Source organism: Nycticebus coucang, chromosome 7, assembly GCF_027406575.1.
Source record: "Nycticebus coucang isolate mNycCou1 chromosome 7, mNycCou1.pri, whole genome shotgun sequence".
Taxonomy (NCBI): Eukaryota; Metazoa; Chordata; class Mammalia; order Primates; family Lorisidae; genus Nycticebus; species Nycticebus coucang.
The window spans coordinates 13,960,942-14,033,030 of NC_069786.1; positions in this window are offsets into that span (position 1 = coordinate 13,960,942).

A 72,089-nucleotide genomic window follows, 5' to 3' on the forward strand; every position below is an offset into this window, starting at 1 on the left:
GCTTTAGGAGAGTAAAAGTCTATGACCACTCTCTTCTGGCTTGAAAAGTTTCAGCTGAGAGATCTACAGTCATTCTAATATTCTTCCCTTTGTAGGTAAGCGATTCCTTACGTTTGGCTGCTTTCAGCATTTTCTCCTTCATATTGACTTTAGTGAAGTTAATTACGATATGCCGGGGGGATGTCTTATTCAGATTGAGTCATGTTGGTGGTCTGAAACTGTCTGCTGTCTGAATTTCAGAATCTCTTGGTATGTCTGGAAAATTATCTTTCATAATTTCATGCAGAAAGGCCTCTGTGCCTTGCGAGGCCACTTCATCACTTTCAGGTATTCCAATGAGTCAGATATTAGCCTTCTTCAAATTATCCCAGAGCTCTCTGAGAGAATGATCCATTTTTGCTCTCCATTTCTCTTCCTCTTTGAGAGTTTGGGAGCATTCAAAGGCTTTGTCTTCAATATCAGAAATCCTTTCTTCTACTTGCTCCAGTCTGTTACTGAGGGATTCTACTGTATTTTTCAGATCTTTGAGGGCTGAAAATTCTTGCTTCAATGCGTCAAAATCTTTGGTAGTTTTGTTTTTAAATTCATTAAATTCTTGAGACAACTTTTAAATTTCTCCTCGAATTTCTAAATCTGACTTTTGAATTGCTCCTCAAATTTCTTTGCTATATATATATATATATATATATATATATATATATATATATATATATATATATACATTTTTTTTTTTTTTCTGCTGGGGCTAGGTTTGAACCTGCCACGTCCTGCATATGGAACCGGCGCCCTACTCCTTGAGCCACAAGCACCGCCCTGCTCCTCGAATTTCTAATTCCAAATTTTCCTTCACTCTATTAATCTTGTTTACAATCCAAATTCTGAATTCAATTTCTGACATCTCAGCCAGGTGTTTATGAATGGGATCGTCAGTTACATCTGCCATATCTTTCATTGGAGGGGGTTGATCTATTGTGGTTATTCATGTTACCAGAGTTTTTCTGCTGATTTCACCCCATGATTGTTTTACACTGTTTGATTTTTCCTCTGAAGCTTTATCGAGGACCCATACACTGCTATGGCCTGAGAAAGTGGGGACCTGTTTGTTGTGGTGGGGCTAAGTAGTTCTGCCTTGTTTTCAGCTTGTCTCTGTTTGACAGTAGTGAAACAGTTACTCTGAGTTGAAGTCTCAGCTCTGGAGAAATATCTGCAATTAAGTCACTTTGCCCCCCAACAGGCAACAATTGGAAAATGAAAACCAAACCTTTCTACAACCACACACCCAGGGAACCATCTGAATAATCCTTGGGTGATTAGCTCGGTTCAAAAAGTCCTAATCAATTGTCTCAATAAGCACCTATCTCAGGTGGGAAAGTTTAAAATGTCTCTGGCAACTGATCACAGGGTTCTGGTGACTACCCATATATGGCTTGCTCCAGTGCTTCATGTAGTCAGGAGGACCCACCCAGCAAATAGATCAGTCTGGGAAGGTTGATGCCTCCTTCCCCACCTTGCACCTCTCTCACATCAAGTCTCTGATAGCCCCGCTGTTGGCTGACCCAGTTGCCTGTAGTGAACAGATACTCCAGGGGTTTGCACCTACCTGAATCACAAGGAAATCTATTTCTGCTCAGCCAGGCCACTGCGCTCTGCCTCTATCTAGCATGGGGAGGTGAGGCCTGACAACCTCGGGTGCTTGATGGAGGCTGAGGTGTGTTCACTCAGTTCCAGCCCCACCCCTGATTGATGTTACTGACAGAACAGAACAGAACAACTTTGCGCAAATTTGTTTCTGTTGTGCTAAATTCCCCTGTAGAAGAGAAGCTGTTTTGAGTTCCCAGAGCCTGTGCTTCAGGCCCTGTCTTTTTTCCTGCAGGTTTGTATTCGGTTAGCTGTCAGTTCTACCACCTGTCTTCCTTTGTCTATAGGCTGATGATCCCCTGAGGGCTGGGTGCGTCTTAGGCTCAGTAAAGTGGTCCTCTGGGTTAGCCCCTCCCTGGGAACTTCCTGGCTCTGCGCATACATTTCTGGTCCCCGCACCACTCAGGCTGGTACTTCCTCAGGCAAACCCTCTACTCACGGGGCCTGCATTTATGTTCCAGATCTGTTCCATAGTGGTTGCCACCTAAGTATATGCCCAGCCTCCTCTGGTTGCCAAGGGATACAGGGGTGTAACTTTAGAATAGCCAGGAGTGAGCCCTATTGTTGCCAAAAGACGGCTGCTGCTCTGTTCCTCGCCTCGGGGCACCACCCCTCCGGTGTGGTTCCCTCTCAGCCTACCATCCTCTACTCACTCCCATGCCACAGAGTCAGCACTGACCAGCTTCAGTTTAGGCCCTGTCCACACCCCTCGAGAAATCACCCGAGAATCTGGACTCCTGGGGGACAGGCCTCCAGTCCTCAGAGTGAGAGTGGATGGGAGTGCCGAGAGCTCAGAGTTGCACGTAGAGAATATATACAGTTTTATACAGTTTTATGCCTGGCAGGAGAACACCGTGGCACCATAGTAGGGGAGGTAAGTCCAGTTTTTAGAGGGTCTCTCCCATGGAGTGGAGTGGGAGGACCTTTGAACTCTGCTCATTTGTTTGTGGGGCACTCCGAGCCATTCTCATGGGGGAGGGGACTCTCATCCACTTGGTGATGGATTTTGTACCTTTTGTTTGTATCCTTGGGGTCCCAGCTCGCCTCAGTGGGGTTGATGTGCATTCTTCAACTTTCTCTCTTGGTGCAACTCTAATCCACCAGGTTACTTGCTGTATTTCTGTCCTTTAACTCTCCTTCTGGATGGGAGCCTCTGTGGAAAGCTGGCTTCAGTCAGCCATCTTGTCTCTGCCCGCTCTTTTTTTTTTTTTTTTATTTTGAGACAGATTCTCACTCTGCTGCCCAGGCTAGAGTGCTATGGTGCCATAGCTCACAGCTACCTCAAACTCTTGGGTATAAGTGGTCCTTTTGCCTCATACTCCTAAGAAGTTGGGACTACCTGCACCCACCATAGTGCATGTCTATTTTTTTAAGAGACAGGTCTATTTTTTTAAGAGACAGGGTCTTGCTCTTGCTCAGGCTGGTCCCAAACTTCTGAGCTCAAGCAATCCACTTGCCTAAGCCTCCCAGAATGCTAGGATTACAGGCCTGAGTCACCACTCCCAGCCTTCACTTATCATAATTTACAGGAATGCATTGTTTTCCTACAATATTATGTATTGTAAAGAAATACACTGAATGTTAAGATCACGTTCTGAGAGACTCAGATAAATGTATGAATAGTGTAAGCCTTGTATAGTGATATACAGGATGCTATTCTAAAACACCCTAAAATTTCAAAAGATTTGTCAGGGAGAGGTGGAACACAGAGGCTCATGCCTGTAATTCTAGCACTTTGAAAGGCTGAGAATGGAGGATTCCTTGAGCTTTGGAGAACATCCTAGGCAAGAGTGAGACCCTCATCGCTACAAAAAATGGAAAAATTAGCCAGGCAGGCAGGGACCTGTAGTCTCAGCTACTCGGGAGGCCAAGGCAGGAGGATTGCTTAAACTCAGGAGTATGAGCTTGGTCTGATGCACTGTACTCTAGTCTTGGATACAGAGTGAGACTCTGTCTCAAAAAATAAATAAATAAATAGGATTCCTCAGGATAATAACCAATGATTTGTCTAAATATCAAGGGCTAGTTGAGTCTAGGAGGGATGTATCTGATCATAGGGATCATATATTATATCTTTGTATGTTTGAAGATACAGAGGAAAAAAGATAAAATTCCAACAAAACCAAGAATGTTCAGAAAAGATAATGAAAGGTGAACATGTGTACTAATAATGTGTTCAGGGTGAACACAGAACAGTTTGTCTTGCACAGACATTTGGAGGTGATCAGTCAAGGTACAAAACGTGATGGAGTCCCAGAGATTGAGACATCTTGCTCCAACATTCATTATGGCCTCTGCCATCCTTCATATTGCTTCTTCTTTGAAGCAAGAATCCCACACCACCAGCTCTTCTGTTTTATGCTCACTAGAAATTCATAAACTGAGGAAGATCAGGGACTACAGAGACCACTCCAGGAGTCAGCACTTAAGTTGAATTTCTAGCTGTGTCGTATTGATCATAAATGCATGGCTTAGTTACCCAAGGTGCATAGCTTATTGAGAAATGGGTTTTTGAATTCAATACTAATGTGTATGTATAGATTAGAGTCTTACTAGTAAGGAAGACGAGGCAGTGGGTATTGGGTGAGGCGATCATCTATGACTACTATACTTGTTAAGTTACAAAAGCACTTGTAGTGAATTTTCATTATCTATATTTGGTTATTTTCCATAAAGTTACCACAAATTCTAAATTAATGGGTGCTGAAGCATTGTTCCTAGGGGAAAAACAGGGTTAGATTCCTTTGAGCCTCTGGTCACAATATAATATAAAACTTACTGCCAACATTGCAGCTCATGCCTGAATGAAGTTTATCTAACACATGAATTTTTCAGTAAGACACATCACAGTTTTCTTGTGCTCCACACTAGCGTTAAGGATCAGTTAAAACAGTAAAATCACCAACCAAAAGTACCAAGGTGTGAAAAGTGTGGTACTAAATATCCTTCACCAAAGGGCACTTGTTTATAGTGGGAGAGCTGAAACATCAAGTGAAGTGTTTTGTCCTCAGTGGGGAAAGCAAGCCTCAGACAACTCAAGATTTTGCTCCTCTGGACATAGCTCACAATGATCGCAAAATCACAATGAATGTTGATTTGGGGGTTTCAAATAAAGCTCAGTGAGTAGGCACATTTACAAATACAGAATCTTTGAATAACGAACACTGTACTTTATTTGTTGCTTGTTGTGTGAAGGAAGATGAGACCTGAGAGGCAAATTACCAGCTTAAAGTTAGTTGAGCTACACACTGCATATTTGATATGTAATGCAGGAAATGTTTTCCATTTTCATTCTCTTGCATCTCTGTGCAACAGAAAAGCCACAAAACATGCATGGCTTGGTCATTTCTCTGTTATTTTTCTCATTTTATATTTGATGAAGAGGAAGATAATACAGAGTTTCATATAATTTTCAAAGAAATGATAATATATACTTTCTTTTGGCTCTCAGATTATCTTGTGGCTATTTTACTTTCCATAATTCCATTCATTGGTGCTATATTTAGAAAGGAATATGTTATGTCAGAAATCAGGCAAATGAATGGACTGTCCAAACATCCTCCAAGTAATTTATCAATATCACTGGAAACTAATCCTGTCTGACCTTGACTAAATATGTGAGTGCAGAACAGTCTGTGAATGAAGAAGGAAAGGAAACACACACCTCTTTGCCCTAAAAAAAGCTGAATAAATGATTCTTTTATACTGTCCCTCATATCTGTCAAAACATTTGTGTTACCTTCTGACTCTTCCTTTTGAAAATTTACACACAGAGAACCCCTGGGTACACACAGAGAACCCCTGGGTATACACAGAGAACTGCTGGGTACACATAGAGAACCCATGGATACATACAGAGAACCCCTGGTTAAACACAGAGAACCCCTGGGTACACACAGAGAACCCACGGGTACACACAGAGAACCCCTGGGTACACACAGAGAACCCATGAGTACACACAGAAAACCTATGTGTACACACAGACAACCCCTGGGTACACACAGAGAACCCCTGGCTACACATGCAGAGGAGAGGACACAGGAGGACACAGTGCTCAGGCAGCCACATGCAAGCCAAAGAGAAAGGTTTCAGGAGGAAGTGATCCCTCCAACATTTAGACCTGAGCTCCAGCTTCCAAAACTATGAGAAAACAAATTTCTATTGTTTATGCCACCCAAAGTGTGGTATTTTGTTATGACAGCCATAGAAGACTAATTTGTTTACCTATGGCTTCTGTTTCTGGAATTATGATAAATAAGTAAAGATAAAACTTTGGGTAGGAAACACCTAAAATACTGCATCCTATGTAAAGAAAACTTTTCAGGTGTCACTGAGCTAGTGCTAAAGTGATGGAAACAGTAAGAAGACAAGGAACTATGTGACAAAGCACTATTTTGCAAGGGTAAGAGTGTGGATCATGCCTTTGTTATGCATGAGTCTAGTAGTCCTGCTACACTTGGAGATAGAATATAATCTGTGTATGACCCAACTATATTGGAGTTCAGACTTGAGATTCCTAAATAAACTTTAGACTCCAATGGGTGCTATTCTCAAAGGATGAATGAAAAAACACATGCTTTCCCTAATCCTAGAGAAAGATGCTCTTTTCTGGGCCTTGGTTCTTCATGAAAATGTAAAAAATAAAACTTTCCCTTGAGAATACTTTTTTTTTTAATTATAATTTGGCATTTACAGATGTGTAGGGCTAGAATTCACACTACATATGCTACCCAAAATATCTTTTTATCTGATTTAAACTCCAGCACCTGACAGAAACAAGCATAGATATTTTTTCCCAAAGAATTTGTCTTTAAACATAGGCTTGATTCCAAGCAACGAGAGCAACCAAGCAAAAATTATTTAACACTGGAAGATTAAAAACCATTTCAAATTAAGGTTAACAAATATGATCAATTGCAAGTTCAGATCCACAAAGATTACAGGTCATAATTATAAAGTACACAACAAAAATAATGTGATTAAATACATAATAAGATGATAGCTCTCTATTGCAAATTGAAATATCAAATTTATATACTGAGTGGAAAAATAAAAGACAGCTTCTAGAAATAAAGAAAAATACCTAACAAATTTTTATATTTGATAAAATAGTCTCACCTTTATTCTTAGAAGTCCAATAAATCTGAAGTTCTACAAAACACAAAAATATATTTAAGGCAATCAGAAAAAGAAAAATTAGGACTTATGTTTAGACTGAGAAGAGATAGCAGCACCACCTATGGAACTCAGGATACAGTGGAATAATCTCTTAATTGAATATATGGAAATAAGTTAATTTAGAATTATGAAAGAAGTAAAAATATATTTCAAGACTGAATATGAAAAAGCACATTATCAGGCACATAAAAATCCAAGAGTTTGACATTAGTTTAGTTGCAATAAACAGTTTAAAGGATCATTTCATGTCAAAGAATTGTATTTTTATTGAAATATTTGTATGAAAAAAGGAATGAAGAAAGTGAAGAAGGAAAACTAAAAAGAGTAAAAAATGTGTTCTAAATAGAAAAAAAAAAAAACAACAGAATACACAAAATAATTAAATAATTAGATACTTATTCAAGACCTCCTTCCTGACTCTTTTTTTTTTGAGACAGAGCCTCAAGCTGTCACCCTGGGTAGAGTGCTGTGGCGTCACAGCTCACAGAGACCTCCAACTCCTGGGCTTAAGCGATTCTCTTGCTTCAGCCTTCCAAGTAACTGGGACTACAGGTGCCCGCCACAATGCCCTGCTATTTTTTTGGTTGTAGTTGTCATTGTTGTTTGGTAGGCCCTGGCTGGATTTGAACCCACCAGCTCTGGTGTATTATGGCTGGCACCTTAATCGCTTGAGCTACAAGTGCCAAGCCTCCTTCCCAATTATTTTGAATACACACTCAAAAATGAAATTGCTGGATCATATGGGATCATATGGTGATCTTACGTTTAATTTTTGGAATAACCAACATACCATACTGTTTTCTAGAGTTGATGTACCATTTTACAGTTTCAAAACAGTGTATGCTATATTCTCACCACACTTGTTATTGATTGATTATAGCTAATATAATGGATCTAAAGTTTTGATCTCATTGTGGTTTTGATTTACATTTTCCTTAGGATTGATAATACTGAGCATATTTTCACATGCTTGTTAACCATTTGTTTGTCTTCTTTGGAGAAAATGTTTATTTAAGGTCTTCACCCATTTTAAATCAGGTTATTTGTAGTTGAGTTACAAAAATTATTTGTATATTCTGGATATTGATTTGATTTCTTATACAATGTACAAATATTTTCTCCCATTCCATATATTGCCTTTCCTTCTGTCTATTGTGTTCTTTGATATATTATAACAACTTCTTAAATATGAATAAATGAGGAAATTTTTTACAACTGGAATAATGAGGATAGTATGATTTTAATTCAAAAAAATTAGCCAAGAACAATATATGAAAATTTAGAGGTCATTTACACTTATGCTTCTACATTAAAAATATATATATGTATATTATATATGTGTGTGTGCGCTATATTTAGCAGTATATTTAAATATAATAAATAGTGATTAATATGGTTATTCCAAAAATGCAAGTTCAAATAAATAGTAAAATAAAATATGTCAGGCCAATTATCACATAACAGAAAAAGGTAGAAAATCTATCCATTCATATGAATTGGTGCAGAAAATAATACTAAATATAATTATAAACTTTCCTATTAAAAAAATGCACATTCTTACATAAATTTTAAATAAAAGGTAATTTAACTTAACATTTACCCTTAAAAATCCTGTCCTATGGTGTTAAAATATAGAGTTCCTTTTTATAATTCTCTTTGCTTATTTGTTTATTTATAAATAGAATGAAGTTGTTATCTACATAAAATAGTTGTTTATAAAATACTTTTTGTAATCCTCATGATAACCACAAATAGAAAAATAGATGCATACAAAATTAAAATTAAAAATTTCTTCCTAAAAAAGAAAACTTCTTTTACATAAAAAAGACAGGAAGGAAAAAAGAAAGAAAGAGAAAGACGACCAGAAAAGAATCAGAATCAAATAACAACATGGCATTAGTAAATCATTACTTACCAATAACATTGAATGTGAATGGAACAAACTCTCCAATCAAAAGATATAGAGTGGCTGAATGGGTAGAAATAAAATTAAGACCCATCTATTCATATGAATATGTTGTTTACAAGAAACCCACTTTATCTACAGATACACATATACATAAACTGAAAATAAAGGGATGGCAAAAGGTATTCCATCCAATTGGAAACCAAAAATCACAGGAGTAGCTATACTATTATAAGCTAAAATAGATTTCAAGACAAGAAAAGTAAAAAGACACGAAGAAGGTTATTATATAATGATAAAGGGGTCAATACAGCAAGAGGGTATAACACTTCTAAATATTTGTACACACTGAACCACCCAGTCATATATAGCAAACATTATCACACACACACAACATCAGATAGATCACAATACCATTATCAGATGGATTACAGTACAATATTAGTTGGGGACTTCAACTGCTTTCAGCACTGGACTGATTATCTGGATAGAAAATCAACAAAGAAACACTAGACTTATTGTTCATTATAGACCAAATGGATCTAATTTATATTTGTAGAATATCTTATACAATAGCTAGAGAATATATGTTCTCCTCAGCTCATGGATCATTCTCAAGTATATACCATATGTTAGGTATTTAATAAAATAAATGTTCTCCTCAGCTCATGGATCATTCTCAAGTATATACCATATGTTAGCTATTTACTAAAATAAATATTAAAAATTTCTTATAATATTGAAATTTTGTCTAGCATTTTCTTTGACTACAATGGAATAAAACTAGAAATTGATAACAAGAGGAATATAAAAACTGTGCAAACACATGGATATTAAACTATATTTTTCTGAATGACCAACTGGTCAATGGAGAGATTAAGAAAGAAATTAAAGCATTTCCTAGAAAGAAAATGAAAATAAAAATACAACACATCAAAACAAAATCAGTAATAATAGAAAAATTTATATTAGTAAGTACCTTCATTGAAAAAGAAGAAAAACTTCCAATAAATAACCTAACTATGCATCTTAAAAGCAAACTAAACCTAAAATTAGTAGGAAAAATCATAAAAATCAATCATAAATAAATAAAATTTAAAACACAAATTCATTACAAAATATTAATGAAATGAAAACTTGGTTTATGAAAGATAAACAAAATTGATGCAACTTTAGCCAGGGAGAAAAAGAGAGAAGAGAGAGAGGGTAAGAGAAAGAAAAGAGAGGGAGAGAAGATCTAAAGAAACAAAATCTAAGATGAAAAAGGAGACATTACAACTGGTACTGTAAAAATCTGAAGGATTTTTAGAGAATACTATAAGCAACTATATGCCAATAAATTGGGAAACTTAGAAGAAGTAAATTCCTAAATACATACAACCAAGATTGAATCAGGAAGAAATCCCAAACCTGAATAAACCCAAAATAAGTAAAATGCATGAAAGAAGTGATTGTAAGAAGTCTCTCACTGAAGAAAACCCCAGTATCCAATGGCTTCACTGCTGAATTTCACCAATATTCAAAGAACTAATATCAATCCTACTTAAACTATTCCAAAAAATTAAAGAGAGAGGAATGCTCTCAAACTCATTCCATGAGACCTGTATCACCCCAACTATAAAACCAGATAATGACATATGCAAAAAAGGAAACTATAAGCCAAAATCTCTGATGAACATAGATGTAAAAATCCTCAACAAAATACTAGAAAACTGAATTCAACTAGACATTAAAAAGATTATTCATCATGATTAAATGAGATGGAAGGATGGTTCAACATACACAAATCAATCACTGTGATACATTAAGTCAACAGAATTAAGGACAAAAACCACATGATCATTTCAATTGACTCTGAAAAAGCATTCTATAAAATTCACCATCCCTTCATGCTAAAAACTCGAAAGACTGAGTATAGAAGGAAAATATTTCAACAGGATAAAAACCATGTATGACAAAACCTTATTACACTGAATGGGGAAAAGCTGAAAGCTTTTCCTCCAAATCTGGAACAAGACAAGGATGTTCACTTTCACCACTGTTATTCAACATAGAGCAATCAGACAAGAGAAAAAATTAATAGCATCCAAATTGGAAAGGAAGAAGTCAAATTAACATGATTCTATATCTGAAAAGAAAAAAAAAGTTAGGATTAATAAACAAATTCAGTAAAGTTGCACGATAAAGAAATAACATAGAGGGTGGCGCCTGTAGCTCAAAGGGGTAGGGTGCCAGCCTCATATGCTAGAGGTGGTGGGTTCAAACCCAGCCCCAGACAGAAACTGAAAAAAAAAAAAAAACTAACGTAGAAATCAGTGGCATATATATGTATAAATGTGAATTTATACATAATTTTGAAAAAGAAATTTAGAAAGGAATCCCATTTACAATAGCTAGAAAAATATAAAGCAACTAGAAATCAATCTAACCAAAAAAATGAAAGATATATACAAGAAAAAATAAAAAATTCTGATAAAAAATAGAAGAAGCACAAAAATATTAAAAGAATCTCATAGTCATAGATTGGATTAACAAACATTGTTAAAATGACAACACTACTTCAAGAAATTTACAGAGCTGATGCAACTCCTATTAAAATGCCAATAACTTTCTTTACAAAAAACAACCTTAAAATTTATATGAAACCGCTAAAGATTCCCATAGTAAAAGCAATCCTGCTAAAAAATAAAAAATCTGTACATATCAAAAACCTGACTCAAAATTTACTACAAAGCTATTATAACCAAAGCAGCATGGTAGTAGCATGAAAACAGAAACATAGACCAACAGAACAGAATGGAACACAGATATAAATCCATGTATTTACAACCAACTCATCTCCACCAAAGACACTAAAAACATACAATAGGGAAATAACGGCATTTAAAAATAAATGATGCTGACAAACCTGGATAACTGGATGCAGAAGGATGAAACTACATCCCTATCTCTCATACGAAAATAAATGCAAAATGGGTTAAAGACTTGAATCTAAAACCTGAAGGCATAAAAATTCTGGGAGGAAACATAGGGGAAATACTTCAGGACATTGGTCTGGGAAAAGTGTATTTGGTATAAGACCTTAAAAGCACAAACAACTAAAACAAAATCAGACCACTGGGATTACATCAAGCTAAAAAGCTTCTTCATAGCAAAAGAAACAATCAACCAAGTAAAGAGACAAATCTATAGAATGGAGGAAATTATTTGCAAACAATCCATCTGATAAGGAATTAATAATGCAATGGGGGTCAGGGGGGACTAACACAGTTAAAAAATGGACAAAAGATCTGAATGAATGTTTTCCAAGAGAAGACAAACGGCCAACAGGTATATGAAAAATGTTCAAAATTACTAATCACCAGAGAAATGTAAATCGAAACCGTGATGTGATATCAATTCTCCCTAGTTAGAATAGCTTATGTCAAAAAGACAAGCAACAACAGATGCTGGTGAGGATTTGGAGACAATCCTACACTGTTGGTGGGAATGTAAATTAGTTCAGTCATGCTGGTGAACAGTATGGATGTTTTTCAAAAAGCTAAATATAAAACTACCATATGATCCAGCAATTCCACTACTGGGTATATATCTAAAATAAAGGAAATCAATATATCAAAAAGATACCTGCATTCCAGTTTTTACTGTAGCAGTATTCACAATTGCCAAAATATGGAATCAACCTAAATGCCCATCACCAGATGACTGCGTAAAGAAAATGTGGTCTATACACACTATAAGAGATGATCAACCACAAACAAGAGTAAAATCTTGATAGCCTATGATTCAATTACCCTATGTTTCAATTACCTCCAAAAGTTCTTCAGTCCTCTTTGTAATTTTCATTCTCTTCCATACTCGGGAAATCACTCATCTACTTGTGTCATTTTAAATTATAACTTTTAGAAGTTTTTATAAATGGAATCACTCAGCATACAGATTCTTCATTTTCCTGGTTTCTTTCACTAAGTATAACACCTTTGAGATTCATTCAAGTTGTTGTGTGCACCAATAGTTCTTTCCTTTATTTTGCTTAGTAATATTATATTACATGGATGTAACACAATATTTAATTCATTCACATGTTGATAGACATTAGAGCTGTTTCCAGTTTGAGGCTGAGGCAAATAAAGGTGCTATGAACATTCATGTGTAACTAGCTGTGTGTGCATGTGTTCTCATTAATATGAGGTATATGCCTAAGGGTAGAACTGCAGGTCATATAGTTTTATGGTGGTTACATAACTTTTCAAGAAACTTAAATTGATTTCCAAAGTGGTTGTACATATTTTACATGTTTGCCTGCAGTTCAATAGCATTCCAAAGTTTCACATCCTTGCCAACATATGGTGTCACAATTATTCATTAATTTTAGGTATTCTAAAATGTGTCTAGTGGTATCTGATTTTAATTTAAATCTTCTGATTATCAATATTATCATGAATCTTTTTATGTGTATTGACTATTTGTGCATTTGTTATGAAAGTGCTCTAATATTTTATCATTAAAAAATAGGTTGCTCATTTCTTATCATTTTTAAGAGTTACTTATATGTTTTGGATATAGTTCTTTCTGACATATATTTTTCAACATTTTCTCTGAATATATGCCTTGCATTTTTGTTTTTATAATGATTTTCAAAAAGCAAAATTTCTAAATTTGATGAAGCACAATTTATAAATAAGTAAAAAATATCCAACCTAAGTCAATCAATTTCACAATCTTTTTTTTTTTCTTCACAGTTTTTGGCCAGGGCTGGGTTTGAACCCCCCACCTCTGGAATATGGGGCCTGCGCCCTACTCCTTTGAGCCACAGGTTGCTGCCCTCAATTTCACAATCTTAATGGTTTAATACAGCAAACATTTATTTCTAACTGATAGTGCTTAATCAGTTTGGGTTGGCTGCAAGATTTGTTCACTGAAGTCACTCAAATATAGATTGAAAGAATTTAGCCTTGACATATTTAACCATCATCTCCTCAGCAGACATAACACAGATGGCAAATCATCTACTAACTCTTTAAACTTCTACAAAGTAACACCAATCATTTCTCCATGTGATCTGCTGCTCCAAGAATATCACATGTCCATAATTACAAATGGTCTAGAATATTTTGGCTTATGTTCATTGCACAGTATTGAGGTTATAATGCTATTTCAAGTATGAAATAATATATTAAAAAATGTATCATAGATCTCCCTTTACAGAGCTCTATGTTGTGCCTCCCCAAACATGGACTTAACCTCTGGGTTGTAACTACTTGCAATATTGTCCTTCACTCCAGAAGGACATACATACATAAATCAATTTTAAAAAGACAAATAGCCCAACATGAAAAAATGAGAAAAGATATAGGTGGTATTCACTAAAGTTGAAATGGTATATAGACAAGTGAATGTACATTCACCTTCTCAGTAATGTATAGCGGAGCTGAAACCATTCGAAGTTTACACATGGGCAAATTCCTTAAACATAGAATTATGTCAGAGGTTTTCAAGATACAGAACAATGGGAATGGTGGCTGTGTAAATTGCCACTATCACTTTGAATAAATGATTTATGTCACAACAACTTTATTCCCAAGTACATGTGCTAGAACAACCACTGCACATATAAACGAGGCACGTGATAGAGTGTTGGCAGCAATGATTTCATAACAGCGTAATTTAGAAACTACTCAAATGTATAACTACGGAAAAAATAGATAAAAACTATGATATTTTCATACAATTGAATATAATATTTTAGTGAAAAAGAATGACTTTAGCAACTCGTATCAACATGAAGAAATTTCTAAAATATAATTGTGAGTGAAGAATGTAATCTGAAGTAAGATACATACTACATGATTCCAATCATAAAAAAATTTAAAAATAACCAATAAAAGCAAACATATAGTTTAGAGACATGCACAAAAACCACACTTCTTAAAAACAAGAAAATGTATAACACAACTCTAGATTATGGTTACATTTACAATGGATATTAAAATAGAGATACATAGGTGATAGAAACTTAAACATACTGGTAACATATTATTCCTGAATCTGAGTAGTGTTTACATGGATTTCTTTTAGTAGCTATTTAAATCTATATTCAGATCATATATACTTCTTTTACATGAGAAGTAATGTAATGACAATTTTAAAGAATAACATAAAATAAGCACATTTGTTTCCTAAGCCTACCGATAATAAGGACTTGGTTTGGGGGAGCTGTAATATTTGGAACATTTCTTTCAGCTGAAATGATGCAGTGACGAGGATACAACATTGGAAATCCAGAAACTGGAACCCTGGAGTGGACAGAGTCTCAGACACGAACTTGTTATAGTCCTTTAAGCAAATGGCTTAACCCCTATTGTTCTCCTCATTTGCAAAATGTGGGAGGTCAAGCTAGGTAATTATTAAGATCATTTCTACTATAATATCTCATTACAGAGTATGTTGCTGTGAAGAAAATGTAGATAGGATGTTTTAGGAATTATGAAAAAAGGCGGCATATATATCCCTATAAACATTTCTAAAGATTGCATTGCATGAAGGTTGAAACATTGTCTCACATATGAAATAAAATGTGAAAAAGGTACTACTGACTTCATGTATACAGCTACGGATTGACTTAAACACTACTGTGAATCCATTATCATTGCTATGTCTCCAACTCAGATCATTCACTTGAAAACTTCTTAAATATTTTTGGCTATACAATCATGCTGTAGTTTTTTTTATTCATGTACTTCAAAAATATATATATTAAAGCTGCAAAGTAAAATGACCAAAAGATGGAATAAATGCTTCAAAGTAAAAGAAAAAGAGATTAAGACTTAACTAGGTAAATGAAGGAAAAAGATGGGTTGAAAGACAGATGTCTCCAAACTATATTATATTGTAGGTATTATGCTAGGCATTTGTCTAATGATATCCTATTTAAAAATTTTAAAAGCAGTTATCATTTGTATTCTACAGGTGGGGAAATAGAGACTTTGAGAGGTGATTCCTCTTGAGCTAAGACTGACAATTTTGTAACAAAAATCCCAGCCTAATCCCGAGACCACTCAGTTAACTCACAGAACTATTTTTTTCTCCAAATGTAGAAGCTGAGTCTATAAAAAGTTCCAAAATGATTTAGATGAATGTACTAATGATAGCCAATAGTGTATAACAAACTGTAGTGAAGCTGGCTTTTTTAATTTTAGAGAATAAATCTGTTATCATTCATTGTTCTTCAGTAACTCTAAGAAGGACCAGAAGCAGTGGGTGTGGCTTCAGCCTGCAGTCACATTGAGAAATGCAGCCGGCTGTGTCCAGCCTCACTGATGCGCAGAAACAGCACAGCTGACAGAGTATTCCTGGTTTGGGAAGCAACGTCATGAGAAGTGAAGCTGAGAGTTTGTATGCCAATCATCTTACCCCAGAAGAGCCATCAGGTCTGGAGCCCCTGTTGACCCCACTGCACCCATTCTGTGGTGAAGCCACACCTCATTAATTACCAGTTCCTCATAAATTATCACTAGGAGTTACTCAACAATCTTGGATATGAGATATATCTACCTATGATTACATCGTATTTATCTTCATCTCATGTAAGCAAATAAATCCCTTCATTTACTGTTTTTAGAAGGATGAGGCTTTCTCAAATCTATAGACTTCTCTAGAGGCTAGGAAAAACACACAAACTAGCCTCAAAAAGGATTGTTCTATCCCAGCAATGCAGCCTGATTGTCCATTTTCTTTTCTTTTTTTTTTTTTTTATTGTTGGGGATTCGTTGAGGGTTACACTGATTGCAATTGTTAGGTAAAGTCCCTCTTGCAATCATGTCTTGCCCCCATAAAGTGTGACACACACCAAGGCCCCACCCCCCTCCCTCCTTCCCTCTTTCTGCTTCCCCCCCCATAACCTTAATTGTCATTAATTGTCCTCATTTCAAAATTGAGTACATAGGATTCATGTGATTGTCCATTTTCTAATAGCTGACTCAGATAGCAGAACAGTTATCTCTTTGATACTTGTCCTTTGAAATCAACATTATCTTCTATGACAGAATTTTACTTCTTCCTTAAATTCTCTAACATTTATTCACACTTTTATTTGTTGTCATTCACTTGTTAAATGTGTCCAGCATCTTTTATCATTTAGAGATGAATCATTCATTGTCCATGACTTCAAGGGGCTTGCAGAAGTAATGGAGATAGAATTACAGTAGGAGACTCACATTTTATCTGGAAATGAGGAGAAGGGGTGGGCAAGAAAACTTCGACAAGAATGGCATTTTTAAGTATTTTGATTCGCAATGATAAAAACCTGAATGATTTATGCAATAATGTAACAAATCTAGCATAATCCAATGAGTCATCATCTTTGATAGAGGCTAAAAAGAAATCTACGATCTCTAGCTTTCTCTTGTTAGATAAGGACATTTATTTTTGCCTTAGTCTGTTGCTGCTGCTGTAACAAAATCCTTTAGGCTGGGTATAAAGGATAGAAATTTCTCAGTTCTAGAGGCTATGATATCCAAGATCAAGTCACTGCCATTTGATGTCTTGTAAGGGCCTTCTGTCTATGCCCTAAACATGACAGATGCTATGTTCTTACATGGCAGAAGCACAGAAAGGTGGAAGGGTGACGGAGCCTGGATATTTCCCCCCGGCCCTTTAGTAAATCCTACTCACTAGGGCAGAGCCCTCATGACCTCTTGGCCTCCCAAAGACCTTACCTTCTAATAATATCATCTGAGAACTTATGTTTTAATACACAAATTTTGGAGTAATATGCACATTCAAATTACAGCACTTTTTCCCTCCTTCATGACCAGGATTAGTTCATCTTCATCCATTTGAGAAAAACAAACTAAAAAAGGTATTGTCAGCCAAAGTCTACTCAGCAGCTGGGAAATACTGACAGATTGGCCTTGTAGTCCTGAGTTCTGAAGACTCTCCCCTCCCTACCTTCAGCATCTGATCCTCATAGGAACAGAAATGGAAACTAACTAAAGTAGTTTTGTTTGTTTGACTTTGAAACTTTAGATATAGAGTATTTCAAAATTAGTTTATGTTAGGAGATGAGTAGTAAAGTGAAAACTGCACTTAAAGTTATCTTACCAGCATAAATAAGAATTCAATCAAGTTTAATCAAAAGCAGCTTAACCAACACCAATACATTTCAGGCTTCATATTATTTACTCTACAACTTGACATATGTTATCTTGTGTAATGGACAGTGGAGGAGTAGCAAAACTATTAGTTATTTAAAATGAGCTAATAGCTTTGGATATTCCCCATATGTGAGTTAATAGAAACCATTTCCTTGGGATTGTCTGATAAAAACTAATAAAATGTATGTGATGGAGGGCGGCGCCTGTGGCTCAGTCGGTAGGGCGCCGGCCCCATATGCTGAGGGTAGCGGGTTCAAACCCGGCCCCAGCCAAACTGCAACCAAAAAAAAATAGCCGGGCGTTGTGGCGGGCGCCTGTAGTCCCAGCTACTTGAGAGGCTGAGGCAAGAGAATCGCTTGGGCCCAGGAGTTGGAGGTTGCTGTGAGCTGTGTGAGGCCACGGCACTCTACCGAGGGCCATAAAGTGAGACTCTGTCTCTACAAAAAAAAAAAAAAAAAGTATGTGATGGAAATGATATGGTTAGGAAAATAATTAGGTAAATACACATTTTCATTGTGTTTTATTTGGAATTAGAATTTTGAAGCAAAATATGTACTATAAACTTCTGAACTCTCCATAGACCTCCAAAGATCTTTTTTTGATCTATTAGTGCATAAAAGGAACATAATAAATTGTACAGTCTCAAATTCATTACTATTGCAGGCAGGTGAGTTTTGCTAAATAAGAACCCCTTACCAATTGTTGCTAAACAGAAAAGGAATTCTATATCTGTGAAATATATGGCTTGGGTAATAATTTGAAGGTATTCAGGTTGCCAAATGGAATTTGGGTATAGACTTGAAAACAAACATTAATATTATATTTCCAACTAGATAAATAAATTAAGAATTATCTTTCTCACCAGAGGTCCTTTAAGAGGCTTCAACCCACCTATCCCAGAAAATATACTAATGAAAAAGGCAAAAGAAATATCGGATAGGAATGCACATTTTATGATTATCCTTAAATTGATCGTTTTGACTAAACTTTTTTTTTTCTACACTGCCTGAGTATCAACCTTCCCTGTAAGTTTATTATTTTTGGCATTGAGTGAACATTTCTATCTACATTGTAAAATTTTAACGTATGGTTTATGGAGTAGAAGTGAGCGTTATGGGCTATGTGAAGGTGCTATGATTAACAAATGAATTACTAGAAAGAATACATATCCACACATCACTAAACATGTTATTATCTAAGTAGCCAACCAAAATCAGAGCAGTCACAGCACATCCCATGAGACCTCCTCTTGTCCTCTAAAGACCCAGCTCAGACGCTAGTGGTCCTGTTCATGTCAAGATCAGGAAATCACAAGTTTACATGGCATTCTCCTTTTATACTATCCACCAGTTTCACCATCTCATTCTAGTATGAATTACATATAACTTATACTAATAATATGTTATTAGTAAAATACATCAAAATATCTTACCTGTATCCAGTATTCTCTTTGTTATCAGATGCAGCATCATTAAAGTGACATTCTTATGGGAGTAGGGACCTGGGGAAAGCAAGGGCCTTCTTACAAATGTTCCTCAATTCTATGAAGGTTTTCGGTGTTCCAAAAAGCGATATTTCAGGGATCACAACTGGATAGGAATAAATTTTGTCAAATGGTTACTCACCACTTAAAACCCTCTTCAGGTTAGGTGATACAGAGTTAGTCTTTTCCAATTTCCTATTATTAAGTCAGATTTCTCTTTTCAGTCCCTCATAGTACTGTTCCTTCCATAATCCCTTAATCTGCAGTGGTTCTCAACCTTCCTAAGGCCGCCACCCTTTAATTCAGTTCCTCATGTTGTGGTGACCCCCAACCATAAAATTATTTTCCTTGCTACTAGCAATTTTAACATATGGTTTATGGAGTAGAAGTGGAGTAGAAGTGAGCATTACTAGTAGCAATGAAAGTAATTTTATGAGTGAGGGTCACTACATCATGAGGAACTGTATTAAAGGGCTACGGCATTAGGAAGGTTGAGGACCACTGGTCTAAGGTATTCAGTTGCAAAAAGTAGAAACTCATTCTGTATACTTTAAGCAAAGTAGGGAAAATAATTTAACAGCTATAGAGTTATCACAAGGAAATCAAGGGCAGAAGGATTAATGGAGTCTATAAGAGACCAGAACAAAAAAAGAACTTCAAGAACTAAGGATTCTTCTCTTTAATTCTCTCCCAGTCTCCCTTTCTCTACTCCAGTCAAATAGTCTCTTACTTCTGCTTTTCTCTGTACATCTAATTCTCTCTTTTTCATTCATGGAATATCAGAGTTGAATTGCCTAGTCTATGATTTTTGAGTTCTTGTACCAAACTTCCAGGAGGGAGAATCTGGCCAGCCAGGTCATCTATAAATGAAGATGTAGGTAGGAGCCCCACACCCTGTATGAGGGTTACAGCTCCTGATATGAGCAGGACAGTGGTAATGGACTCTTCCTCCACTGAAGATGAGGGTTCAGAGAGAGTGAAGATCAGAGTCTTTACAGAAGTTCACCAATGATAGCATATTGTACTTAATTGTGCTTTTATATATTTTCCCAAAATACATGAATTCCTTGAAGTTAGAAATTATGACTTTCCTGTTTGAAAACAAGGCTTTCTTCTCTAGCACTATCTTTCAAGCTTGACACCATTATGCTAGTTTCTTAAGTAAAATGATTTTGGATTAATTTAAAATATTTATATATATATTTCTATTATTTTTATTATTACTATTTTTTTTTTTTTAAGAGACAGAGTCTCACTTTGAGGCCCTGTGGTGTCACAGCTCACAGCAACCTCCAACTCCTGGGCTTAGGCGATTCTCTTGCCTACTTGCCTCCCAAGTATCTGGGACCACAACACCCAGCTATTTTTTGCTGCAGTTTGGCCAGTGCAGGGTTTGAACCTGCCATCCTTGGTATATGGGGCTAGCGCCCTATTCACTGAGCCACAGGTGCCACCAATATATTTTCTTTTTTTTTTATTTGTATTTATTTTTATTAAACCATAGCTGTGTACATCAGTATGATCGTGGGGCACCATACACTTGGTTCATAGATCGTTTGACACATTTTCATCACATTAGTTAACATAGCTTTTGTAGCATTTTCTTAGTTATTTTGCTAAGACCTTTACATTCCACATTTACTAGGATTCACGTATACCCTTATAAGATGCACCGCAGGTGTAATCCCATTAATCCCCCTCCCTCCATCTACCTCCCCCCTCCCTCCCCTCCCTTTCCTCCTTCTCCCTATTCTTAGGTTGTAACTGGGTTGTAGCTTTCATGTGAAGGTCCTACATTAGTTTCATAATAAGGGTGAGTACATTGGGTACTTTTTCTTCCATTCTTGAGACACTTTACTAAGAAGAATATGTTCCAGCTCCATCCATGTAGGTAAAGTGAAACATGAAAGAGGTAAAGTCTCCATTTTTCTTTAAGGCTGCATAATATTCAATGGTATACATATACCACAATTTATTAATCCATTCATGGATCGATGGGCACTTGGGCTTTTTCCATGACTTAGCAATTATGAATAGGGCTGCAAGAAATATTCTGATACAAATATCTTTTCTATATTTTATTCCCTATTTAAATTCTTAGATTATTGAGCCTTATGCTTTCTTCTTCCTAAGAGTATTTGTTCTTCATTTCTTCTTTCACAGTCCTTTAGCATTTCTTACCACTGATCTGCCTCACATTTGCATAACTTCAACCATCTTTTAATTGACCTCTTTTTCTTCAATATCTTGGCTCTCCAATCCATGCTTTGTTTTTCCTGTGAAAGAAAAACAATTTATACATCGCATTTGACAGGCAAAACATGATAAAATGGGCACAGATTCAGACGAGGCCAAGAGGTATGGGAACTGAGGCTTTGAGAAGTTCCATCTATCACTGAGCACAGAGGACTTCAGTGTCTGTAGGAATTCAAGCACTTTGGTCTGACTTCAGAAGACCAATGGAGGTCTGTGGGATTTGGTGAGGATATACATGCCTCTCATGTCACCACCCCCATTTACTTTTTCATTTTGAACAAGTTACTTAACATTATTTAGAAGCTGTCATTTCTTTTGTAAAGTTAGTATAATAAAACTTACATGCTAAAGTTGTTTTGAAAATCAATAGTATACATACAAGTCTGGTGCTAGGAGGTGATTATTACTTTTCACAGTTAAATATAATGGCCTTCCGGTCTTTATTGAATTAACAATTAATAAGTTTAATGTTATGATAAACTTGCAAGCATTTATACCAACTCATACTTAAAGCAGGGAAGCTATTTAGACCAATTTTACTAATATATCAAGGCTCATATGTGATAGGGATGACTTATAAGTTACTAATGACTTTTACAAGGGTATTAATATTATCTCTCAAATTAGACTGAATGTTTTTGATGGCACAGGAATCTTTTTTTAACTTAAAAAATATGCATCAATGATAAATTAAGATATATGATGCTGTGCTTAAAAGCAAAATCTTTCAGTTCTACAAAATCCTTTTAGTTCTGTTAACTCTCCTTCCTCACCATAAACACACTTGAGTTCTGCAGACTTTGATTTTCTTATCAGTAAAAAGAAGCTAACAGCATCAAATTTCCTGGTTTGATGTAAGAATAACTAATACATATATATAACATTAAGAATACCCAATATATAAGAACTACAAAGCAAACAGTTGCTATGGTATAAATGAACAAGAAATAGTGGGATAATGTCAAATTGATCTTCAAAGTATTCCCAATTAATTAAACCTAGATTTCAATGTGCTACCTTGAACATTAAAATAGTTTTGATATTCTTTGGGAAATTTCAAAATGAAACAGCAAGGAAAGAAAATATTTTGAGTTAATTTTCTCCCAGAACTGAAACAAAGGGGGGAAAAAAACGCTCTAATCTAGCTGTTCTAAATATTCCTAGAGGTACATAAATTATTACACTTTTACAGGTATATTTCATCATTACAAGGAAGTTTACTATAGATGGGAAAGAGGGAAAATTTGGTACCAAATGAAATCCTGTATAATACCATAAGTCTCTGTTAAATGGTTTTGGAATGTAAAGAGGAAATTAGAATCATCTTTCTGAATTTCACGAGATTAGTGGCATTACTACCCCTATAGATCATCTATCTAAATCTAATATTAAAATGACTTTTATGTTACATAATTTGTATAGAGCTAAACTAGAATTTATCTTAATATTATCTACACTTAAAAAGTTTACTTAGCAAGTGTATATTTTCATAAAATTACTTCTTAACCTAATTCACAAATCAGACTATCTTCAAATAAATTAAAATGAGATTCATCATAATTTTTCACTGAACTATAAAGAGAAGGCATTTTGATCATTTCCAATGACATATATTAAAAGAAAAACTAGAGCAGTGCTATGTTTTTATTAATTCCTGTAAATAACTTATGTTTAACTATATAAAATAAAAGAGGATATAGTTCAGATACATCACTTATTCACATCTAGGTATGCTTTTATTAGTAACAACAAATATTACTTTTAATGTGACTTTTTTCTGCTTAACTAATCTATGGTGCATTTCCTTGAATAAAAATGTATATATTAATTAAAATTTATGTAACATAATCATTTTAATGGGCACACAGGTAAGTGCCACCATGTACATTTGCTGTGTTCCTCAATCACCAGCTAACATCTAGTTTTAATTCATTTTTATTCCTGTAAAAGAAAAAGCATACACATAAAGCAGTTGGTCCCCATTCTATCCTCTCCCCAGACCCTGACAACCCCCAATGCAATGTCTACCTGTGTGGATTTACCTATTCTAAATATTTCATGTAAGTAAGCTATTCTCTTGACTCAACCTCCCAAGTAGCTGCGACTACAGGCACCTGCCACAACGCTCAGCTATTTTTTTGTTGAAGTCTGGCTGGGGCCGGGTTTGAACCTGCCACCCTCAGTACATGGGGCCGGCCCCCTACCCACTGAGCCACAGGTGCCACCCTTAATTGTTTTTTCTTTATGCAGAAAGCCAATTAACAGAGCCATATTTGTAATTCTTATGATTTTATATTAGTTTTCTTTTTTTCCTGCTGGTTTTCTTTCATGGTATCTTATTTCCTTGTGGGTATAGTTGTTTACTACATACTTTCTATTCAAAAATTTTGTGACTTAGGTTGAAGTTAGTTTTGTCTAGAGAATTATATTTGTCCTTTTTGGTTTTTAGGTATGCTACTAATTTAGTTTACTATGAATTAAATTCTTACTTTGGAAATTTTTGAGCCATCTAAGGTGTAAACAAACCGAAAAACTGTTTTGAATTCTCAGTACATTTTATCCACCCCCCCACCCATGCTATGTAAAATGTTGTATTTTCATGTTGCTTGTTTTCATCTGGGAATATATTTAGATTATTTTAATGAGCTATAACTCTATAGTATTTCCATTTGTTGTGAGTGTCATTAGGCACTCCACTTAGAATAGAACCTCAAATTAGCCAGCTGCTCTCTGTTTCCCTATGAGTCTGAAGACCAAATTTCAAGTCCATCCTTCAAGTGACTATGCACCTTGAAGTAAAAGCTAAGAGTGGAATTCAGTTTGTTATTTTGCAGTTCTTCCTTTACTTGGTCCTTGTTCTGAAAGTTTGTTTTATAGGTTTATTATCCCGAATCCAATAATCAGAGAATCAGAGATTCTCCAAAATGTGAAACTTTTTGACCACCACCATTATATGACCAATGTTAAATCCCACAGTCAACCTAATGTGACAGGTTGTAGTCAAAACTTTATTTCATGAACATAATTATTTAAAATAGTATTTAAATTACTTTCAGGATATGTGCATAAAGTATATATGAAACATATAAGAGTTTAAAGTCAGGTCCCATCCCCATGATGTTTTATTACCTGTGCCGAAATACTTCAAAATCTAAAAAAATACTCAAAATCCCAAACATTTCCCAAGCCTAAATTATCAGATATTCAACCTGTTCTTTTTATCACACATTGCTAAAAATAGACTTATTAAAAGTAGTTTTTAGTTATTTTTAGGAAAAGGGCCTTAGCTTATTGGAAAAAAATTATTAGAATAAAATATTATTTCCTTAATCCTCACAAGAATCTTACATTAATGGACAATGATATGAGTCATTAACATGTCCATTTTCAAAGCAAGGAAATTTGAACTCACCAAATTTATATAACCTGACCCTGCTAATTGTGTAATGGAGGGATGGATATACACCTGTCTGAGATAAAAACCCACTTTTTTCAACACCAGCCTAGGTTTGAATCCTGGCTTACTGAGTCCTTTGCTATATGACCTGAGAATTTTTTCACCTATAAAAGTGTATCAATAAAGGCCTATTGTCCATGGTTGCTTCATGTTGAAATGCAATAATATTTGCTTTACTATATGTAATAACATATGGGAATCATTTATTAGGCAACCTGACCCTAAATAATTACTAAAATACCTATAAATATGTGTTATGCATGTATAATATTTATATGTTGTGCATATTTGCATTTAAACTCATAGTTCTGTCATTGGTTGCTAAATAAATGATTATTGAATGAAGATATAAATAATGAGTAAACTAACCAATAAAATTATTTACAATAATTGCAATTTCAGTTAAATACACATATGCTGTTGGGGTGAAAGAGAAACAAGCCTAACTCCACTTTAAAATAATTCCTTTTCCAGAGAATCAGTGAGAAGGCAAAGCAGGCAGTTTTGCTACATTTTATTGCTTTTAAAAAACTGGTTCCACTTGCCTCCTCACCCATTGAATAGTATTTTAAGTGTACTTAGAACTGTTAAAATTATGAATATTGTACAGAAAGTCACTAATTACTTTTATGACAACAACCCTATTCTCGCTGAGGAGTTACAGATGTAACTCCTGAAGAAAAACCAGGGACCATATGTAAGGTGGTCTTTATGCTATTTGTATATGATATGAAAATGTCAAAAGAGCAAGTTTGACTCCATTTTCCTGATCACTAAATTTCTGTCACATTCCATCACCTCTAAAAACTAGTTCCTCTTGTTTTCCCTGGCAGTGTAACTGCAAATTGCCTTTAGCTAAAATTGTTAGTAATGTAAGTTACTTACCACGTAGCCCTTATAATTATAGCTTTTATGATCATGTTGTTTATGACCCTCACCTGAGAGTCCCCCATCTGATTGTACCTGTTTCGCAAAGGAAAATTATTAATTGCTCTCGTGATTTCCCCAACTGCTGTTTTTCGCTTCTATGACTATGTTTATCTGCCCCTTGGAAATATTTTGCCTTTTAAAATTCAGAGCCTTAGACAACTCGGGGCTGCACTCACAAACCCCATGTTGGGACAATGGGGCAGTCGCTGGCTGGCTCTTCAATAAAATGACTCCTCTTTAATTCAATTTATCTGGAAGTGCGGTCTTTGAAGGACTTCTGAGCATAACAATACCAGCCATCACTCTGCCTTCACTACATTTCCATGATTTTTAGATATTTTTGAAAGTCTATTCTGACCTGAACACAGTTCAAAATGTTTGTGTTCTTAAGAAGAGTTAAAACCATTTTCTAAACAATTGCGTTATACTTAGAAAGAGTCGCAGCTGAGTGGTCTGAGCAATCAAACATTGATGTTGGAAGTCTGATCTTGACATCAGCTCCCAGTGTTGCTGCAAGCAAGTCACTTAACCTTGGGTTTCAAGTTTTTCATCTGTAAAATTGGGATTAAAACACTTACCTGCCCCTCAGGAAAATGTGAAGATTTCTGAAAGCAAATGTATTAAAAAGTGCTTTGAATGTGAACAGAATTCCTGAAATAGCAAAGATAAATCCCTTTTTTTTTTTTTGTTTCTACTCCCAAGAAGGTATTGCCTTCTTCAGTGAAAGATGAAGTTTTGTAGAATCTGAAGTATTGAAAAGGTGGAAAACTAGCCTCCAAAAAATCCCAGTGTTAATCTCTTCATGGCACTGCCAAGTGTGCAGAAAGGGAGTCCCTCCTTCCCTCCCACTAGGTTTCCTGACATCATCTTACTAGGGCTATTATTATAATTTTACCAGAAGATTCAGAATTTTCTCCAAGAAACATATTTGACCTGGGAAAATAACAGGACATTTTGAAAGCTTAAAAAAATATCAAAACAATAAATCTAAAACTGAAGTTTATTTCTATAAAGTACTTAGGGAAGAAAAAATTTTTAAAAATGAGCTTACCATGGCTCAATCTGCTTAGGGCTGTTTTTCACTTCTTGCACAAACCTCAGGGACCTAGCTTCTTTCTTTCATATTTACACGTTTGCATCAAGCTACTCTATCCAGTCTGAACCACAGTCGAATGGAAACCCAGGGAACTTCTGTGTAAGCAATAATTTTGAATGTGTCAAACATTTTGCAGGAAAAAACATGAAATAACTGAACATAGAGTTGGAAATCATGACTAGGGAAATTTCTAAGTATTTAGGAGGAGCTGCAACTTGCAGAAGTTTCCTGACCTGAAAAGGTAGCTACATAAATCAAGAGTAGACAAGGAGAGTGGTGAGGTGGCCTCGTACTCTAGAACTTGGAGTTTTACTGCAACTTTGCAGAAATCAAACACTGTCAGTTGTCCCAAGCTGTCTTTCTGCCTATAGTAGGTAAACACTCAGAACTCCTGTTTTCAATGTCTTTTCCCTAGACACCTGGCAAGCAATCAGGTGAGCAACAACAGGACAGTGCATTATGAAGAGGCTTCAGATCTTCACAGATATTTCACTTTCATTGTCCTGACTTTTGGCTGAAAATATAATTTGAAATAAAGAGCTCATCAAAACATCCAGACCACTACTCACTTCTAAGATTAAATGCAGTCTAAAAGCACAAAACGATAAAAATGAAGCAATCCCTGTTACCTCAGTACAGGTTGTGTCTCTAAAGAGCAACTCGATCCCTATCACTTTTGCTTGATTTCATGTTTCCAAAGAATTGCAGTGCTGGGCGGTGCCTGTGGCTCAAGGCATAGGGCGCCAGTCCCATATGCCGGAGTTGGTGGGTTCAAACCCAGCCCCAGCCAAAAACCACAAAAAAAAAAATAAGGAAACGCAGTGCTGGCATAACTGAAGAAGAAAATATTAATGATGGCAACTTCTTTTTTTTTTTTTTTTAAGAGGAAGGGCTTTATTCACCAGCCGGGAGCTTACGGCATGGAAGAATTCCAAATGGCCCCACTCCCCAACTGCCTTGGTCTTTCCCTTTTTATTGACAGTCAAAAAGTTCCACCCCACAGGTACCCTTCTCATTGGCCAGTTTGAATCAAGCGGGAGATGCTATTCCTGCCCCTACAGAACTACAGGATTTCACAAAACTTGGAAATTTCCAAGTTTCAGAAAGTTAAGTTTACAAATCCCCAAGAGCTGAGTCACCATGGAGAGGACCTGGCAGGTGTATCCTCGTGGTCTCCTTGAGAAGACCTGTTCTCCTAGACCTCACCCTTCTTGGGTATCCTCTCTCAATAGCAAGTAGAGCGGTGAGGCAGAAAGAACTGTGGAGGGGGGATGAGCCCCCTAGGTTCTCCATCTGGCCCTGCATGGAGGAAGGGGAGGAGGACTCTGCGGACAGCTACTGATTTCTCCTCAGCTCTCCTTTCTACCGTTCCCTGCTTAGTCTCTTTGCTCCTTTTAGAGAACTATTCCTTCTCTATCAAGCAGTCAGGAAAATTAAAAATTACCTTTTTAGGGCGGTGCATGTGGCTCAAAGGGGTAGGGCGCTGGCCCCACATGCCGGAGGCAGCGGGTTATAACCCACCCCCGACCAAAAACTGCAAAAAAAAAAATTACCTTTTTATCACAAAAGATCTGTGTTCCCCCATCAATTTGAAAGTACCTCGTCTCTACCCAGTCTGAGAAAGGTGTGAATAACAAATCTTAATACTTGTACAGTATTCACTCTTTTTTATTGCTCCATGCTCTAAACTCTGAAGTCTAAAATAAGTAAATAGGGGGGAGACAAGATGGCGGACTGAAGCCAGCTTTCAACAAAGGCTCCCGTCCAGAAGGAGAGTTAAGGGACAGGAATTTAGTAAGTATCCTGGTGGACTTGAGCCTCACCAAGAGAGAAGGCTGAAGAACGCACATCAACACCGCTGAGGCAAGTTGTGATCACAAGGACGCAAACAAAAGGTACAAAATCCACCACCAAGCCGATGGGAGTCCCCCTCCCCCATGAGACCAGCTCAAGAGCCCCAAAATTGAACAAGCGGGCAGAAATTAAAGGCCCTCCCACTACACTCCATGGGAGAGACCTTCTAAAAACTGGACCTACCTCCCCTACTGGGGTGCCGTGGCGTTCTCCTGCCGGACATAGGGCTGAATAAAACTTTGGGAATCCTTTGCCGGCAACCCTGAATCCCCGGCGCTCCCCTCCCGCCCACTGAGGTCTGGAGGCCTGTCCCCCAGGACTTCGGATCCTTGGGTGATTTCTCAAGGGGAGTGGACAGTCCCCGAGTTGCGACTGGTCAGCATTGACTCTGAGGTGCGCGAGTGAGGAGAGGGCAACGGGCTGAGGGGGAGTCACGCCTCGGCACTTCCCTGCGGTGCAGTGCACCAACCCTCCCCAGGCACAAGACTGAATAAGACTCTAGCCTCCCCGTTGAGAGCTGAGAGCCCCTACTCTCACTCGGGGTCTGAGGGCCTATCCCCCAGAAGTTCGAATCCTTGGGTGATTTCTCAAGGGGAGTGGACAGTCCCCGAGTTGCAACTGGTCAGCATTGACTCTGAGGCGCGCGAGTGAGGAGAGGGCACCGGGCTGAGGGGGAGTCACGCCTCGCGGCACTTCCCTGCGGTGCAGTGCACCAACCCTCCCCGGGCACACGGGGCCCAAGACTGAATAAGACTCTGGCCTCCCCGCTGAGAGCTGAGAGCCCCTACTCTCACTCGGGGTCTGAGGGCCTATCCCCCAGGAGTTCGAATCCTTGGGTGATTTCTCAAGGGGAGTGGACAGTCCCCGAGTTGCAACTGGTCAGCATTGACTCTGAGGCGCGCGAGTGAGGAGAGGGCACCGGGCTGAGGGGGAGTCACGCCTCGCGGCACTTCCCTGCGGTGCAGTGCACCAACCCTCCCCGGGCACACGGGGACCAAGACTGAATAAGACTCTGGCCTCCCCGCTGAGAGCTGAGAGCCCCTACTCTCACTCGGGGTCTGAGGGCCTATCCCCCAGGAGTTCGGCTCCTTGGGTGATTTCTCAAGGGGAGTGGACAGTCCCCGAGTTGCAACTGGTCAGCATTGACTCTGAGGCGCGCGAGTGAGGAGAGGGCACCGGGCTGAGGGGGAGTCACGCCTCGCGGCACTTCCCTGCGGTGCAGTGCAGCAACCCTCCCCGGGCATACGAGGCCCAAGACTGAATAAGACTCTGGCCTCCCCGCTGAGAGCTGAGAGCCCCTACTCTCACTCGGGGTCTGAGGGCCTATCCCCCAGGAGTTCGGCTCTTTGGGTGATTTCTCGAGGGGAGTGCACAGTGCCTGAGCTGCGTCAGGTCAGCGCTGACTCTGGGATACGTGAGCGAGGAGAGGGCACTCTGCTGAGGGGAAATCAAGCCTTGGCGGCACTTCCCTGCGGTGCAGTGCAGGAGCCCTCCCCGGACCGTAGTATTGCGTAAAACTGAATGAAACTCTAGCTTCCCCCCGCCCCACTCCCAATCAGGGTCTGGGGGCCCATCCCCCAAGAGTTCTGATTATTGGGGGATCTCTTAAGGGGTGTGAACCCAGCACAAAATGCGGCCGCTCAGTGCTGACTCTGGGGCGTGGGACAGAGGAGAAAAGGGTCGCCTGAGTGCCCACACCAGAGCAGCAGTTCCCTGGAGGTAGATCAACAGCCGTTTTTTCTTTAACGGCAGAACGCTCACTTCTGGATATTCTGAGGCCACACCCCCTGTCTCCCTGGGCAACCAGAGGAGGCCACCGGGTGACGCGGCTCACAAACCCGGGAAGCTTCCAGGGCGGGGCCGACCCAGAGAAGTGTTCAGATGCAATTCTCCAGCAGCAAAGACGTTTGAACTCAAAACAGCCCGTCTTCTGTAGGCCACGACAGGAACAGAGACACAACCTCACAAAGTTGTCTGTTCTGTTCTGTTCTGTTAGCAGCATCCATCAGGGACGGGGCTAAGCCTGAGTGAACACCTCCTTCCCATCACCTGCATCAAACACTCAAAGATGTCAGGCCCCATCTCCTCCTGCTAGATAGCGGCAGTCTGCGGGGGCCTGGCAGACTTCCTTGCGATTCAGGCAGGTGCAAATCCCTGGAGTGTCTGTTCACTGCAGGCAACTGGGTTAGCCATCTGCAGAGATACCAGTGACTGGGTCCGACGGAGGGGCAAAGTGGGCAAGGAGACGTCAACCTTCCTAGACTGCTCTGTTTGCTGAGTGGCTCCTCCTGACTCCACGCTGCACTGGGGTGAACTGTGTCAGAGGAGTAACCAGGCCCCTGTGATCCAGTTCCCAGAGACCTCTTGAACCCTTCCACCCGAGACAAGTGCCGATTGAGACAGTTGATTCGGACCTTTTGAACTGGGCTAATAGACTGAGGACTCTTCAGGCGGTGCCCTGGGTGTGCGATTGTAGGAAGGTTTGATTCTCCTTTTCCAACTGGGGCCAGAGGTGGGCAGGCGGGGTGACTTAATTGCTGATTTTTCCACACAGCTGAGACTTCAAGCCAGAGTAGAAGTTGCAATAGGATCGAACAGAAACCAGCTGAAAACAAGACAGAACCACTTTGCTCCACCACACCAGACAGGGCCCCAGTTTCTCAGGACACAACTCTGTACGGGCCCTTGATAAAACCCCAGGGGAAAAACCAAAGGGAGTAAACCATGGGGCGGAATCAGCGGAAAAACTCTGGTAACATGAATAACCAGAATAGATCAACCCCCCCAAGAAAAGATACGGCAGATGTGATTGAAGATCCCATTCATAAACAACTGGCTGAGATGTCAGAAGTCGAATTCAGAATTTGGTTTGCAGACAAGATCAATAAAATGGAATTAGGAATTCGAGGAGAAATTCAAAAATTGTCTCAAGAATTTAACGAATTTAAAGACAAAACCACCAAAGACTTAGACACACTGAAACAAGAACTTACAGCCCTCAAAGATATGAAAAATACAGTAGAATCCCTCAGTAACAGAATGGAGCAAGCAGAAGAAAGGATTTCTGACATTGAAGATAAAGTCTTCGAACGCTCCCAATCTCTCAAAGAGGAAGAGAAATGGAGAGCAAAAACGGATCACTCACTCAGAGAACTCTCAGATAATTCGAAAAAAAGCAATGTAAGGATTATAGGAATTCCGGAGAACGATGAAGTGGCTGCCAAGGGCACAGAGGCCCTTCTACATGAAATTATGAAAGAAAATTTTCCAGACATGCCTAGAGAATCTGAAATTCAGAAAGCAGACAGCTTCAGAACCCCAGCACGATTCAACCCCAATAAGCCATCTCCCAGACATATCATAATTAGCTTCACTAAAGTTAACATGAAAGAGAAGATTCTCAAAGCAACCCAGCGAAAGAAAACTATAACGTACAAAGGTAAGAATATTAGAATAACTGCAGATCTCTCTGCTGAAACTTTTCAAGCAAGAAGAGGCTGGTCATCAACTTTTAATCTCCTAAAGCAAAAAAACTTTCAACCCAGGATCTTGTATCCAGCTAAATTGAGTTTCATCTATGATGGAGAAATTAAATACTTCAATGACATTCATATGTTGAAAAAATTTGCCATAAGTAAACCAGCTCTTCAGGATGTTCTCAGACCTATCCTCCACAATGACCAACCCAATCCTATACCACAAAAGTAAAATCACAAAGAAACTTCGGATCAAACTCCAACTTCCACACTGGCGAAAGGATTAAAAATGTCCACTGGACCTTTGAAAAACTCGACACCCAAAATTCCACCAGACTTATCAATACTCTCCATCAATGTGAATGGCTTAAACTGTCCTCTAAAGAGGCATAGGTTAGCTGACTGGATACAAAAACTCAAGCCAGATATTTGTTGCATACAAGAGTCACATCTCAACTTAAAAGACAAATACAGACTCAGGGTGAAAGGATGGTCATCCATATTTCAGGCAAATGGTAATCAGAAAAAAGCAGGTGTTGCAATTTTATTTGCAGATACAGTAGGCTTTAAACCATCAAAAGTAAGGAAGGACAAGAACGGTCACTTCATATTTGTTAAGGGTAATACTCAATATGACGAGATCTCAATTATTAATATCTATGCACCCAACCAGAATGCACCTCAATTTATAAGAGAAACTCTAACAGACATGAGTAACTTGATTTCCTCCAGCTCCATAATCATTGGAGATTTCAACACTCCCTTGGCAGTGTTGGATCGATCCTCCAGAAAGAAGCTGAGCAAAGAAATCTTAGATTTAAACCTAACCATCCAATATTTAGATTTAGTAGACATCTACAGAACATTTCATCCCAACAAAACTGAATACACATACTTCTCAGCAGCCCACAGAACTTACTCCAAAATTGATCACATTTTAGGTCACAAGTCTAACCTCAGTAAATTTAAAGGAATAGAAATTATTCCATGCATCTTCTCAGACCATCATGGAATAAAACTTGAATTGAGTAACAACAGGAATCTGCATACCCATACAAAAACATGGAAGTTAAATAACCTTATGCTGAATGATAGCTGGGTCAGAGATGAGATTAAGAAAGAAATCACCAATTTTTTGGAACAAAATGACAATGAAGACACAAGCTATCAGAACCTCTGGGACACTGCAAAGGCAGTTCTAAGAGGGAAATTTATAGCACTGCAAGCCTTCCTCAAGAGAACGGAAAGAGAGGAAGTTAACAACTTAATGGGACATCTCACGCAACTGGAAAAGGAAGAACATTCCAACCCCAAACCCAGTAGAAGAAAAGAAATAACCAAAATTAGAGCAGAATTAAATGAAATTGAAAACAAAAGAATAATACAACAGATCAATAAATCAAAAAGCTGGTTTTTTGAAAAGGTCAATAAAATAGATAAACCTCTGGCCAACCTAATCAGGAAAAAAAGAGTAAAATCCCTAATATCATCAATCAGAAACAACAAAGACGAAATAACCACAGACTCATCAGAAATCCAAAAAATCCTTAATGAATATTACAAGAAACTTTATTCTCAGAAATATGAAAATCTGAAGGAAATAGACCGATACTTGGAAGCACGCCACCTTCCAAGACTTAACCAGAATCAAGTGGAAATGTTGAACAGACCCATATCAAGTTCAGAAATAGCATCAACTATACAAAACCTCCCTAAAAAGAAAAGCCCGGGACCAGATGGTTTCACGTCAGAATTCTACCAAACCTTTAAAGAGGAATTAGTACCTATATTACTCAACCTGTTCCAAAAGGTAGAAAAAGAAGGAAGACTACCCAACACGTTCTATGAAGCAAACATCACCCTGATCCCCAAACCAGGAAAAGACCCAACAAGAAAAGAAAATTATAGACCAATATCACTAATGAATATAGATGCAAAAATATTCAACAAGATCCTAACAAACAGAATCCAGCAACACATCAAACAAATTATACATCATGACCAAGTTGGTTTTATCCCAGGGTCTCAAGGCTGGTTCAATATACGTAAATCTATAAATGTAATTCAGCACATAAACAAATTAAAAAACAAAGACCATATGATTCTCTCAATTGATGCAGAAAAAGCTTTTGATAATATCCAGCATCCCTTCATGATCAGAACACTCAAGAAAATTGGTCTAGAAGGGACTTTTCTTAAACTGATAGAAGCTATCTACAGCAAACCCACAGCCAATATCATATTGAATGGAGTTAAATTGGAATCATTTCCACTCAGATCAGGAACCAGACAAGGCTGCCCATTGTCTCCATTGCTTTTCAACATTGTAATGGAAGTTTTAGCCACCGCAATTAGGGAAGAAAAGGCGATCAAGGGTATCCATATAGGGTCAGAAGAGATCAAACTCTCGCTCTTCGCAGATGATATGATTGTGTATCTGGAAAACACTAGGGACTCTACTACAAAACTCCTAGTAGTGATCAAGGAATACAGCAGTGTCTCAGGTTACAAAATCAACATTCATAAATCGGTAGCCTTTATATACACCAACAACAGTCAAATTGAAAAAGCAGTTAAGGACTCTATCCCATTCACAGTTGCGCCAAAGAAGATGAAATATTTGGGAATTTACCTAACAAAAGACGTGAAAGATCTCTATAAAGAGAACTATGAAACTCTAAGAAAAGAAATAGCTGAAAATGTTAACAAATGGAAAAACATACCATGCTCATGGCTAGGAAGAATCAACATTATCAAAATGTCCATACTACCCAAAGCAATATATAATTTCAACGCACTCCCTATTAAAGCTCCACTGTCATATTTTAAAGATCTTGAAAAAACATTACTTCGTTTTATATGGAATCAGAAAAAACCTCGAATAGCCAAGACATTACTCAGAAATAAAAACAAAACAGGAGGAATCACACTACCAGACCTCAGACTTTACTACAAATCGATAGTGATCAAAACAGCATGGTATTGGCACAAAAACAGAGAAGTAGATATCTGGAACAGAATAGAGAACCAAGAGATGAATCCAGCTACTTACCGCTATTTGATTTTTGACAAGCCAATTAAAAACATTCAGTGGGGAAAAGATTCCCTATTTAACAAATGGTGCTGGGTGAACTGGCTGGCAACCTGCAGAAGACTGAAATTGGACCCACACCTTTCACCATTAACGAAGATAGACTCTCATTGGATTAAAGATTTAAACTTAAGACATGAAACTATAAAAATACTAGAGGAGAATGCAGGGAAAACCCTTGAAGAAATTGGTCTGGGTGAGTATTTCATGAGGAGAACCCCCCGGGCAATTGAAGCAGCTTCAAAAATACACTACTGGGACTTGATCAAACTAAAAAGCTTTTGCACAGCTAAGAACACAGTAAGCAGAGCAAGCAGACAGCCCTCAGAATGGGAGAAGATATTTGCAGGGTATATCTCTGACAAAGGTTTAATAACCAGAATCCACAGAGAACTCAAACGCATCAGCAAGAAAAAAACAAGGGATCCCATCGCAGGCTGGGCAAGGGATTTGAAGAGAAACTTCTCTGAAGAAGACAGGAGCACGGCCTTCAGACATATGAAAAAATGCTCATCATCTTTAATCATCAGAGAAATGCAAATCAAAACTACTTTGAGATATCATCTAACTCCAATGAGACTAGCCTATATCACAAAATCTCAAGACCAGAGATGTTGGCGTGGATGCGGAGAAAAGGGAACACTTCTGCACTGCTGGTGGGAATGCAAATTAATTCATTCCTTTTGGAAAGATATATGGAGAACACTCAGAGATCTAAAAATAGATCTGCCATTCAATCCTGTAATTCCTCTACTGGGCATATACCCAGAAGACCAAAAATCACAACATAACAAAGATATTTGTACCAGAATGTTTATTGCAGCCCAATTCATAATAGCTAAGTCATGGAAAAAGCCCAAGTGCCCATCGATCCACGAATGGATTAATAAATTGTGGTATATGTACACCATGGAATATTATGCAGCCTTAAAGAAAGATGGAGACTTTACCTCTTTCATGTTTACAAGGATGGAGCTGGAACATATTCTTCTTAGTAAAGTATCCCAAGAATGGAAGAAAAAATACCCAATGTACACAGCCCTACTATGAAACTAATTTGGGACTCTCACATGAAAGCTATAACCCAGCTACAACTTAACAATAGGGAGAAGTGGGAAAGGGGGGGGTGGGTAGAGGGAGGGGAATCGGTGGGATCACACCTGTGGTGCATATTACAGGGGTATTTGCGAAACTTGGTAAATGTAGAATGTAAATGTTTTGGCACAGTAACTGAGATAACGCTGGAAAGGCTATGTTAACCACTGTGATAAAAATGTGTCAAATGGTTTATGAAGTGAGTGTATGATGCCCCATAATCATATCATTGTATACAGTTATGATTTAATAAAAAAATAAAAATAAAAATACAAAAAAAAATAAAAAAATAAAATAGAAAAAAAAATAAATAAATAAATAAAATAAGTAAATAAATTGTCTTAATGTTGATCACAAATAAAACTAGCATTTGGCTGAAAATTCCCTGTACGTGCTGAGAAATGCCTTAGTTTATTGTGTTTTCCTGTCTGGGAAGCACACCCCTCCCATTCAGTCTGGCTTCTCCCTCCACACTCAGAGACTGCTCTCACACTGACAGTGTCTTTCCAAACGTTGGGGCTGTTTCCGGGCTCCATCCTTTTCCTTGAGCTCTGTGGCGTCTCTGTGAGATTTGAGTGTTGACATCTACATCCCTCCCTTTCCACTCCTGTTTCATCTCCGCACGTATGCGGATGAATCTCATTTCTGTCTTCTGGGCCTGCTCTTACCTGAGCTCTCGTCTCTCTGGCTGCCCACTGGACATTTTCAATTGTCATGATGGCAACTTCTGTTCTTAGTTTTCACATGAGGACAATTACTGGGTCTTCATAATAACAAGTCTTATTGTAAGTGAATAAATTTGAAATTTGCTTTTTTATAACTTGGTGAAATGTTTTAAAAATGTAGTCTTGATAATATGTATTTACTTCTCAGATTTTATATGAGGCAACCACAATATGACATAATATGAGCCATACCAAAAAGGTACAGAGGAAGTCCTTAGATACTGGAACAATTACATCAATAGTGCATGTTTCCCAAAAGGTATCTAGTTTTCAGGGCTGCACCTGTGGTTTCATAAAGATGATATCCAGGTCTTATCTTATGAGTGAGAAATAATGATTTCATATTTTTAAAGTATGCATTTGATATCACTGAGGATAAACTCTGTTACATTTTATTACCCTGCTGCCTCTTACGAGAGTGGGCTAGAATAGAGGAAAGGTACAAGTGAGTACATACTATTTTTACAAATAGAGTAAAGATATAGACAAGGCCTTTCTATCAGGGGTCCAAGATATGATTGTAAACATTGTATGAACAATATATTAATATTATAATAAAATTAATGCTGGCATCATATTCATTGAAATGGAAATAGAATAAACAGAACGACCCCTTGCCTAAGGGCAGAGATAACAAATTACACATTGCCAAGGAGGCTGGTGCTTACAGACCATGTCATTTCTCATAGGAGATGAGAATTTAAGGCTGAGAAACTTCCTAAACTACAAAGGAAAGTTTTCTTTTTTTTTTTTATGTTGTTAATAAAAATGCCCAGTTTTGCAGCTCTCATGCTCTGCTATCTACCACTGTTTACTGTGGCATGCTCACCTTATTATTACCAGCTGGAAAGGCCTTTCCAAGCCCCAGCCATGGGCTAGTTCTGCATAAGTTTTTCTTACCTAAATTTTATGCGTGTATAGCCTTACAGCTATCCTATGAGGTCATCGTCAGAATCATTTTCGATGAAAGCCCTGAGATAAGAAAGTTAAAGGAACATGTTCAGGATTATACAGTTAACTGGTAAAACTAGGATTGGAACCAAGGTCAGTTTTCTCCAAGGCATGTACTCTTTTGATTATACACTCTTATTTTAATTGCAAATCACCATCTGGCTTTTTAGCAAGAGTAAAGTTTGGCTTATTTACAAATGAAGTTTAAACATTATTTATTCCTTTATTATTGATGCTGTGTAGATGACTTAGGCCTAATGAGAAAAAAAAGAAAGGATGAAAATTAAGTATATTAACATAAAAAGAGAAGCTCTTTCCACATGTTTCTACATAAGTATTCCTGATTTTAATATTACTTGCAAGATTATTGTATAGATTTTTGTTTTACAAAGAAATTTACAACTATAGTATTGCACGTTCCACTTTATTACAAAGGAGCCAGCCAAGCAATTTAATTCTAATGTAAATTCCAAAGGGGTAGTTCAACTTATGATTTTTAAAATGTTTATATATTTGATTTTTCATTGATTGCTACTTAATAATACTCAATGTTTCTACTGCAGCACAATAATATAATTGTGTTGTAAAACGACCTTCCTGTGTTAAAACAATTTTTCACATTTCACAATATACAGTGGATCATTTCAGATATATGTTTTTCTCTTCTGTTTAATAGGAAACAATATTTCACCTTAGTTTGGTTGGCTTACAAATGTACTTTTGAAAATGAATATTTTCATAAAACCTTAATATTAGGTTTTATTGTTTTGTGTTTTTAGATTGCATCTAATATTATTTTAGAAGTGAGGAGTGGTCTGGATGTTTTGAGGAGCTCTTTATTCCAAATTATATTTTCATCCAAGAGTCAGGACTTGGATGAAACTGAAATATCTGATCTGTCTTTTATTTGGGGGGAATAAACCAACTCAGTTACCATGAAGTGCTCAAGCATTCAGCATATCTTAGAGCCAGACTCACTGATTGCTGTAGTTATTGCAATATCTCACACCATCACAGGAGCTCTGAGAAATACATTACTGAAGGTAGCTGGGGTTAAGGACAAAATCAAGTATAACCGAAATAGCAACTTGGACCTTGGATAGCCTCCAATTTTGCCTCTTCTCCAGCCTTGAAATAGGATCAGCATTTTGGTGCATTCTCAAAAGTAGCAAATAAACTCATCATCAAAAACTAACAATTACAGGGCAGTACCTGTGGCTCAAAGGAGTAGGGCACTGACCCCATATGCCGGAGGTGGCGGGTTCAAAGCCAGCCCTGGCCAAAAACTGCAAAAAAAAAAAAAAAAACTAAATTACAATCATACCACAAATAAGGAACACTGAAGGTACCCTGAATTCAGAAATAAGACAAAGACTTACTAAACCCTGAGTCAACGGACCAGCTGAAAACAGCGGTGATCCCAGGCTGATTGCCGTCTAGGGATTTTCTATTTCACACAGTTTCACTGGTTGCTACTGTCAGGCCTTCCCTTTGGTACTTTTGCACTTGAACAGGAACAGTTTCAAAATCCATCTTCCCTGAACCTTTCATGATCATCAATAGTTATTTTCAGGACTAGTCGCAGGAACTATAGAAGCCCTATCAGCTACCACAGCTTCTGGGCTAATTTTTCCTGATGAAAGCAGTGAAAGGGCACAATTTGTGTCAGCAGCCAGTTTATAATGGACATTGAAATATGAACACTAAAACCTGATACCAGATTTTCAGGTAGTATAGCTCCCTACTGTCATCTTAGAAAGGTTGTAGGCATACTTTCTCTAGCTTTGTTCACTGATTGAGGAAGGCATACACCTGTTATCTCTCAGAGTTCAGTGTGCTCCTGCATTAGCCATTCCCAGAAAAGCCACTATAATGTGTTTCTAGTTTCAACAGCAGGAGGGAGACAGTGGCTGCATCCATACAATCAAATTGATACAAGGTATACATGAGAATGAAGAATGTAAAATAAAAATTTTCATTTGTAGTGTTTCATTTTTTTTTAATTGCTTAAATTCTATTCAGCAAATATCTAAAGATAATTGACCTGTTCTCTGATCCAGGAGAGGTTTGGAGCAGGAGAAGCTGGAGGTATTGAGAAGTACTTAGAAAGGTCTGGTAAAATAATAATGACTGAACATTGAAACGCACCAGCAGCATTGTATAAATTATCGTACATAATCTTTAAGATAACTGTGTCAGATTATTATTTTTATTTTACAGGAATTTTACAGGGGATATTGAGGTTCAGAAGGGTGGATTCATTTGCTCAAATCCCCGGGACTACTTATTGGTAGATCCAGTATTTGTAGTCTTCTCTGTTAATCTTGAAGACAGTATTTGTTACATTGTATGGTACGGCCTCCCCAGGTAAAAATAAAATCATGCAGAATTACCATTTTTTATCTGTAAAATTAACTGATCCTTTTGGTTAAACTGCCAAGGTCTTGAGCATTTATCTAGGCGTCTATTCAGAGAAAGGAGCAAAGCAGCATTGACACTTGGCCTGTGTGACACGTGGCCAGTGCCTATCGTTCATGCTTCTAAAACAGTTAGGATACCATGACAATTACTGTATTTGGCACCAGAGGGAACAGTGACCTACCTTTGGTATGTAATAAAACTGAGTATAAAATCTGTGGAAGAGGAAGTTATATTACTTTGTACTTTTTTTGGATCATTTATATAAAAAGTTAGTTTATGTACTACGATTTTTCACCATTGAAAAAACGCAAAACGATAACAAGAGTCAAAGCAATCATGTGTTTGAATAAACACGTGATTGAATAAATTTTGTACAGAGCAATTGTATAAATTACAGAAAAAATTTTGGCCAAGAGTTATCAAATAGTACAAAATTATAACTATTTTCCCAAAACATTCATATATTTTTCTTAATAACTGCAAAGATCCAGTTCTTCATTCAATGACAGTTTGACATAGTATGAGAAAGGAATTTGGGGAGAAGGCGTGAGGGGGCTTAAAACCAACATAGGTAAGGTACTTGATTCATAACTTTGAATTGCTTGGAAATGTCTCTATTTATTTAATCTTCTTAAAAACTGAGATTAATAGCATTTATAACACAGGAGTATTACAAACAAAATATATGAAATCACCTAGCACCTATTGTAAGCTCTCAATAAATGTTAATTTTATTTATTTTTGTTGTTGTTGTTGTTGCAGTTTGGCCAGGGCTGGGTTTGAACCCACCACCCTCGGTATATGGGACTGGCGTCCTACCTACTGAGCCACAGACTAAGCCAAGCTTATGCAATTGGTAAATACAATGGATGTATGTACCCAGCCAATCTTTTTACAGTGAATTTGATACACAATTATTCAAAACAATAAAGGAATTCTCTGTTTTTTACAAATGTTACTTTTTAACATTTTGTGAACTCTGCATGAAAACGTCTAATCGATAGTCTTTGCACTGGTCTGTCTTTAGAGTTTCATAAAGTAAATATCCTCAACTCTTACCCTCTATTAATTTTTCTAATAATCTATAAAATAATGCTAATAATCTAAAAATCTAAGACTCAACAATGAGTCTTTCCTAAGGAACTACACTTACTAAAAGAATAACACATATTTAAATTACATTGCCTTCTCTTTGCTAGTTCAAAACACAGAGTTTACAAATGAGTAATATATTATTTAACCATTTTTTCTTATTCATGTAAAAGACATTCACTGCTAATGGTAGTAATATGGCTGGATATTCATCTTCTCTGAGTCTGATGTTGAAATTTGATCCCCATTGTTGGAGGTGGAGCTTGAAACAGCTTGGTGCCCTCCTTGAGGTAATGAGTGAGTTCTTCCTCTTTTCCTCATTTAGATTCCCTGAAGGCTGTTAAAAATAACTTGGTACCTCTCTTATCTCCTTGCTCTCCCTTTTTTCCTCTCTTGCCATGAGACATACCAGCTCCCCCTTCACTTCCACTATAACCGGAAGCTTCCTTCCTGAAGACCAAGCCAAGAGCAGATGGTGGCACCACACACCTTATATAATCTTGAAGCAGAATCATGAGCCAAATAAACATCTTTCCTTTAAAGTTATCCAGGGTTGTCCAGGCCTGGTGTCTAATGCCTATAATCCTAGCATTCTGGGAAACCTAGGAGGGTGGATTGCTTGAGCCCAGGAGTTCAAGAGCAGCCTAAGCAAGAGTGAGACTCCCATCTCTACTAAAAATAGAAAAACTAGCCAGGCCTTGTGGTGGGCGTCTATAGTCCCAGCTTCTGGGGAGGCTTAGGCAAGAGGATCACTGGAACCCAAATGTTTGAGGTTGCTGTGAGCTGTGACACCACAGCACTCTGCCTAGGGTGAAAAAGTGAGACTCTTATCTCAAAAAAAAAAATAAACAAATAATTGAATAAATACATAAATAAAGTTATCCAATCTTAAAAAAAAAAAGAAAGAAAGGAAAAGAAAAGAACAAGAAAGGTAACCTCCACAGTTTCAAAGGAAAGGACTTTATTCATGTAAAAACTTTTTTCTCTTATTTTTACCATTGGAAAAATTTTAAAATCTCCTCAAGTATAATAATACTTCTGACCTTTACTTTATTTGGAAGGAAATATTTGCTGTTCAATCAGACTTTATTAATCTGAACTTTAAAGCAAAATCCCTATTTCCATCACTGTACCACAGAAATAGTTTCTTGTTTAAAAAAGAAAGAGAAAGAGAGAGAATTTGAAACAAATATTAGTTCATTGTAACTGCAGGGAAAGAGTCACTGACAAATGTTATTCTTTCATCAAAATTTCATCACTCGGAGAATATTCTGGACAATAAAAAAGAGCTCATGGAAAGCAAATGTTAATTACATCACCCATTCTTTTTCTTTCTTATCACTCTAATCAGAGTGATGTAGAAATGAGTTACCTAGAGCTGATGTTCTGGGGATTAATCAACCATTTCAGACTACAATCTAATCTGAACAGTTATGTATTAGAGTGGACACTTTTGATAAATCATTTTATGTAAACAGAATTTTCGATATTAAATGTCAAATAGTAATGGTATATATTTACAAGGTATAATGTGATGTTTGAAGTATGTATACATTGTGAAGTGATTAAAACAAGCTGGTTGACATATCAATCACTTCACATGCTTATTATTTGTGTACTTTAGATCTCAAAAACCTAATTTCTTTTAACAGGAATTGGTATCTATTAACCAGCACCTCCACATTCTTACTTCCATGAGTTTGATTCTTTTAGATTTCATATACAAGTGAAATCATTCAGTACTTGTCTTTCTGAGCCTTGTTTATTTCTCTTAGCCTAATGCCTTCCAATTTCTCCCCTATTATTGAAAATGACAGCATTTCCTTCTTTTCATAAGGCTGTATATTATTCCATTGTGTGCATGTAACACATTATACCTACGCATCTGTTCATCTTGACAAACACTTAGGTTGATTTTTTATGTTGGCTATTATGAATAATGTGGCAATGAACATGAGAGTGCAGATATCTCTTTGAAATATTTCATTTTGTTTGAATATATACCCAGAAGCAAGATTCCTGGATCATATTTTAGTTATATTTTTAGTTTTTTGAGAAAGCTCCATACTATTTTCCATATTGGCTATACCAATTAATATTTCCATCCCAATATCCTTGTTAATGATTGCTTTTTTTTTTAATAGTAGCCATACTAACAGGTATAATGTGATATTGCTTTGTAGTTTTAATTTGCATTTCCCTGATGATTAGTGATTTAGAGCACTTTTTTATATATTGGTTGGCCATTTGTATATTTTCTTTGAAGAAATGTCTATTCCTGCCCTTTGCTCATTGTTTAATTTGGGTTATTTCTTTTCCTACTACTAAATCATTTAAGTTAGAAAATGGTTATCTTGGGCAGAGCCTGTGGCTCAGTGAGTAGGCACCGGCCCCATATACCGAGAGTGGTGGGTTCAAACCCGGCCCAGGCCAAACTGCAACAAAAAATAGCCAGGCACTGTGGCGGCCATCTGTAGTCCCAGCTACTTGGGTGTCTGAGGCAAGAGAATCGCCTAAGCTCAAGAGCTGGAGGTTGCTGTGAGCTGTGATGCCACAGCACTCTACCGAGGGTGATAAAGTGAGACTCTGTCTGTAAAAACAAACAAACAACAACAACAACAATAAAAAACAGAAAATGGTTATCTTATCATGTAGGTCAATTCTGAGAAACTACTACAGAGATGTTACATTCATTCTAATTCTTTATCTCAATTTCCTGATCCCATCTTTGGTTGCTTCCTTTATCTACCCAATGAAAAAAAATAGTTATTCTCAAACGAATGAGTCTGATACTATTGTGTTTTTACTTTAATGAAGACTTTATATGTTTAATAATGTTTTATGAATATCACTAAAGGGAGTACTTTGAAGGTGATTGTAGTGATATTCAGCAATGAAGTATGTAGCATTTTTCCTACAATATGTTTGCAAACTTAATTTTCAACTCCATATGTTTGTATGCAATAATAAGTTTATTCATAAAACTAAGTAGGTATTTTCTAAACATGTATTATAAATATTTATTTTACATATATTTAAATACAGACACGCTTACAAAAAAAATTGAGTTAAAATAAATTTTAAAAGTAGTTTTTAAAAAGGAAAATATAAGTAGAATACTAGAATTGGATCAGGAGAAATTCATACTTTCTATGTTCAAATCAAAAACTTGGTCCTGACCTTTCCAGCAGCCAAAGCAAAGGGTAAAATATTTGTCACAATATCGAGTAAGAAAACTTGATTTGAAACTTGATTACTTATAACATGACTTTGATAACTTTAAAAAAGTTCTTCTGCAGTCCAAATGTCACTAAAGCAAACAAAATATTAAATTTTCTTTAGCTTCTTTTTTGTTAGACCTTCATGATAACAAAGAGAAATTTAAAGGAATTCTATAAAAGTATGTCCCAAAGTTTTCAGATGATAATAAAATGTGCTTATTCTAAATTCAGAGTCTTTATTTCTGTGCCAAGACCTATGAAATCATATCCTCTAGGGGAGAGGTCTGAGATTCTGATTTGATTTCAAATAATTTTATTACAATTCTTGGGTCTTTTTTTTTGTCATATTTGGGTTTAAGTTGAAGTTTATTCTATTATAAATCCGCTGTTTATTACCTGGTTGGCCTGAGATCAATTACTCAACCTTTCTCAGCTTTATTCATAAATATACAGGGTAATATGTATAACTTATAAAATTGTTGTGAGGTTGAAATGGAATGCTGAAGGTGCCACTCAGTAACATAGCAAATAACTATTCTTCTTATCTCTTATTTGTTTAAAGGGACTTTCTTGATATTGCTGGAGATCACTGTATTATCAGGCTGCTCTTTTGGCCCTTCAAATCACACGATGGATTGTTTGCTTATAAAGGCAGCAATAATAGGCCCTGGACTTGGGGACCTATTCTAATTTAAAATATCCTGTCTTATTGTCACTCACAATTTACTGACATCCTTTCCCCTATTTTGTACAGGATACATAATCATTCTAGTGTCTCCTTATGCCTAGCCTTACTTTGAATGAAAAGATCAAATCCTTTGGCTCTTAATCCCTATGCTTTCTTTATTTTTAATAATGCATGAGCTTCAGGTAAGAGAAGGCCTAAGTCTAGGGGGTTTACACGGAAGGTATTATTTAGTTTTTAACACAACTGAATGATACAGATATTATTTTCTATCTCATTTTTCATATGAAGGGACAGGGAGTTTCAGAGATTTACTCAAGGTCACAAAGCTGGTGATGACTGAGATGTAATCGGAAAATCTTAGTGTTCTTTCCAGGAAGGCCTGAATTTCCTTTTTCATTTTTTCAATGTGATAAAATAACACACAAAAAATATCATCTTAACTATTTTTTAGTGCACAATTCAGTGGCATTTAAGACATTCATAATGTTGTGAAAAGATCACTACTATCCATTTCCATAACTCTTTTAATATTGTAAAATTGAAACTCTGTGCCCATTAAACTCTAAATTCTTATTCTCCATCCCTTTATCCCATGGACACCATAATTTCACTTTCTGTATGTGTGATTTTGACTACATACCTTATATAACAGGAACAATACAATATTTGTCCTTGGTAACTGACTTATGTCACTTAGATAACGTCCTCATGGTCCATCTGTGTTGTAACATATGATAAAATTGGCTTCCCTTTTAGAGCTGAATAATATTTTACTGTAGGCCTATAGCATGTTATGTTTATTCTTCATCCATTCATGGTCAATAGAATTGCTTCCATGTTTATTGTTATTTCATCTTTAAAAGTTTGTTGGAATTCAGTATTTAGGATACTGGGTTGAGAACTTCTCTTTGTCAGGTGTTCTTTGATTACTCTTTCAATCTACTAGTTACAGGTCTTTTTTCTGTTTCATTTTAGTCTTGGTAGGTTTTATGTTTATAGGAATTTTTTCATTTCATCTAAAGTATCTAATTTGTTGGCATACAGTCATTCATAGCACTATGTGCTATTTTATAATCCATCTTATTCCTGTAGAATCAATAGTGATCTTTCTTTCTTTCCTTTTTCTTTCTTTCATTACTTCTTTCTTTCTTCATTTTTTTCTTTCTAGTAATTTGAATCTCCTCTTATTTTTTCATAGTCCATCTAGCGTAAGTTTTATTAATTTTGTTAATCTTTTCAAAGAGTCAACTTTTAGTTTGATCAATTTTTTATTTTGTCTTTCTATTCTGTATTCCCTTTATGTGTGCTCTAAACTTTATTATCCACTTCCTTTTTGACAGCTTTGGATTAAATTTGTTATTTTTTCTAATTTCTTAAAATATAAAGTCAGGTTGTCAGCTGAAGAACTTTCTTATTTTGGATGTAAACATGTACAGTTGTAAATTTCCCCCTTATTGCTGCTTCCTTTGTATCCCATGAAATTTAATGTTATTTTTTTATTTTTATTTATCTCTAAATATTTTGTCATTTCTTTTGTGATTTCTTCTTTTACCCATTAGTTAAAAATGTATTATTTAATTTCTATAATTTTGTCTATTTTTCAATTTTACTTTTATTATTGATTTCTTCCGTTGTGATTAGAAAAGATACATCATGTATCTACTTTTTTTAAGCTATTGAGTCTTAATTTATGGCCTAATTTATAATCTGTCCTGGAACATGTCTCATGTGCACTAGAGAAAAATTTGTATAGATGTTGTTGGATAAAGTAGTCAAGATATGTCTGTTAGATCCAATCTTTTTTAATGTGTTATTTAAATCCTCTTTATTTTTTTGTTTGTTTTTTTATTTATTTTTATGTTTTTATTTTTTTATTAAATCATAGCTGTGTACATTGATATGATCATGGGGCATCATTCACTAGCTTCACAGACTGTTTGACACACTTTCATCACACTGGTTAACAGAGCCTTCCTGGCCTTCTCTCAGTTACTGTGCCAAGACACTTACATTCCACATTTATTACTGTTTGTTTTTCTATCATTTCTTGAGAGTGAGATATTGAAGTCTTTAACTATCATACAATTATTTATTTCTCAATACTGTCAGTTTTGCTTCAAATATTTTGATAGTCTGTCGTTAGGCTCATGAATGTTTATGGCTGTCATATTTTTTTGCTGTATTGAACCTTTTATGTAATGTCCTTCTTTGCTTCTTGTAACCTTTTTTGATTTAAAATCATGCCATTCCTGCTATCTTTTGGTTACTATTTGCATGGAATGTAATGTATGATAATTAAGTTGGTGAGCTCATCATGTAAAAACGCTACATACATCATTACTGAATATTACTGTCCAATTTGCTCAATTGGATAGCAGAGAAAAAATAAACTAAAAATATAAACTCAATGATCTGGGGTCCATAAAAACGTCTTTTCTGAAATGAAAGAAAAAAAGTGTAAGACTAAAAAATATTCAAGGAACCATGACTGAACACTTTACAAAATTGGCAGATAAATAAAAAAGGAATTAATCCAAATAAATTTACATCAAGACACATCATATTCACAGTTATGAAAATGAACGGCAGAAAACAACCTTTAAAACAGTGAGAGAAACAATCTATTATCAAAAAGCAATTCAAATAACAATGCATTTCTTATTAAAAACTGCAGAGCCAAAATCCAATGACACTTTTTTGATCTTCTTAGGAAAAGGAACACTGTCAGTGCAGAATCCTATACATATAACAAATACCATTCAAGAATAAAGGGAAAACCAGATAAAGAAAAAGTAAGAAAATGTGTTGCCATCACACTACATTTACTCTAAAAGACTAGGTGAAGGAAATTCTCTAAATACAAAAATATAAAGAAAGACATATTAAAACATCAGTCAGGAAAAACTAATGAAATCAACAATAATATGGGCGAAAAAATAGAATTTCTTTCTCCTATTGAATTTTCTAATTTATATTTGTGGAAGAAAAGAATAAAACAATGAGATTGTTCCAATGTATGTAAATAACATTACCTCAAATCTATTAAAATGGCAAAATATAAAGGATAGCAAGTGTTTTGGTAAGAATGTGGCAAAAGGGGAACCCTTATACACTGTGGGAATATAAATAATATAGCCATATACAAAATAGTGTGGAAGGTCTCAAAATCCAAACATAGAACTACCATATGATCTAGTAAATCCCATTTCTGGGTATATATCCAAGAAAGATGGAATCAGTCATTCAAAGAGGCATCTGCACTCCCATGATTATTGCAGCAATATGTACAACAGCTAAGACACAGAATCAACCTAAGTGTCCACCAACAAGTGAAAGGAAAAAACTAATGTGGTATAAATACACAGTGGAATACTGTTCAGCCTTACAAAAAAAGAAAACCTTGTCATTCACAACAGCTATAACAAATATGGAGGACATTATGTTAAGTGAAATAAACCAAGCACAGAGAAAAGAAAACAAAATATGATCTTACATTTGGAGTGTGAAAAGAGGAATTTACATAAACAAAGAAGAATGGTGGTTACTGAAGCCTGCGGGTGGGGAGTAGGATTACAGACATATTGGTTAACGGATACAAAATTTCAGTTAGAAAGGAAGAATAATTTCAAGAGCTCAATTGTGCACTATGGGAATATAGTTAATAGTAATATGTTTATACTTTAAAATTGCGAAAAACGGAGGTAGATTTCAAGTGTTCTCTGCACAAAAAAAAAGATACACATACAAGGTAATGGACTTGTTAAATAGCATTATTTACCTATCCCACAGCCTATACCTATGTCAATACATCATACTATACACCATGAATATACAGGTATGCCTTGGACTTAATGAGTTCAGTAGACCACAGCAATAAAGTGAATATTAGAGTAAAAAAGACACAGAATTTTTTTACTTCCTAGTGTATATAAAAGTTATGCTTACACTGTACTATAGTCTATTAATTGTGCAAAAATATTATGTCTTAAAATGCACATACATTAATTAAAAATATTTTATTACTAAAAAAATGCTAACAACATCTGAGACTTCAGTGAGCAATAACTTCCTTTCCTGGTGAAGGTTCTTACCTCAACATTATAGCTGTTTACTTATCAGGGCGGTGGCTACTGAAAGCTGGGGTGGCTATGTGATTTCTTAAAATAAGACAACAATTAAAGTTTTTCACATCTATTAGCTATTCCTTTTGCAAAAAGTTCCCTGTCTTATATGATGCTGTTCGATAGCATTTTACAATAGAATTTCTTTAAAAATTTAAGTCAATCTTCTCAAATCCCAATACTACATTGTCAACTAAGTTTATGTAATATTACAAATTTTGATTGGCATTTCAACAATGTTCATCAGAGCTTTATCAGGAGTAGATTCCCTCTCAAAAAAACTATTTCATTGGTTATCCATAAGAAGCAACTCCCAAGGCTGAGGCAAGAGAATTGCCTAAGCCCAGGAGTTGGAGGTTGCTGTGAGCTGTGTGATGCCACTGTACTCTATGGGCGATAAAGTGAGACTCTGTCTCTACAAAGAAAAAAATAATAATAGAAAGGAAGGAAGGAAGGAAGGAAGGAAGGAAGGAAGGAAGGAAGGAAGGAAGGAAGGAAGGAAGGAAGGAAGGAAGGAAGGAAGGAAGGAAGGAAGGAAGGAAGGAAGGAAGGAAGGAAGGAAGGAAGGAAGGAAGGAAGGAAGGAAGGAAGGAAGGAAGGAAGGAAGGAAGGAAGGAAAGAAAGAAAGAAAGAAAGAAAGAAAGAAAGAAAGAAAGAAAGAAAGAAAAGAAAAGAAAGAAAGCAACTCCCCATGGTTACAATTTTATCATGAGAATGTAGCAATTCAGTTCCACATTCAGGTTCCATTTCCAGTTCTATAGTATTTCCACCACATCTGCAGTTCCTTACTCCACAGAAGTTTATTTTAAATTTATTTTGTATTTCATTGTATTATAGGGGTGCACTCATTTTGGTTACATAACTTGCATTTATACATTTTTATTCAAAATTATTAGTGTACCCTTCGCCCAGAATACGTACATTGCACCAGTTAGGTGTAAATTTACCCCGCACTCCTCCCGCCTTCCACCTACTTGATTTCCCTAGTTTTCCTTCCATATGTGCACATTAAGTATTGATCTACTAGTTCCAGTTTATTACTGAGTACACATGATGTTTTTTTTTTTCCATTCTTGAGATACTTCACTTAGAATGATCTCATCAAGTGCAAGTATCTTTTTGATAAACATTTTTTTCTTCATTTGTTTGTATCCTTTGGGTAAATACCGAGTCATGATATTGCTGGATCAAAAGACAGATCTACATTTAGTTCTTTGAGATGCCTGCATACTACTTTCCATAGGGGTTGTACTAACTTGCATCCCCACCAACAATGATTTTCTCTGCATCAATGCTAGTACCTATTGTTTTTGGCCTTTTTTACACCACCCATTCTCACTAGAGTTAGGTAATATCTCATTATGATTTTGATTTGCATTTCCTGGATGATTAGAGATGTTGAGCATTTTTTGATGTGTTTGTGGATATTAGACTATCTTTTGCCCACTTTTTTTATTTTTTATTTTTTATTAAGTCAAATACACATAGATCATGAATACATTCATGCATATGTGGCGTACAATGTGCTGATTTTTTTTATACAATCTGACATGGTTAGATCAAATCAATCAACATAGCTTTTACCTCTTTACTTGATTATTGTACCAAAACATCTATGTTCTACACTTGACAGATTTGACTTGTACCCTTGCAATATGCTCATAGGTGTGGTCCCACCATTTACCCTCCCTCTATCAAACCTCCTCCCTCCCCTCCCTTCCCACTCCATTTCTCTCCTTCATTCTGGGCTATAGTTGTATTCTATCTTTCATAAGAAAGTGTAAATATAAGTAGGTTGCATATAAGTACTGAATACATTGGATACTTTTGTCTACTTTTTAAAGGGGTAGTTTGATTTTTTTCTGGTTTATTTCCTTGAGTTATTTGTACTTTCTAGTTATCAGCTCTTTCTCAGATGTATAACTTGAAAATATTTTCTCCCTTTCTGAAGGTTATCTATTTACTCTATTGATTGTGTCCTTAGCAATGTAAAAACTTTTTCATTTCATCAGGTCCCATTTGTTTATTTTTGCTGTTGCTGTGATTTTCATTGAGGTTTTCTTCATAAATTCTTTCATAGGCCTGTATCTATAAGAGTTTCCTCAACACTTTCTTCCATGATTCTTATAGTTTAATGCCTTTAGTTTAAGTCTTTCATCCATTGTGAATTAATTTTTGTGAGTAGTAAGAGGTGTGGATTCTAATTGACTCTTTCATATATGTCTATCCAGTTTTCCAGGTGCCATTTATAGAAAAGAAATTCTTTTCCTCATTGTGTGTTTTTGTTTCCTTTAATCAAAGATCAAATGGGAATATGAGAATGGTTCCTTTCCTGGATTCTCAGTGCTGATCCATAAGTTGTTACAAAAGCTACTGGTTTTTGTTGTTGTTGTTTATCTGCTTGTTTGTTTTGTTTTCCAGAACTATGCTGTTGTGGTTACTGAAGCTTTAAAGTACAGCCTAAAGTCTGGTGATAGATGCCTCCTAATTTGTTCTTATTACACAAGGTTGTGTTGGCCATTTTGGGTCTTTTCCAGTTCCATATGAAACATAGACCTGTTTTAATGATGTTGGAATTTTAATAGGGATTGTATTGAATCTAAATCACTTTGGGTAGTTTAGGCATTTTAACAATGTTGACTCTGCTGATCCATGAGCAGGATATGTTTTTCCATCTATTTGTATGCTCTGCAATTTCTGTCCTCAGTATTGCATAGTCTCCCTATAGAGGTCTTTCATCTACTTTGTTAAATATATTCCTAAATATTTTATTTTCTTTGTTGCTACTGTGAAACCTGTTGTGTCTTTGATTCCCAGCCTGACCATTGTTGGTATACATGAAAGCTACTGATTTGCATACACTGACTTTGTAATCTGAGACTTTGCTGAATTTACTTATCAATTCCAAGAGTCTCTTGAATCTTTGGAGTTTTCTAGATATGACACCAGCAAAGAGCAATAGTTTGATTTCTTCTTTTCTCGTTTGGATCCACTTGATTTCCTTCTCTGCCTGATTGCTATCACTTTTAGCATGTTTATTCAACATAATATTGGAAGTCTTCACTATAGCAATCTTGATCTCTTTAAGAATTACGCTAAATTTTGAGATATATTCCATCTATACCAATTCTGTTGAGTGTTCTTATTGTGAAAGTGTGCTGAATTTTATCAAATACTATTTCTGCATCAATTGAAAGGATCCACTAAAACCTTGAACCCCTTAAAGTCTTCCATGAAGTTCAGAGTTAATTTCTTCCAAACTCCATTAATGTTGATATTTGACCTACTCTTATGAATCACAATTATCTTTAATGGCATCTAGAATGGTGAGTCCTTTCCAGAGGGTTTTCAGTTTACTTTATCCAGATTCATCTTTTAAATCACAATCTATGGCAGCTACATCCTGATGCAATATATTTCTTAAATAATAAGACTTGAAATTTGAAATTATTTCTTGATCTATGGGCTACAGAATGAATGTTGTGTTAACAGACATGAAGACAAGGTTAATCTTCTTATACTTCTCTATCACAAGTCTTGGGAGATAAGGTGCGTTGGAAATTAGCAATGATATTTTTAAAAAATATATTTTTCTGAGCATTAGGTCTCAACAGAAGGCTTAAAATAGTCAGTAAACCATAAAAATATTTATTGTCATCAGGCTTTGTTGTTCCATTTCTAAAACACAAGAAGAGTAGATTTAGCATAATTTTTAAAGAGGTCAAGACTTTTTTGAATCCTGAATAAGCATTGATTTTAAGTCCCTATCTGCATTAGTCCCTTTGAAACAGTCCTTTGAAGCCTTGGAGGCAGGCATTGATTTCCTCTCTGAAGCTATGAAAGTCCTAGATGGCATCTGGCATCTTCTTTCAACAGAAGTCTATTTTGTCTATATGGAAAATCTGTAGTTTAGTGCAGCCACCTTCATCAATTATCTTGGCTAGACTTTTGAATAACTTATTATAGCTTCTACATCAGCACTTACTACTTCACCTTTAACTTTTATGTTATGAAGATGGCTTCTTTCCTTAAACCCTAGGAACCAACCTGTGCTTGCTTTCAACTTTTCTTCTGCAGTATCCTCGCATCTCAGCCTTTATAGAATTCAACAGAGGTGGGTCCTAAGTCTGGATTAGGCTTTTCTTTAAGGGAATGTTTACGGCTGGTTTAATTTTCTATCCAGACCACTCAAACTTTCTCCATATCAGCATCCCTCTCCCATCATTCATGTGTTCACTGGAGCAACTCTTCTAATTTCCTTCAAGAAAATTTCCTTTGCATTTACAACTTTACTAACTTTTTGGTGCAAGATGCCTAGGTTTAAGCCTATCTCAGTATTCAATATGGCTTCCTCACTAAGCTAATCATTTCTAGCTTTTAACTTAAAATGATAAATGTGCAACTTTTCCTTCTGCTTAAATTCTTAGACTATTATAGGGTTGTTTTTTGCCTAATTTGAGTATTGTTATTTCTCAGAAAATATGTAGGCCTGACAAGAGGGATGGAGGAACAGCCCAGTCACAATACACATTTATCAAGTAAATTTGCCATCTTCTGTGGTTGTGGTTGGTGGTATTCCATGGCAATTATAATAGTGACATCAAAGCTTATTGATCACAGATAACCATAACAGCTATAATAAAAATGAATTTTTTTTAATTATTGCAAGAATTATCAAAATGTGATTCAGAGACATGAAGTGAACACATACTGTTGGGAAAATGGAATTGATAGACTTTCTTGATGCAGGGTTGCCACAAACTTATAATTTGTATAAAATACAATATCGGTGAATTACAATGAAGTGAAGCCTCAAAACACAAGAAATGCCTTTATAAAATTATAGACTAAGTAATAGTATAGCATAAAATCAATATAATAATATTTAAAAAACATTTATTTCCCATGCCATGGAGAGCTATATGCTAAAACTAATAACAATGAAAATAATAAACCTTCCTTCAATGACTCAAGTGAGCAATTGACTTACACAAGGAATAAGTGATAAATTGTATAACTGAGATATATACAAAGAAATAGGTGAGTCTTGGGAAGTAGTAAATATGCATGGCTTGGGGAAGAGAAACATTTTATAACAGTGACAACATTCGTATCAGATCTTAAAGAGTCATAGATACCACTTCAAGAAAGAAACTGACTATGGAGTTTTCAGGCATACAAATCATTTTTAGGAAATTCACAAGGACATGGAGACACATAGTTTGAGAACAGTGAGTAATTAAGTGTACCTGAAATTCCATTGCACTGTTTAGGGTAGAGAGAATGAGAAATTAGCAGAAAAGAGATTATAGGCACCCATATGGCCCATGTTAATGCATTTGGACAGTATCAATGTGGAGTTATTTCTTATTTTTAAGTTCAAGAGGATCATGATTCTATATAGCTTTTATTTTTTTTTTTTTTGTAGAGACAGAGTCTCACTTTATGGCCCTCGGCAGAGTGCCGTGGCCTCACGCAGCTCACAGCAACCTCCAACTCCTGGGCTTAAGCGATTCTCCTGCCTCAGCCTCCTGAGCAGCTGGGACCACAGGCACCCGCCACAACGCCCGGCTATTTTTTGGTTGCAGTCTGGCCGGGGCCGGGTTTGAACCTGCCACCCTCGGCATATGGGGCCGGCACCTTACCGACTGAGCCACAGGGGCCGAGATCCAGCTCTTTTGCACTAGTAATAATGTCATAGACTTCTAGGAAACACAGGACCCAGGTTTGAACTAAGAGATCCTTGAAAAGAGAAATTTAGATTTAGGTTTAGATTTAGAATATGCTACAAAAATTAAATTTAGGGATATTTTGACCCATTTTTTGGTGTGGTGAAGGAAGAAATTATTAAAGATCTCCTGGATAGATGTTGATTATATTACTTTAATATTGAAGGGGAGATGAAAAGGTGGTAGCAAAATGGTAAATATTTAGGGACATGTCTGTGAAATATGCCAAGGAAATGAAGAGTAGGAATAACTACTTACATAATTTGTGAGGCCCACTATGAAATTAAAATGGAGGGATCTATTTAAGAATTATTAAAAGGTTTAGAATGGTGATAACAGAACATTAAATCAAGAGAAGGGCATTTTGTGCATGGGACACCATGTGGCTAAACAAGTAGCATGTCTATGAAGCCAGCTGTGCCAGCAGACAGTAGAAAATAGGGCAGCAGATTACAGGAGAGAGTACTGGACTGATAAAATAGGTTAAAGAAAATCAGTAGTGTTTATGAGAAAACTGAAGTAAAGGGAGAACTTGGAGCTCATAGAAAAGAGAAATCCCAGGTTGGGTTCTAGAAAGGTTACATTTTCAAGGAAAGAAAATGGTAAAAGAGATCAGAATATTAGAGAAGAATCTTGAAAAACAAAAATTCAAACTTGAAACATGGAAACCAGGAAGGAGAAAGCAGACTGTAGGATAAATATCACAGGAAAATGAAAATTAGAATTAAGTTTGATTAGTTACAAACTATAAGTAGTTTTGGATCAAAATCAAAGGGCAGTGGAAGAATTGTCACAGGGTCTAAACAAATGTAATTGGAGCAATGAAAGCAGTGCTTTGACATTTTTGAAAAGTGTCGCTGTATAGTGCTTTTTTTTTGCAGTTTTTGGCCAGAGCTGGGTTTGAACCTGCCACCTCCAGCATATGGGGCCGGTGCCCTATCCCTTTGAACCACAGATGCCACCTGTCGATGTAAATTTTTTCTAAAAAAAAAATTGGAGAAACAAAGCACCTTAGTCTGCTGATCCTAGAAGTTTTGCAAAATCCTATCTTCTTTGCTTCAGAAAATGCTTATGCTTATTTGAAAATCTTTAAATACAGTGCATTTTCTGGAAATGGCTTTCAAGTCCATTTTAAATGAATTCATGAGGGAATATGATTTTACCTTTCTGAAAGGAATCAAGTATCAACCCAGTGACAGAATTAGGAAGACTTTCTCTTCACCAGTTTAAGGGCATTATTCCAGTGCTGATATCACATGAAGAGAGAAGAATTACTTCTTCATGATTCCCTGGATTTGGAGAGAACTAGTACTACACAGCCTTATGGTCAGTTCATATTAGGGTCAGAAAAGGTCAATTTATGTGACGAGAATTCCATTTAGATTCTTGTCATATTTTTTTTTCCTCTTTGATACAATTTTTTTTTTTTTTTTTTTTTTTTTTTTTTGCAATTTTTGGCCGAGGCCAGGTTCGAACTCACCACCTCTGGTATACGGGGCCAGCGTCCCACTCCATGAGCCACAAGTGCCACCCTCTTTGAAACACTGTTTAAAAATCTATTTTTCTTCTTTCCAACCTTAGAGAAGTTGTGAAAAGCATGGGACTAATAGATGGAAATTTTGTGCCAAGCATTTGATTTTCCAGAGCAATATGAAGTTGTTGCTCGTCATTTTATCCCAAATGAAAAAAAAATTGAAGTTCTAGAAGTCAATAAATGCTAGGGTGTATCACGTGAAGTCATAGCAGACATTTGTATTTCCATGGAAAGAGCATGATCTTATCGACATGCAAAGTAATCATGGTGATTCTAAGTCATCTTAAATATTTTACCCACAGTTCACTTTTCAGTGGTGGAAAGAAATGCAAAGAATTGACCTCTTTCACCAGATTGGAATTTCATGTTATCTGTAGTTTTATGTTTTGTTTTAAAAAAGACACCCACTTTATCATATAATGTCTTATGAAAGCCTATCACTAAGAAGGCTATGTCAAGAATAAAAATCTTTACCTCTTTACTAGATTTCCTTTCATCTATAGAATGTTCCTCAGGCACTTATTTTAACATTCTCCTTAATCATATTTTTTACAGAACAATCTTCTCTCTTCCCCTAATTTACTGCTTAGAGAAAATGATATAGTTCTAGGGCAAAAATAAAGAGAAAGAGGACTCGTTAATTTTTTTTTTTTTTTTTTTAGGACTCGTTGATTTTTTAACTTAATAACTAACAGTTTGATCTTCGAGGTGATTAAATTAAGGACTCTAAAACCTTGCTCTTCAAGGCTCCATTTGACTTCTCAACATAAATGTTGTGAAAGCAAAGCATGATGCAGTTTTTGCCCCTTTATTTTCTAATATGGACTCAAGTAAGTGACAGAGGGAAAAATCTCAATCAATGGAAGTTTAGTAAGTCAAGATTTTAAGGATGCACCCAGGGAAAACACATACTATAACTGTTTTTCTTTGAGGGCAGCTGGAACCTTCAACATTTTAAAGGCACAAGAGAGAAGAAAAAAGGCAGGGGTTGGGGGAAGGGGGAACTAATGAGGTAAAGTGATTACATTCTCGTGAGGCCCAAGAAATCTATGCTTTGCAGAAAATAAGGGAGTGAAGGAAGTATCAATTATGTAGACAAGGCTAGGTAGGTGGAAGAATGCCTGATTCTCTCTTGTCTCCAGTTCTGTTACCTGTCAGATACACTTGTAATTCATTATTAGTGTGAAATCAGATAAGCTTTAGTTTGGGGAGCTACACAGAGGTAAAAAAAAAAAAAAACACATTTCCCTACTTATGAGAGGTTCCACCCAAATTTTCTTAATAAATGATCTGTGGGACCAACAATTTCTTCAAAGATGCTCGATTGAGGACTTACCTTTTCTTGTGCCTAAGGCATTCGGGAAGGGTACTCCTAAGACTATAATTTTCTTTTTACTCTGAGCAATAGGAACTCAACATTTTTAAGGGATACAAGCGATATTTTAATAAACTACCAAATTCAAGAAAATCATCAGCTGATAATTAGATAAATAAAATGTTCTTTGCATCATTGTTAGCAGCAGCCAATCTATGGAATCCCAATAAACATCTATCAACACACAAATGGATAAAGAAAATGTGGTGTATGTACAAAAAAAAATACTATTCAGCCTTATGAAAAAAAAGGAAACATGGTCATTAGCAATAACACGGGATAAATCTGGAGGTCCTTCCATGAAGTGAAATAAGCCAGACAAAGAAAGACAAATATCATCTAATCTCACTTTTATGTGGAATATGAAAAAGTAGAATTCAGATAGGCAGAGCTGTTAGGGTCCCACCCTGAGACCAGCGTCCCCTGAGACGTGTGGAAACTGGCAGTGATCAACTGAAGAAATATAGAGTTAGAAGCAATGGTAAAGAAAGAATTAAAAGTGGGAGCCAGAGGTCCATTGACCATAGGGGGATTCTAGCAATGGCCCAGAGTGTTTGCTCCATGTTGATTTTATTGAAGTCTATTTGCCCAGAGGGTAAGACGAGGGAGGGAACAAAGACGTCAGCAGTTTCTCTGACTCATCATATCAGATCCTGTTATTATTATTAATCTTAAGGGTGGCCTTCACTAATCTGCAATCTGAGCCTTGGATTGGGAGAGCCTCCTGCTTAAGGTCACACACACAGATTTCTAGGAAGGTGTTAAGCTCCACTAGTTCTCTGTGGAGTAAAACGCCATCAGCGTTAATCTCCTCTGAGGGATCAGTGGGAGGGAGGCGTTTTCCTTCCATCACCACCACAGAGGAGTTTCCTCTGCTATGAGGGATATAAGCTCTTCTGCCCATATCTCAGAGCTTGAGCTACTCCCTTGGCCTCTGCCCCAGGCAAGTGCAAATCTCCACAATGGGTATCTGCTTTGCCTGTTTAAAGGGCAGGAAATGCCCTGGAAGATGTATCTTTTTCTAGGACTTGTCATAGCCTCTTCTATGACCATTATTCTCCTCAGAGTGCTCACAGACCCAGCAGGGTGTTTGTAAGCTGCATCCCCAACAGACTAGAATTTGAGAAAAGGCAGGAAGCTTGCTAGCAATGGCTAGTTTAAACATAAACTAACGGACTGTTCTTTGTTCCGACTCACTCAGTTTACTTTTTAGTTTTCCTATTTTTCTGGGTGTGCTTTTCCTTTCCCAAGAATGGGATCTTCAGTTCCCATTCTCCCAGCACAGAGCAGAATGGCCTTTACAAGAGACAGAGCAGTGGGGAGAGTGGGGAGGCGACGGTGAAAGGATAGTAAATTTCAAATAGGAAGGAGAAATAAGTTCAAGATATACATTGAATATTATATACTTGAAACCACCCTTACAAGTTGATAAAGGGGTGCAACACAAAAACTAGAGTAAGGGCCCCAAAACTTGGTGCCTGTGGCTCAGTGAGTAGGGTGCCGACCCCATATACTAAAGGTGACGGGTTCAAACCCAGCCCAGGCTGAAATGCAACAACAACAACAACAAAAAAATAGCCGGATGTTGTGGTGGGCACCTGTAGTCCCAGCTGCTCGGGAGGCTGAGGCAGGAGAATCGTGGAAGCCCAAGAGTTGGAGGTTGCTGTGAGTCCTGTGACATCATGGCACTCTACCGAAGGTGGTAAAGTGAGACTCTGTCTCTACAAAAAAAAAAAAAAAGATAATAATCAGCAAAAGCCCCCCCATTTGATTAAAATAATCACTGTCCTCTTGCTTTTATCTTTACTCTGGAGTCATGTATAGTTGTTGGTTATAAAGATTCTTAACTTTCTCATATTGAAAATCAACCTACTCCTAGGTTTGGAACCTAGGAGTAATTTTTGAGATATCTTCCAAGCCCTGCATTCCAGTGACTCCTGAGACCAGGGAACTGACTTAACTGGTCTTAACCCCACCCACGCAAGGAACTGCATTCCAGTGAATTGACAGACCTATATAGACAGTGATTCATACCATACCCCCAAAACAGCAAATTAGCAGATCCTGATTGCCTATTTTCCTCACCACCAAACTGTCTTTAAAAACACTTATCTCCCCAATTAAGGAGACAGATGATTTGGAAAATTCTTCCCATCTCTCCCCTTAGAGCTATGCAGACTGAACTCTTTTTTCTACTGTAAATTCTGCTGTCTCTGGATACTGGCTTTTTCCCAGGCAGTGGACAGATAAACATGACCAGGCAGCAACGTGTTCTCATTATAAAAAATAATTATGTGAGATGATGCCTTTGTTAAACAGCTTGATTTAGCCATTCTAAAATGTATACTGTGTCAATACCACACGTCATACACCATTAATATACACAGTTTTTTCAGTCGCAATATTTTATGTTTATTCAAATTGTTGAAGGTGAACCTGTATTCTTGATATCATCATCAATAGGGAATAAAGCCAAAGAAATTTAGAAAAAAAGAAAAAAATCTTGAAGGTTTTAGTGAGCTAGAATTCATATTTTAGGAATCCATGGTAAAATACTCTATTTCTAATTTATGGGTTAAGCAATGTCACTTATATTTTGTTTTTTTACTGTAATTTTTTTCAAAGTAAAACATATATAACGTTCCCAAATGGCATTATTTAGATGGAAAATAAAAACCAATACCTATTGCCTCACTCCCTCATGACAAGAAGCAACTACTTTTAATTCTTAGAGTTGGTCATACTATGGTTAGGCAGATATCAAACTGACATATTTCTATCATGTTGCTGTATGTACCTGTGGTAGTTATTCTTACTTTCTCCCTCGAAGGTGGAATTTTGGTGCACTCAGAGTATCCTGTCCTTTTTTTTTTTTTTTTAATCTGGCTAATATAATATTTTTATATTACTTATTTGTTCTTTTTGTAAATTTAAGTAGAAAATGCATACTTTTATTCCTTGTTATATAAACCTGACTCCTCATATTATAAGGTGAAACTATGAGCACTCTTAACTGTAATTCTTCTCTACTGTTTTACATGAACTCCATATCCCAATTTCTTTGACAATGTTGTATTTGAGAAGATTCAAATACTGTTATACACCCATATCAACTCTTCTTATACTCTTTCTATAGACTGATTCTCAGAGACAGAAAACAAAGGAAAAAAATTGAAATTATCATAGGCCTGTATTAGTTGTCTATTGCTCATACAAATTAGCACAAACTTAGTGGCTCAAAACAACACACATCCTTAGTGAAGTATCTCAGGAATAGGAAAAAAAATTATCCAATGTGCTCAGTACTACTGTGAAACCAATTTATAATCACTCACACTTGCATATGAAAAATGAAACACAACTATAAGCCTAGGATGAAAAAGGGAAGGAGAGGGAGAGGGGAAGGGAGGGGGGGTGCGTTGATAGAGGGAAGATTATTGGGGGACCACACCTATGGAGCATATTGCAAGTACAAGTTGGATCTATCAGGTGTAGAACACAAATGTCATAATGCTGTAATTGGGTAAATGAAGTGAAGACTATGTTGATTAGTAGGATGTAAGCACTCCAATTTGTACAAATAATCAACATGTTGAATCCCATAATGGCATAAACATATTCATGATCTATGTACAAATGACTTAATAAAAAAAGATAAAATAAAACAAACAACAACAACAAAAAAAAAACCCACACATCCTTGGTTTCTTCCCCAAGCTTGGCACTTGTTCTTGAAGTTACGTCAGAAAAACAAGAACAAGTGGTTTTTGAGAATAAGAAAGGGACATTTATTACTTTTCTGGCAAAGGAGAAAAAAAATGTCAGATTATTCATCTCAAAATACCAAATTTCCCAAACACAAGCATAAACACAGAGCTTTTTTTTTTTTTTAAAGGGAGGGTCTATTGTCATTGAAATACAGATAATGATTCTAATCTTCCCATCTCTGCCAAAGACAAAGCCAGGACTTCCACTCACCCTGGAGGCCCTGGGTTTCTGCCAGCTAAGCTGGGGCCTCCATCTCCATTTCGCAGTTCAGCTGAACCATTTCCTATAGCACAAAGAAAAAAAAAACATTTCCCTGTCCCTACCTAAGTCAGGGAGGGATGCAGATCTTAGTTTCTAAGAAGATTGGGAGATTTTTTAAAGAGACCAAACATTTTTGCCCATTTTTCCCCCAGCAATTCCCCCTTGTTGTAGGCTCATAGTTTCTGCAGATTAAGGATCTGAACATATATTAGCTGGGTCTTCTGCATCAGAGTCTCTTGCACAGTTGCAATTGTGGTGTGGACCGGGGATGTACTCTTCTCTCAAAACTCAACTAGGGAAGAATGAGCTTTCAAGCTCAGATGATTGTTGGCAGAAAGTTGGAAGAGTTAGGGTCTCAGTTTACACCTAGGTGTTGGCCAAAGACTGCCCTAAGTGCCTCACTATATGGGCTCCTCCAGAAAGAATCTCACAGCAGCTCAGCCAATAATGGAGATTCAGCTAACGAGACAATCTTATGTAATATTACCATGGAAGTACCATCCTATTACTTCTTATCACCTTTTTCTTGAATTTCAGAATATTAGGGGTACACACATTTTGGTTACATAATTTTTTATGTGTGCAAATTGAGTCAAAGTTATAACTTTGCCATCCAATCAGATAGTGTGAATTCTATTCATTCAATTTGAAATTACCCACCTCTTCCTCTACTTCCCCCTTGCTTGATTTTTTGAGTAACAAGTGAATTTGTCAGCTAAAATATAAATTGTAGGTAAGTAAATATAAATAAAAATTTGCAAAACAGTAGATAAACAGCACAAACACTACATTAAGAGAAAGAAGTCCATTCAGAAACCATCACACATCTTATGGTTCCATTTATATGAATGCATAGAATAGAAAAATGCAGAAGATGGAAAGTAGAGTGACTATTAATGATACGTTAATGGGGTGATGAACATATTCTGGAATTAGATAGTGGTGGTGGTTGCAAAACCTTGTAAGTATAAAAACTACAGAATTATACATGTTGAAGTGGTGCATTTTATGGTATAGTAACTATATATAATTTTATTTAATTTTAAAAAATTAAAAATTATGAAGAAAAGGAAAATCATCAGTTGAGATGCTGGCAATTAGTAGTTGCAAGATGTCCTCATTAGCTAAGAGACTTTTATTTGCGTACCAGCCTAGCCATGTGCATGAGATATATGACCAGATTGCCGTGTAATAACTAGAAGAGATAGGCTCAAACTTCCATTTTATTAAATAGAATTAGTCTGTAATTTTTCTCTCCAATATTTTTGCATCTGTTTCTGGAGTGTTTGCCTTCTAATGGTTGCTTAAGTCTTCAATGTATCGTTTTACCTTCAGTGAATTTTGAACAGTTCACCAATCCATGGTGGGTTCCTGGTCAGGACTGTGTAGGCCCAGCTAGGCATTCTGTGTTACCTAACAAAACAGCCACAGAAAGCTTTTGAGCATGGTGGACATCAGGAAAAGTTTTCAAAAATGGATGGATTGATAGCATCATAATACAAACACAGTCACATCGAATATTAGTTGGCAGTGTTATTAAAGTTCCTAGGAATTTCGCCACCTATTTTTTTTTTTTTGAATTGTTGTTCGATCCTTCCTCTCTTCCTTGTTCTCTGCTCTCCACTCCCAGCCAAGCCACCCTCAGGTCCCTAAGGTAGCATAGCATGTTCCTCTCTGTGCTTTATTGTCTGTATGCCCATCATCTAACTTACTATTTTAGCTAATTATCTAAGGCAGTTTTTTTCCCTAATAGAAATTTTAAAGGAAGCTATAAAAAGTTATATAATATTTGGCATTGCTACTATTTTCCTGACAGACATCGATTCTTTTTAATTTTTATGTCCATTAGAAGTAGTGATTCTTCAGAACTAAGTAGCCCAAAATTTGAAAGCTACTAATTTAATAGTTGATCTATTCTACTTAGAGCTTTAACTGTTTAAATATGTTTTTCTGTACCACCTGTATTAGTCAGGGTTCTCCAGAGAGACAGACCAATAGGATAGAAAATATATGACAGAGAATTCATTAGGAGAATTGCTCAGGTCACATGACAATGGAGGCTGAGAAGGCCCACAATAGGCCATCTGCTTACTGGAGACCTTGGGATGTGGGTTATAAGGTTCAGTGCAAGTCAAAAAATGCCTCAGACCCAGAAAAGTCAATGGTGTACTAATTGTGAATTTTTTAGTCAAGGCCAAAGATCTAAGGAACTAAGGGGCCATTATTAACCTTCAAATCTCAAGGCCAGAGAGCCTGGAGCTCTGATGTCTCAGGGCAGGAGCAGTAGAATGTCCCAACTTCAGGAAAGAGGGAGAATCTTTTTTTTTTTTCTGGGCCCCAGGTGTCTGTTGGTGCACACCTACAAGGGGATGGTCTTCCCCACTCAATCCACTGACTCACACCAGTGTTCTCTGGAAAAACCCTCACTGACACTCCCCAAAGTAATGCTTTTCCTGTCCTTTGGGCATTCCTTAATCCAATCAAGTTGTCACCTAAAATTTACTATTGATATAGGATTCCACCGCTCAGGGCTGGACAGGGACCTCCCCCCATTCTCTAAGCCCAGTTGAGCTCAGAAATCAAACCCCCATTTCTAGGCACAAACAGGCTGCCCTTTCCAGGCCACGCCTTCTGGGCTCTAGCAAGGTCATGAACAAAGAAAGCAGCCTGAGTCATTTCTGGGTAGTTCCACTATGACTAGGGAGCACACACTAAAATCCCTTTTGGGAGACAAAAACTGTAAGGACCTGATAATCTTGCCCTAGCAGAGGATGGACTACATTCATTTGTTAATACACTCATTAGCTTTGAAAAGATGTTTTTCCACCTACCATGTCCAGGCCAAAAATGTAATACATACTCTTAGACAGAGGTCCCAAGAGAAAGACTTCTAACTTAGATCTTCCCCTTTTCCAGAAATTCTGGTACTTTTTATTCCTTCTGTATTCCTTTCTGTCTAATAAAAATCCTGTCTTACCACTGACCTGTGATCCGTGGGTTCATTATTCGTATCCATAAGACCAAAGACCTACTGAAAAAGAAATTCCATTTATAATTTCATATTTTGTTGTTAACATCATATTTTATCTTTTTAAGACCTGTATGACAGTTACTTTTATCTTTTTATCTTGAAATTTTTAAATAATTTTACTGCACTTACATCTGCCAATATTAGGTTATTATGAAAAAAATGTCCAATTTCCTTTGATACTAAAAATGACAGTGGTGGGATCTTGCAAGGGTACATTTCAAAACAACTAAGAGTAAATTATGAATGTCTTACTATAAAATATAAGTAAGTGAGGTGATGGTTATGTTAATCAGTTTGATTTAAGCATTCCACATTGTATATTGAATCATCACATTGTACCCCATAAATGTATATAGTTATGATTTAATAAAAATTTAAATTAAAAGAATCATTGACAGTTGTTATCTGACATTTCACTTTGACACCTCTTAGCTTTTCCATTGTGAAAATGTACATCTTCATTCTTCCAAATGTGTTTTTTTGGTTTTTGATTGTTTCATTTTTTGTTAAAGAGGAATTTTGTGAAACTATAGATAATTTTTAAAAAAGTGTTATTTTTGAATAAGAGTTCCATTGTGGAACCAGAGCAGCACAGACAGCTTGAGAGCTCCATGAAGTGTTTGGGTGGGATGTGGCTAAAGAACACACAGTATGTTGGTGGTTTAACAAGGTTGATTCTGGCGATTTTAATGTTGAAAATGAACCACATGGTGACTTGAGACCAAAGTGGATTAACGATAAGCTGAAAGCTGATGTGGATGAAAATCCATTGCAACCTACATGTAAATTAGCAGCAGGGTTTGCTGTTACTATTCCAACAATATTGTACCATTTGAGACAATTGGCAGGTAAAGAAGCAGAATTAAACACGCATCAGCAGAGAAATTGTGGCGGTGCCTGTGGCTTAAAGGAGTAAGGCACCAGCTCTATATACTGGAGGTGGTGGGTTCAAACCCGGCCTTGGCCAAGGGAAAAAAAAAATCAAAACAAAAGAGAAATGGTCTTGAAGTTTCCCTTTCTTTGCTGTTGTGACCTAAAGATAATCCATTTTTATATCATATTGTTACAAGTGATGAAAAATGGACACTTTTTGATAATCTCAAGCATTCAGTACAAGGGTTTGGGTAAAGACTAAGTTCTAGTACTGAAACATGGTCCAAAACTGAATATTCATCAAAACAAGCTACTGGTATCTAGCTCTGGAATTAGCCACGACTGCTTCGTGAAACTTGTCGATCGATTGTAGCAAATGTCTACTGCAACCAATTGGACAAAATGATGAGGATGCTTGTGATTAATCAGCAGAGATTAATCAATAGAGAGTGGTCCATCCTCTCACAAGATACCACATCACACAAACAACACTGCTCTAACTACACAAACTAGACTTGGAACCTCTCTACCACCCACTGTATTCACCAGACCTTGCACCCACTGACTACCACTTCTTCCAGGCTTTTGGTCACTTCTAGCAGGAAAAAGTATTCCATTCTCAGGAAGCTGTGGAAAACCCCTTTTGTGATTTCATGACCACTTGCTCTCCAGGCTTCTTTGCTGCAGGCATAAAAAATTACCATGAAGATGGCAAAACTGTGTTGATAGTTTAGGTGCATAATTTTGACTAGTTTTATTGCTTCTTATTTGCGGTATAATAAACTAAACTTTTGATTTGACATTGGACATTTCAAATTTAATGACCTAATAATTAATTCAGAAGATGTTTGTAAACAATAATGTTTCTAGTTCCTTACCCTACCAAAATTGCTGTTACTTTGTTCTCCCTATGAGTTCTATTTTGCCTTGGTATCAAATTTTAGGTAAAAATCATTTTCTACAGAATTTCTCAGGTAATGTTTCATTATTTTTCACATTAACTATCTTAAAACATTTTGAAATTTTATCTAAATGTGCATCTTTTAATTTTTATTCAATATTCTCACTACTCAATGGACATTATCAATATAAAGACTTTTTAACTCTTTAAATTAGATTTTTAATTCTATTAAAATTAAATTTTAATTGAAATTTATTAAAATTAACTTTTTAAAGAATTGGCAGTATTATTCTACAATTTCTTAGCATTTGTTTCTCCTTTTCTGTGGTGGAAAACTCCAGGTAGCAAGATTCATTCACCTGCCTCTCTTCCAGTGATATAGCAGGGGTCCTCAAACTTTTTAAACAGGGATTTAGTTCACTATCCCTTAGACAATTGGAGGGCTGGACTATAGTTAAAAAAAAAAAAAAAACTATGAACAAATTTCTATGCACACTGCACATATCCTATTTTGAAGTAAAAAAATAAAACAGGAACAAATACGATCACACCGCTGCATGTGGCCCGTGTGCTATAGTTTGAGGACCCCTGGTAGAGTCTAATCTCTTCCTAGAAGAATGTGAGCAGCAAATATGTTCATCAGTTCTGTAACTGAAAGGTGATCAGCCGTACAATGCAACTGCATGCACTCCCTGCTGCTGTGGTTTCTTTCTCTGGGGTGAGGGGCACAACCAGGGAGATTTGCATAAGGCAGAGCCACTGCCAACACGGGCCTCAAAATAACAACTCAGAGAACCCTCTACCCACTGACAACCAGAATATCATATGCCCTGGAATGTTCAAGCAAAAATAGTCATCTACTTTATTAAACCACTGAAATGCTGAGTTATATTTATTTCTACATCCTCAGATATCCTAACAATATACTTTTCTTTTTATTGTTTAAGGTTTATTAAGGGCACAAAGAATGAGGCTATACTGTTTGCTTTTATTAAAGCTAAAGTCCCTCTTATAATCGTGTCCTGTCCTCAAGAGGTGCACCATACACTGTAATCCTCCAACCCCCTCTCCCCTTTCCTCTCCCAGCTCCCTCATGCTCCCAACCCCCACCTTGAATTGATTTGAGGTTTTCTCTTATGTGGGTATGTAATAGATCTCATTTTATCATAAGGACATTTGCAGTAGACTGTTTATCGCAGCTCAATTTACAATTGCCAAAATGGAAACAACATAAATGCCCACCAACCCAGGAATGGATTAACAAGCTGTGGTATACATATACCATGGAATACTATTCAGCCATTAAAAATATGGAGACTTTACATCTTTTGTATCAACCTGGATGGAATTAGAACTCATTTTTATTAGTAAAGTATCACAAGAATGGAGAAGCTTAATTAATTATCTCTGATTTTGAAGCACCTATTGACTAAATCTTACCTTTCATGGAAATTTTCCTTTGGGCTAGTTCATACTTTTAATGAATAATAATATTCCTAAAATATTTTCATCTGCAAATTAAATGCAATCTTGTTTTTCATGTAATTTGTGGGGTTTTATTACACTGTATTTTGGGGAAATTTTGGTGAGGGATTAAAATGGATACATATTTTTAATCAGTTTTCCCTTTTTACCTACTTTTCTTTTGGAAACTTTTCAATGTCAAAGTCATGCAATAGTAATTTCAGACAATTTCTGCTTTTTCTCCTTCAGTCAGGAGCAAAATTGGCGACTTCTCAGAAATTAGATGAGTAAATGTAAATTCATAAATGGCTTTGCCAACAGTACCAATCATAAAGGTAATCTGTTTTCTACAATCTAAGACATTACAAAAGTCTTTCAGAAAAGTTTTCCAGGTGTACCTTTCATTCAATCAGCTACAGATAGAGCACTGGTTCTTCTGTGTCCCTTCATTCCAGGGGGTGGATGGTGTGGACCGCTTTAACTATGGCAGATAAAGAATCTTTGCAGATTTGAAATGATTCTCCTAGAAATACACAGAGCACTGGGAAAACATAATCTACGCTTTAATTACAGTAGTAACTAATATTTTAGTCATTATCTATTTTATTATATATTAGGTACTTTATATCTTTACTTTTTAAATTATCAGTAACAAGGACTTAAATGATTGAATCTGTCTTCAACCTTAAATTGGAAAACCAACTAGCACAGTCTAAGAGAAAGAATGAGATGATATATTTAAAGCACTTAGCATAGGAGCTGACAGATAAAGACATTTAGTTGTTTCTTACACAATTACTCTCCTTTCCTGTACTTCATTCCAAAAGCCCAGTTCTCAACTAATAAGAAAACATAAATCATCTCAGCTCTTAGCTGAGATTCACTTCAGTGAAAGAACAACATTCAAACCTCCAAAGTATAATTTTTAGTGCTGAAATTTCTTCTTTATAGAGATAAAAAAATGGATTTCAATTTTTTGGTCTAAATATTTGTCTGTTTCCTTACAGTCTTGTCCTGTTCATAACACAAAGATGTGAATGTAGTGTGTTACTATGCTTTAAGTGAATCAGCTGTATGCATTTGTTTCTAAAAGGTGCTAAATGCAATACACATTTCTGTAATAGTTTTAAGTATCTTTAGGAACATTTTATTGCATTCGTCTCTTATAAGGGAAACTTAGAAATAATAATAAAATGAATGTTTGATACTTTTTATTACGTAGTCTTTGAGTATCTACCACTTTTTCCATTTTGACAGCTCAATAGTTCTTCTTTGATTATTCTTCTTTTTACCTAAATTTCCTGCTACTCAGAGAATGAAAGAACACAAGGAAACAGATTGTGGGTTCTTATCAAAAAATGATCATCACCTGCAGCATCCCATAATTTCCTCCAATGCAGGGAAAAGGTATTTCTTAAGTTACGTAATTATGGTTTTATGCGGTATCCTCCATATTTCCATTTGTGTGGATTGCAATCCCCAATGACTCTACTTGACATTTGCTTCTAAATTCTGATGTAAATATAATTGGAAGCTAATATTGGACTATTATTGTTGCCATGTTAGCTATTTATATGTATGCACTATGAATACATATAAATGTATAAGTGTATAAATAGCTATTTTGAATTTAGGATTTGCTGGCAGGACTTAGTATCAACAGAGAGATAGTCTTAAGGGTAGAATGAGAAATATTTGAAACACACAGTTTACTTTGCAGCCTCAAAATTTTGCTTGTGATATAAGAAGGAATACTTTACCTGACGTCAGAAAGTTAAAAAAAAAAAAATAGAACACTATTAATGGAATCCAAATTGTAATCTATTGCCCTACATTAATGCTATCAGGCTGTGCAGGGCACATTTGATCGAGAATGCTGACTTTCCTCGAGGAAAAACCAAGGCAAAGTTCATTATTTATCAGTGAAATTGCTCACGTTTTTTCTTGAGAACTCCTTGTCATTTTATAGTTAACAAACACAATTTAGCTTTTTTGAAGATTCTTCTTTTTCATTTCCCTCTTTATAGAGTCATGTTTTCTGAAACCCAAATCAAAAGGAAAATACATATAATTTGATCAGATGTCAATGGGTCCCTTTCTTAGAACAGCCAATTGGTTTATTTACTTTTTTTTTTGGTTGTTTATTTGGAGTTCTGGTTTGTTCCCCAATTTATTTTGGATTCTAGTCCTGGAATTTTAGGCCTGAAGAAAGAAAAAGAAAACTATGACCTTCTCAAAAGTACAAAACAAGAAGAAGAAGATGGAGAGTATCAATTGTCATTTACTTTAGTGCCCTAGATTAGGTCCCTGGCAAATAAGGAATTCCTTCAAGTACTATATGTTCACACCTTGCCTTCATTCCATGACACAATTGCTGACTGTAAACATCAATTTTCCCACATAATAGTGATTCCAGTCATTTATATATTTATATTTATCACCTTTAAGGATTTTTTTTTTTTTTTACTCAATACCAGCTTTGTGTAATGTCTAAAGAAAGGAATATTTTCATAACTCTATCTAGTTCAACAAGCTCTGCAAAGGTTTTGAGTGGATCCACCATGTTTTTTTCTTGTGTTCATAGCAGGTAACTTGGTGAACAGGACTGAGATGCTATTTCTTAAATAACTGTAAAATGAGGTGAAGAGCGGCTGAACTTGAGAACTCACCTCTATACCTCCCCACCTCAATGCACAGCTTGTCATCTGTGCCACTTAGCTGGGAACATTCCATCTCTCAACTTTTTTGAGTCCTTCATTTTCTTTTTTTTTTTTTTTTTTTTTGTAGAGACAGAGTCTCACTGTACCGCCCTCGGGTAGAGTGCCGTGGCGTCACACAGCTCACAGCAACCTCCAACTCTTGGGCTTACGCGATTCTCTTGCCTCAGCCTCCCAAGCAGCTGGGACCACAGGCGCCCGCCACAACGCCCGGCCATTTTTTGGTTGCAGTTCGGCCGGGGCTGGGCTTGAACCCGCCACCCTCGGCATATGGGGCCGGCGCCCTACTCACTGAGCCACAGGCGCCGCCCCGAGTCCTTCATTTTCAAGATTGATTATCCTGTAACTTATTGCAGAACTCTCCACAGGTCCTGAGAATGGAAAATATAAAAGAACTTACTAGATGATAGTAGTTTATAAGCACAGTCTTTTCTGTCTAGATTTAAATGCTGATTCCATTTACAACCAGGATTATTGTAATTAATATTTAATATTTTTTCTGTGCTTAATATTTTTAAAGCACTTCATTGTTATTCAATGAGTAGCCTAACATTTCAATGAACACTGGCATAATTATTATTTTATTACTATTTGCAGGTTCT